Here is a 65,575-nt window from a genome sequence, read left to right on the forward strand (position 1 = left end):
CTGCCTTACACATTCTTACGTCTACTTTGAAAGGCAGTGTATACCACGCTGTCAGACTGTTGCATTCAGGCTAAATCCAACAGTCCAATTTATTTAACAAGCTGACTGACTACAAGCTGACAGAGGCAGAAGCACTTTGCAAGAAACGAGCAATATTGTGCTGAATTTATTGCATAACGTGTCTCAAAACAATAGCAATTGAACCAAATCTCTGATGACCATGAAGTATATCCATGTTGGAATCTGGACCAGAAGGAAAGGGCTTTGAAATCTGGAACACTGAATGTGACCTGTCTGGCCATGCAGTGTCAACATCCAGGGAAATCCCTGCTTCAGGTTTTTTTGCTAATTATTGAAAACCAGCTTAAATATAATGATGACTGTACACTCTCTTTAATTTCATTGTTATACTGGAACTATGTTTTTGATCGTGATTGTAATACACTCTGGATAAAAGCAGCTGAGAGGTGATATATGATAGAAAACTTCGATTTGGGCCTTCATTGACCAAATGTTTTATTGACCCATAAAAGAGGTCAATTGGAAAAGGGCAAACTCCAGCAGTAATCCAGTAAAGCTTGCTGTGTGGGAACTGGAAGATAAGCATCACCTGGAGGCTCAGGTGCAGCTCTTCTGGGACAAAATAACTGGGGTGCCAAGGCCATCTGTCCAGGCACTAGCATTCAAATGTCTACAAGCTGATAGATGCCTGAGTGTGGGAAGTCTAAGAGCTTGAGAGCTTGACCTGGCTTGGGCGGTCACGTATCTGGTTCAGCGACATCTTTTACAATTAGGTACTGTAGTTGAAATTAAGCAGTGATTGAGTTGAACCAATCTCCATAGACTTTTCTCTGAAAAAGATTGATGAGAAAAGGATTCCCTGGGCAGAGAGAGAGCGCAATTCGACCAGAGGAGGTCTGGGACCATCCCGCAGACAGACTCTCATAGGAGAACAGGGCTGGCATAGGGACCACACGTGTGTATGCCACATTGACTGGCGCATCACTGAGTGATTACACGGATATATGTGCTTCTACCCAGAGTGCAATGGGAATGTTGCTGTGCTTTGGTCATCAGCATGTGTCAAGACCCACTTATGCTGAATAAAATAAACCATTGACCCAATAAAGTATGACCTCAAATTGTTTCAAAGTTTGGGAAAAGGTGATAAAGGATTAATGGCGCCCCAATTCCAACAACTGGCACACTTGCCCCTTCTCAATGTGTTCTTGTGAGTCCTTGTGATAGTTTACTTGGGAATGGTTGACTGAGCAATTTACAGTGGTAAAGGATGATAGCAAAGTGTGACTCAAAATCATCACGTCAGGAGGCAAGGTTTGTGGGGCAGGAGTGTGGGTCTAGTGCAAGAATTTAATGTATAAAGGCTTGAAAGTAAGAATTTGCATTTAAATTGCAGCTTTCACAACCTCAGCACGTCCCAGAGCGCATTACAGCCAATGAAGTACTTGTGAAGTGCAGTCACTGTTGTAATGTAGGAAATGTAGCAGCCAATTTGTGCACAGCAAGCCCCCACAAACAGCAATGTGATAATGACCAGGTATCTATTTTTATAATTTTGGTAAGGATTTTATTTCTTCCTTTGGCAACCTTATAAGAATTTTTCTCTCCCAGTCTCATAGCCAGCATGTGAAATTAGGAGCTGGTTTGGGAGTTAAGCACTGTCCATAGCTTAGCATTAATTAATTACAAGGCACAGTGAACCCTCTCCCAACTCCCACCCCTACTCTGGCTGGCGAAAAAGGAGTAATTTTCGAAGGTGAAACTAATCTAACTTTGCCAGGGTAAGTGTCAGAAACAGGCAGGATTCAGATGGAAAGGTTTCAAAAATGAAACATCATTCTGTTTAAACCAGAGACTGAGAGCCTGGAAAATATCCTCCTACGTCACCTCTCTCGCTGGAACCATAATTATAAATTCATGGCTATTAAAATATAATTCTAGTCACACAATCTGTCTGCATCACATTCAGTCTCATTAATAGTTCATTGACACTGAAAATATCTTCCAATGAGGAAGTGAGGTCAGAGAACACAAGGCAGTCTTGAATGATGCTCACGTCATTAGTGATTCATTCACGGATGTTTGCAGACAGAGGAAGGAGCTAGAACAACTGGAAAGAAAAGCACACAGCTGTAGTGTAGGATTCAGTCCGCATTCCTCTGCAACCATATGTTTACATTGGCTCCTGTCCCTGTTTAATGTCTCTTTAAGTCCCCATCACTCAATCCAGGCTAAATTCTGCACAGATTAGCAATTGTATTACGATGAATATTAAGCATTGCTGCAGGGAGAATGTTTCCTCTTGTGGGGAGGAGCATAACTAGAAGCCTTTGGTTTAAAATAATCGTCAAGGATTCCAATTCAGAAGAAACTTCTTCACCCAAAGAGTGGGTGAGAATATGGAACTCGGTACCACAGGGAGTGGTTGAAGAGAATAGTATAGATACATTTAAGGGGAAGCCAGACAAACATATGAGGGAGAAGGTCATAGAGGGTTACGGTGAGAGAATCGATGAGAAAAAGGTGGGAGGAAACTTGAGTAGAGCATAAACACCGGCATGGACTCGTTGGGCTGGATGATCTGTTTCTGTTTTGCATATCCTGTGTAATCCTCTGAGGGGGAAGGGATAGGGTGTTGCACAGAGAGATCTTTGAGGAGCTGGGAAGAAACAGTGATGGGTGATGAACATCCAAAGGGTGGGTGTCGGGGTGCGGTGGGGGGGTGGGGTTAGGAGTTGGGGGGTAGTTGGGGGAGGGGCGGGGCGGCAAAAGAAATTAATTAGAGTTCAGAACATAAGATAGTCATGGATAAATCCAATAGGGAATTCGGGAGAAACATCTTTACCCTGAGACTGGTGAGAATGTGGAACTCACAATCGCAGGGAGTAGTTGAGGTGAATAACATAGACACATTTAAAGGGGAGCTAGATAAACACATGAGGGAGAAAGGAATGGAAGGATATGCTGATAGGGTGGGATGGAGAGGGGTAGGAGGTGACTTGTGTGGAGTACAAATGCTAGCATGGACCAGTTGGGCCAAATAGCCTGTTTCCGCACTGTGTGTTTGATATAATTAATTGGAATATCTTTGAAACCATTTAGAATTCAATGGGGAGGCCGTACAGCTCTGGAGGCTATGGGTTTGGTTCCTAGATCTGTGCCAGGTTAACTGATCTCGTTAGGGTGGTAGGAAGGGCAAGATGATTTTCCTCAGTACTCCAGTGCCAGAGAAGAGGGGAAAACAGCCAGGCTTTGATCACCATCTGGTGACCCCAGGTAGAAACCATACATGTGTGGGCTTCAGGAGTGGTCAGGAATAGCTGTGGTACTTGTCAATTGGATCCCAGGCCAGATGATGAAATATGAATCTAGACACAAATTCTCTCCTTGATTTACAGAATGCAACATTACATATCTGTACCTCCTACTTACTAACCAGTGTCCAAGCAGGCTGCCTTTATATGTGCTCTAAGTACTTAATTAAACAATGTCCTTCACCTGTGTATCTTTAACAACATAATTAACCCACCATTGACAATGCTGCCTGCACTCCCCTGCACCCCCCACCACCACCCGCAACCCCCACCACCACCCTCATCCCCACCTCAGGTCAAATAGCCTGGTGCCTCAGGTTATACGTGACAAATTGCCACTCAGGTCATTTCTTTCATTGCTGTTTGTAGGAGCTTGCTTTGTGCAAATCGACTACTACACTTCCTACATTACATTACAGCAGTGGCTACACTTAAATCATTGGCTGTAAGGTGCTTTGAGATGGCCTGAGGTTGGGAAAGTTGCTATATAAATGCAAGTATTTCTATTGCATCCAACCTCCCACTTTGCCATTAGGGACACTCTATCTGATGGGGAGATGGTGGATAGTGGTAATGCTAGGCTAGTAATCTATTGGTCCAGGCTAATGCTCTGGGGACCCTGGATTCAAATCCCACCATGGCAGCTGGTGGAATTTAAATTCAATTAATAAAATCTGGAATTGAAAGCTAGTCTCAGTCATGGTGACCATGAAACCATCATCGATTGTTGTAAAAACCCATCTGGTTCACTAATGTCCTTTAGGGAAGGAAATTGCAATCCTAACCTGGTCTGGCCTACACATGACTCCAGACCCACAGCGATGACTCTTAACTACTCTCTGAAATGGCCTTAAGGTCACTCAGTTCAAAGGCAATTAAAGATGGGCAACAAATGCCAGTGGCACCCACATCCCATGAAAGAATAAATGGGAAAAAAATGATTAATGGAAAGGTAATTGGAAAAACTTATTCTTTTGGTGAGAGAGGGAGCATCATTCTTACCACAATAATGTACACACATGAGATGATTATATATTGTGATGTGATTCACTTGATTGTCATATGCATCTTCAATAGCTAAGGAAATGTGAAAGCAACTATTCTCATAGAGGAGGTGGATAAATTTGTTTTTGAGTTCTCACTGTAGAGCTGAGTAAATTGGGAGTGTAAAACAGTGGTCATCGGTCAGGCAGAGTGATCTCGGAACCCTGTTGCCCTAATTGCAGATACATGGTCCCTTAGCCCACACTCAACCATGACATTAACCCCCAGTGAATCCATAACATTGACACATTATCAGGACAAGACATGAGGTCCTGTCATGGACTCTTTAAGGGGGCAAGACTGGTGGAGAAATAGTTATCAAAGAAAAGGAAAAAAAATTAACAAGTGAGTTAAAACATCAAGAAAGAAGGACTTGCGTTTATATAGCACCTAATTACAACTCTCAGCAATGTCTCTAAAGGCGTCACCTATGATGAATTGGGAGTGTTAGGCAAGTGCTTTGCACATAGCAAGATCCCCCAAACAACGGGAGGTGTATGAGTTGGACTATTTTTGCTGGGTGGAGGAATGTTGGCCTAAGAGACCAGGGAGAACCTGCTCTTCTTCAAACAGTGACATAAGATCTTCAAAATCCACCTGAGAAGGCAGACAGAACCTTGGTTTAACATCTCATCTGGAGACAGTGCAATGCTCCCTCCATACTGCACTGGAATGTCAGCCTAGGTTACAGGCTCAGGGGTGCTTGGATTTTTGACTTAAAGACAAAAGCACTTCTAGGTGAACCATCAGAGAAACACAAATGAATTTCAGTTTGGTTTCTCACAGCTGTGCACTGCAATAGTGGATGATTCTTTGGTACCTCCATCCTGCTTGTCATACATTCTCACTCCCTATTGTAACATTTCCTGCTTATGTTTGTGAATTTTGGGCACCTCTTGTGTTATTTCCACACATACAGCTGCTTATTCCTTCCCAAAAGGATGTCCAGAGAATATGCAGTGGCCATCAATCCTTCAATGTCGGGCACCTCCTCACGCACATTAAAAGGCATGTAATAGAATAAAAACTGGATTAGACCATCCTCAATTGCTTGCTTAAATAAAAAAAAGGTCTTTATACAGCACCATTTGAAACCACAGGATATCCCAAAGCACTAAACAGCTAATGAAGTACTTTTGAAGTGTTGTAACGTAGGAAATACAGCAGCATCTTTCTGCACAGCAAGCTCCCACCAACAGCAATGAGATAATGGCCAGATAACCTGTTTTTAGTTGTGTTGTTGATTGTGGGATCAGCCAGGAGACCCCTGCTCTTCTTCACAATTGTGATGTCTGAAGTCCACCTGACAGGGAATATTATTTAATATTTTATCCGAAAGACACCACAGCTCTCCCACAGTGCTGCACTGTGGCGTAAGCCTCAGCTGCAAGACATGGAGTGAGAATTGACCCCATAGCTTTCTGATTTAGAAGCAAGAGTGCTATCTTACTGAACCACAGAGAGCGTACTGAGTTCTGTTCTTTGACCAAGCTTTGGGTCACCTATATACGGCTTAGTGTCAAATATCATCTGATAATTGCTTCCGTGAAGTGCCTTGGGATGTTTTACGGTGTGTCAAAGGTGCTACGGAAATGCAAGTTGCTCCTGTTTATGTTTTCACCCTCCACTGATCTCCCAAAGTTGAAATTCAGAAACCCCAGAAAAATGTCAAAAAGAGGAAAAACAGGAATAAAACTGCTGGAAGGAAAAGGAAAACTGGGTGATACTTTATTTTCAGATGACAAGACCTCTTTAATTAACTCGTTGCAAGGCTGCCATATGGACTTGCTCTGTTCTTCACCAGAGGTTTGTAGAAACTATGACACACACAGGGCCAATCTTGTGCTCGTGGATGGATTCCTAAGTTGTGCCCGCAGGTGGAGGGTGAATCACAGTAAAGTAGTAATTGTTTTGTGTCAGTAATGGCATGTCAGGCACTGCTGGCTGCCACAGTGCATGACTCCAAACTCGCATCTACCCCTGTCCCAGCGAAGAATGTAATGAGGTCAAAAAGTAAAGAGTTGCATTTATATAGCGCCTTTCTCAGCCTCAGGCCATCCCAAAGTGCTTAACAGCCAATCAAGCACTTTGAAAATGCACTGACAGTTGTAATGATAGGAAATGCAGCAGCCCATTTGCACATAGGAATTTCCCACAGCCAGCAATGTGATAAATGACCAGATAATCTGTTTTATTTTGTGATATTGGTTTTGGGATAAATATTCGATAAACACCAGTGATAACTCACCAGATCTCCTTTGAAATAATGCCTTGGGATCTTTTGCAACCACCTGAAAGGGCAGGCGTTGCCTCAGCTTAACTTTTCATCTGAAGGAGAGTACCTCCAACAGTGCGGCACTCCCTTGGTATTGCAATGGAGTATCAACTGGATTGTGAGCTCAGGTCTCTGGAATGGGACTATGGAAAGGAAAAAGATGTTGCACTTTTCACCACCCCCGGATGTCTTGAAGCACTTTCTAGGCCTCCTGCTGTACTGGAGTGCTGATCTTGACTTTTGTGTTTAAATCCTGGAGTGGGACTTAAACTCAAGAGTTTCGTGACTCATAGCAAGAGCTCTGCCAACTGAGCCAAAGCAGCTCCAACCTTGCCACTTCCACTGCAGGGGCACTTGGTGCCAGGAACTCAGAAATCTCTTGAGCTAAGGCAAAAATGTTACCCACTGAGCCACAGCTGACAGAACGAAGTGATGAATGTAAAAGTGGCGTCTGATTCTGTGATGTCTTCTCTCTCTCTCTCTCTCTCTCTGTCCATCCCTCTCCTTATCTCTTCATGAACTTTCACAAGTCCGGAACCTTGTAGCAGAGATAACAGCCAGAGGAGCCATCACCAGAACTACAAAAAGGACTGAACAACAGGGCAGGCAGTAAGTGTCAGCAAAACAAAAACAGAATTACCTGGAAAAACACAGCAGGTCTGGCAGCATCGGTGGAGAAGAAAAGAGTCAACGTTTCGGGTCCACACAACCCTTCAACAGAACTGAAGTATAGTTAGGAGAGGGGTGAAATATAAGCTGGTTTAAGGTGGGGGGCGGGGGGAGAGAAGTTGAGGGTGGGGTGGTTGTAGGGACAAGCAAGCAGTGATAGGAGCAGATAATCAAAAGATGTCACAGACAAAAGGATCAAAGAGGTGTTGAAGGTGGTGATATTATCTAAGAAAAGTGCTAATTAAGAATGGAGACAGGATACTCAAGGTACAGCTCTAGTGGGGTGGGGTGGAAAGATTGACAAGGTATTAGTTGTAGATTTAAAAATAATGGAAATAGGTGGGAAAAGAAAAATCTATAGAAATTATTGAAAACAAAAAGGGGGAGGAAACGGGGTGGGGATGGGGGGGAGGGGGAGTTTAAGATCTAAAGTTGTTGAATTCAATATTCAGCCCGGAAGGCTGTAAAGTGCCTAGTCGGAAGATGAGGTGCTGTTCCTCCAGTTTGCGTTGGGCTTCACTGGAACAATGCAGCAAGCGAAGGGCGGACATGTGGGCAAGAGAGCAGGGTGGAGTGTTAAAATGGCAAGCGACAGGGAGGTTTGGGTCTTTCTTGCGGACAGACCGCAGGTGTTCTGCAAAGCGGTCGCCCAGTTTGCGTTTGGTCTCTCCAATGTAGAGGAGACCGCATTGGGAGCAATGAATGCAGTAGACTAAGTTAGGGGAAATGTAAGTGAAATGCTGCTTCACTTGAAAGGACTGTTTGGGCCCTTGGACGGTGAAGAGAGAGGAAGTGAAGGGGCAGGTGTTGCATCTTCTGCGTGGGCATGGGGAGGTGCCATAGGTGGGGGTTGAGGAGTAGGGGGTGATGGAGGAGTGGACCAGGGTGTCCTGGAGGGAATGATCCCTACGGAATGCCGCCAGGGGGGGTGAAGGGAAGATGTGTTTGGTGGTGGCATCATGCTGGAGTTGGCGGAATGCATTTCACTTGCATTTCCCCTAACTTAGTCTACTGCATTCGTTGCTCCCAATGCGGTCTCCTCTACATTGGAGAGACCAAACGCAAACTGGGCGACCGCTTTGCAGAACACCTGTGGTCTGTCCGCAAGAAAGACCCAAACCTCCCTGTCACTTGCCATTTTAACACTCCACCCTGCTCTCTTGCCCACATGTCTGTCCTTGGCTTGCTGCATTGTTCCAGTGAAGCCCAACGCAAACTGGAGGAACAGCACCTCATCTTCCGACTAGGCACTTTACAGCCTTCCGGACTGAATTTTGAGTTCAACAATTTTAGATCTTGAACTCTCTCCTCCATCCCCACCCCCTCTCCGATCCCCCCCTTTTTTTTCCAATAATTTATATAGATTTTTCTTTTCCCGCCTATTTCCATTATTTTTAAATGTACTTCCATCCATTGTTTTATCTCTACCTTTTAGCCTTTTTCGATTCCTTCACCCCACCCCACCCCCACTAGGGCTATCTGTACCTTGCTCGTCCTGCTTTCTACCCTTAATTAGCACATTCCTTAGATAATATCACCACCTTCAACACCTCTTTGTCCCTTTGTCTGTGACATCTTTTGATTATCTCCACCTATCACTGGCCCTCTATCCAGCTCTACCTGTCCCACCCCGCCCCCCCACCTTAAACCAGCTTATATTTCACCTCTCTTCTATTTTTCCTTAGTTCTGTTGAAGGGTCATTCGGACTCGAAACGTTAACTGTGTTCCTCTCCGCAGATGCTGCCAGACCTGCTGAGTTTTTCCAGGTATTTTTGTTTTTGTCTTGCAAATTGACTGCTGTGTTTGCCGATCAAGCAACAACTTCACTTCTGAAGCAATCTACTGGTCGTGGAGCATTTTGGAATACCTCAATGATGTGTTAATATGCTGGATCAATGCAGGCCCTGTCTTTTGTTAATTATGGGTTGGAACTTCCAGAAGACATTGGACACGGTGATGGAAAAATAAACAACGAAACAAGGATTAGCAGCACTGTTGATCAATTTGAGGCATCTGTGGAATGTTTTACATTAGCATGTTCTTTCCAAACTGCTGGAACTCTGGAATCTGTCCAGGAATGTCTGTACAACTGCATTGCACAATGCCTTGAGGATAAACCTGAATCTAGACGGGCCGTATTGCTCAACACCACCTCCTCCTCCTCAAAGCCTCAGCCGCAGGTCAGTACGGTGCCTGGTGTGCAAGATGCCCAGGACATCCCAGGCCCCATCACCGATCAGTGCTGTGTTAGCCGACCACGCCCAGAGCAACAGCAACCACAGTTTGACTGAGCTCTCCTAAGCTAGAAAGGAGTGGGGATGGGGAGGAGTGGGAGAGGGGATGGGGGATGCAAAAGCATTTTTTAAAAAAAAATGAAAGGGCTCAGCTGTGATGCACTCTGTAGTCAAATAGCCTGTCAAATACTCAGGCATTCTGACTGCCGGCTTCTGAAAATTGGATAGATTCTTCCGGAAAATTTCATTTTGGATTAAGATATTTGAGACGTATGTGAAAGTGTTGCATGTTTGGGAGGCATAGATGACTTTGAACCTATAGTTCTCAAAGCTTTCTGTCACTGAGGGCTTTCCTCACCTCTGCCTGGGTGTGTTGTGGACTCATTAATAAGAGATTGGGTGGTGTGATTATTCTACAACTCCATTATTGTTATATAACAAAATAAAGGGTACAATTCTAATGGGTGCAGGAGCAGAGGCGCCTGGGTGTATATGTGCATAAATCATTGATGGTGGCAGAATAAGTTGGGAGAGCGGTTAATAAAGCATACAGTATCCTAGGCTTTAATAATAGGGTCATGGAGGAGCAAGGAGGTTCTGTTAAACATGTATAAAACACTGGAATATTATGTCCAGTTCTGGGTGCCACACTTTAGGAAAAATATGAAGACGTTAAAGATAGGTAGAAAAGATTCACAAGAATGGGTCTGGGGAGGAGAAACTTCAGTTAAGTGGATAGATTGGAGAAGTTAGGACTGTTTTCCTTTGGAGAAGAGAAGGCTGAGAGGAGAGTTGAGGGGGTATTCAAAATCATGAGGTGTCTGGACAGAATAGGTAGGGAGAAACTGTTCCCATTGGCAGAATGATCGACAATGAGAGGGCGCAGGTTTAAGGTAATTGGCAAAAGAAGCAATGGAGACATACAGAGAAACTTTTATGCAGCAAATGGTTAGGGTTTGGAATGCACTGTCTGACGGTGTGTGGTGGAGGCAGGTTCAACCAAGGCATTCAAAGAGGAAATGGTTTATCAACTGAAAGGAAAGAATATGAAGGGTGACGGGGAGAAGGCGGGGAGTGGCACTAGGTGCATTGCTCATTCGGAGATAAGGAAGACCTCCTTCTGTGCTGTAATAATTCTGTGATTCTGTGAATCTGACTGGTAAGGATGGCAGAAATAGATGGAAGCTAATCTTTTCTCATGTAGCAACCCCTGTAGCCTGACGTACTGGAGTGCACCAGGAAAATGATTTCAGAAAGTGCAACAGATTCATGCTTGAAAGTTCAGAGTCACTCAATGATACAAAGTTTGACGTTCAGAGGAAGCTGTTAAAATCTGACTAAATGTCACCATAGGTAGTGAGCAATACTGAAGGAGAGCTGATGTAACAAAAGGGCCAGATTGCAACACATAGTAAGTCTTGGTCAGGTGCATATATATTCTCAAATAACAACAACTTGCACTTCTCAAGTGCATAAAACAAAACCAAATTTGACACGAGCCACATAAGGAGATATTAGGGCAGGTGACCTAAAGCTTGGTCAAAGAGGCAGGTTTTAAAGAGGCTCTTAAATGAGGAGGGGGGGGGTGCAGAGAGGTTGAGGGAGGGAATTCCAGAGCTTGCAGTCCAGGGATGGCTGAAGGCACAGCCGCCAGCGATGGAGCAATTAAAATCCGGGGATGGTCAAACAGGCCAGAATTGGAGAAGTGCAGGGTTCTCAGGGAGTTGTAGGGCTGGAAGAGGTGACAGAGATAAGGAGGAGGAAGGCCATGGAGGAATTTGAACACAAGGATGATAATTTTAAAATCAAGGCATTAGACCATGAACGTGTTGACAATTGGTGTAACATGTTAAAAACACCCCCAGAGACTCATTGTATTCATCTATTGAGAACCAGGTAGGAAATATTCCTAAAATCCTGGAATACTACTTTAGTTCATCCTAAGTGGGGTGTGAAAACAGGGCAGCAGATGGACTCTGACCCCACAAAGAGAGGAGGTATTCGTTGGCGTTCCTGTTCCTGATCTCTGATCAGTAACTCACATCTTGGAAGTGAAATTAGAGCAGGAGTGAGGATTGGCTTCAACCATGATGCCTCCTTCAAAGAGCCTGTCGGTAATTATTGGCGAGTAACACACTCAAAGTACCATTTGGCCGTGAGGCTGGTTAGCAGGCAGTGCCAGTTTGTCACGAGGGCAGGCAGGAACGGCGAAGGTCATAAACAACATTTGGCTTGAAAATCATAAGGGAAGCAGTTGAACTTGCTACACCGTGACAGTGAACCAGTGCCTTGGAAAATAAGCCCAAGTTCTTCCTACAAGAAAAGTTGTTGCTAAGAAATGGAAGTTGCAAATTTATCTCACATTGAAGGTTTTTTCAAAAAGTATCTGATGGCTTTAAATTGTGAGTTTATTCATTCCGTCTGCTTTTGCCACGTGTTGGACTCTGAATTCAGTGAACGTCTTAAAGCGGAAGTCTCAATGTTAACTCTATTTTCCTCCTTGTCATGTTCTTCCCTCCTCTTTTGTAGATTCTGGCTCTTACAGGGGCTACAAGTCCATGGGGGTTGCATCCCCCTAAGCGGCCATTCGTTATCTGTGAGTTTTGGCAAGCTATTCAAACATGGAGGGCATCACAGCTGAGCCTGATCCTTTCTGCTCCCCTCCATTCCACACCAATACCAACAGGGTAGGGATGAGGGACCTGGTTTTGTGTCTCCTCCAGGGATACTCGGGCTAATTGTAGATCTTTGTAGTGCCTCACTTTTCCCTTGCAAAGATTTTCTGCAATTGATGGTCGCACTGCTTGTTGCTTGCTATTGAGTCTGTTTCAGCTTCCTGGTTAGAGTTAATAAGCCATTGTTATCTCCCTTCCATTATTCAATGAGCATCATGCAATACTGTTCAAGGCCAATCTGAATGAATTCGGTGTTTATCATCAGCAAATATACATTTATGCAATGAGATAAGGAATTGAATGGAGGTCCAATGGCGCAGTGGGTTAGTGTCCCTGCCTCTGAGCCATAAGCTCCAGGTTTGAGTCCCACTCCAGGTCTTGATGGCCAAGGAAGGTGCATTCATTGTGTGGCCTGTATCAACCTATAACTCCTTCCAACACATGCCAATGGCAGGTGGTAAAGGCGGAAGAGATTCCTGGTCAGTCATGTGATGGAAAGAATGGTGGAGCTTCTATTAACACTATCCAAAGCTCCAGACTACAACATGCTTGTAAAAGTGCATGTTACCACAGCAGCCCAGGCTCCTTTGGAGGGTCCAACTAGCTGGATGGCCAGTGTAGGTCACAGTGGTGTCAACAGCGCAGGGTTCAAAACCCAATTCTGGGTGGTTTTGGGACCTGCCTACTTGCCCTACTCATGGTGGAGGTGTGGTACTGTAGGTTGGACCAGCCTTCAAGCAAAGAGCTTAGCAAAATGGTGTGAATGCTGGAAATCTGAAATAAGAACAGAAAATGGTGGAAATATTCAGCAGGTCAGTCAGCATCTGTGAAGGGAGCAATAAATAGCCTGTTCATCTGTTTTTTTGTGATGTTGGTTCAGGGATAAATACAGGCATTGGGAGAACTCTTCTTCAAAATAATGCCATGGGATCTTTTACATCCACCTGAAAGGGGAGAAACTCGGTTTAACATCTTATCTGAGAGATGGCACCTCTGACAGAGCAGCACTCCCTCAGTACTGCACCGGGAGTGTCAGCCTGGATTACGTGCTCAAATTTCAAATAAAAGGAAGAAAGACTTGCATTTATATAACATCTTTCATAACATCAGTTCATCCCAAAGCATGCTACAGCCACTAAAAACTTCTGAAGTGTAGTCACTGTTGTAATCTAGGAAATGCGGCAGCCAATTTGCGCACAGCAAGCTCCCACAAGCAGCAGCAAAATAATCTCTGCTAGTGATATTGGTTGAGGGATAAATATTAGCCGGGACACCAGGCAAGTAAGGTTTGAAAACATGGGGTAGTGTGGACAGTGGGGAGAAATTTATTGGCTTCCTTTAAAACTTATCTCCTTGCTCAAGTTTTGACCATCTGGTGCAGTGTCGCGTTGTCTCAGTCCTAACCTAGGATGTTTTATTACATTGAAGGTGCTATACGTGCGTTAGGCCCCTCATTAGCGTATGGCGTATGCAAGCGGTCTAACACCTTTTCAAGGATAGCCAATAGGAACAACTGGCCTGAACCAATATGGTGCCAGGCATATTTCAGGCACCTGCGGGCACCAAATTGGTCATTCTTGCTCCTCTTTTACAACAATAACATAAAATTTGTATAGCACCTTCAATGTAATAAAACATCCTAAGGTGCTTCACAGGAGCATTATGAGACAAACTGCGACACTGAACCACATAAGGAGATATTAGGGCAGATGGTCAAAAACTTGAGCAAGGAGATAAGTTTTAAGGAGTGTCTTAGCTGAGGAAAACGAGGTAGAGGGGCGAAGAAAACAGGTTCCAATTTCTCCCTCCCTTGATCAGATGAGACACTGAGCCAAGCACAGAAGGAAGGAGTGCAGTAGGAATAGTTCCAAGGAGAATGACCAATTTCTTTTTCATTTCCAAAGAAGAGTCATATTGGACTCGAAATGTTAACTGTTCCTCTCTCCACAGATGCTGCCAGTTTTTCCAGCACTTTCTGTTCTTGTTTCAGATTTCCAGCATCTGCAGCATTTCACTTTTATTATTTTGTCCAATTTCTTTCCCCTCCTAACCCAGGAATGTTAAAGCCAACAGAAATAGAGTCATAAAACTTTCCCTACAGAAGGAAGCCAATTGGCCAATTGTACTTGTGCCAATGTCTGCTCCAGAGTTCTTAGAAGAATGGCTACCCTTCAAAAGTACTTTGTTGGCTGTAAAATGCTTTGGATGACCTGAGGTCATGAAAGGCATTAGTTCAATGTAAAATGACAGATATAAATCTATAGGTTTGATTCCCAGTCTGTGCTGAGACAATGGGGCCAGCAGTGGCAATGCTACAATTTGCCTCAGTACCTCTGGGTGAAGGGAAAGTAACATCAGCCATTGTTCTTGCTTCCAATCACTGACCAGCGAGCGCTCTAACAAAGTGTGAGTGTACAGATGCCAGAACTGACCATCACGGTCAAACAGTCTGCCTATATTCACTCTCTAAGCTCACACTAGTGCCAGCCATGGCACAGCTGGTAGCACTCACTCATATGAGTCAGAAGGCTGCCAGTTTGAGTCCCACTTCACAGGGAGCATATAAATTTAGGGTGGTACAACCAGTGCTGCACTGTTGAAGATGCTGTCCCTTGGCTGTGATGTTGAACCATGATTGTGCCTAGTCTCACTGATGGATAAGGAAGATCCCATGGCTGTAATTCAAAGAAGGACAGGTTGTAATGACTGTTCGGGTGTGAGCCCATCACCAGGAATGAGCAGATCACAGCCCAGTGCTGATGAGCGGTTACACAACACACTGACTGACCTTTACGTATATCCTGTTAACTTACTCGTTCAGCTCACCGATAGAAATGTTACATTACATTCAGTGGCCTTCAAAGTCATACTATGTGTGAATCACTTTGGGAGGTTTTGGAGCGATGAAACTCTTTGACATCTAATATATACCTACATGAAGTTCCATACATAGAAACATAGAAACTAGGAGAAGGAGTAGGCCATTCGGCCCTTCGAGCCTGCTCTGCCATTCATTATGATCATGGCTGATCGTCCAACTCAATAGCCTGCTCCTGCATTCTCCTCATATCCTTTGCTCCCTTTCGCCCCAAGAGCTATATCTAATTCCTTCTTGAAGACATACAATGTTTTGGCCTCAACTACTTTCTGTGGTAACGAATTCCACAGGCTCACCACTCTCTGGGTGAAGCTTTTTCTCCTCATCTCAGTCCTAAATGGTCTACTCCGTATCCTCAGACTGTGACCCCTGGTTCTGGACTCCCCCAGCATCGGGGACATCCTTCCTGCATCTACCCTGTCTAGTCCTGTTAGAATTTTATACATGGTAATATGCAAAGATATAATTGTTCAATATGTAGAAATTAACAAATGATGTGTTAAATCAATATAAAACATCACTGTTCTAGCCAAATTCCATTTTTGTTATATTCCGGTTTCTAAATTTTTGGCCTTTTGGAATCATATTTTGGTATTCTATCCACCTTCTCCAGAGGACAGCAAAACAAAACCATGAATTCAAGGTATGTGAAGGTGTAAGAGAGTTAACAGGTGGCAGTATCCCTCAGATATACACGGATATCAACAAATCTAACAGGATCTCTCTCCTCCCTCCCCTTTAAATTGACTTGCTAAATAAACAGGCTGTGAACACGTTGCAATGCATTCTTAAGCTTCTAGTCTTTCTAACTTTGCCTACCCCTTATGCAGGGTCAGCTGCGGCTCATTGGGTAACATATCTGTCTTTGAATCAGAAGATTGTGGCTTCCAGACCCATTCTAGGAACTTACACATTATCCAGGCTGACACACCCAGTGCTGTACTGAGGGGGCACTGCCATTTGGATGAGACGTTAAGACCAAGGCCCCTTTGCTTCTCTGAGTCAGAAGTAAAAGATCAGGCAGCATTATTTCAAAGAAGAATAGGGGAGTTATGAGTGTCAGCCATGGTTTAGTAGGTAGCACTCACGCCTCTGAGTCCAGTGCCTTCAGCCATTTCTTGATATCACGTGGAGTGAATCAATTGGCTGAAGACTGGCATCTGTGATGCTGGGCACTTCAGGAGGAGGCCGAGGTGGATCACCCACTTGTCATTTCTGGCTGAAAATGGTTGCAAATGTCCTTTCCGCTGATGTGTTGGGCTCCCCAATCATTAAGGATGGGGATATTTGTGGATCCTCCTCCTCCAGTGATTTGTTTAATTGTCCATCACCATTCATGACTGGATGTGGCAGGACTGTAGAGCTTAGATCTGATCTGTTGGTTGTGGGATTGCTTAGCTCTGTCTATCACTTGCTGCTTCCGCTGTTTGACACGCAAGTAGTCATGCATTGTAGCTTCACCAGGTTGACACCTCATTTTTAGGTATGGCTGGTGCTGCTCCTGGCATGCCCTCGTCTGCACTCTTCATTGAACCAGGGTTGATCCCTTGGCTTGATGGTAATGGCAGAGTGAGGGACATACCGGGCCATGAGGTTGTCATGAGACATAGAACAATTGTGCTGCTGCTGATGGCCCACAGCGCCTCATGGGTGCCAAATTTTGAGCTACTGGATCTATTCTGAATCTATCCCATTCAGCACAGCACTAGTACCACACAACACAGTGGAGGGTATGATCAGTGTGAGGATGGGACTTTGTCTCCACAAGGACTGTGCAGTAGTCACTCCTACCCATATTGTCATGGACAGATGTATTGCAACAGGTAGATTGGTGAGGGAAAGTTCTAGTAGGTTTTTTTTCCCCTCTTGTTTGTTCCCTCACCACCTGCTGCAGACCCAGCCTAGCAGCTATGTCCTTCAGGACTTGGCCAGCTCAGTCAGTAGTGGTGCTACCGAGCCACTCTTAATGATGGGACATTGAAGTCCCCCACCCAGAGTACATTCTGTGCCCTTGCCACTCACAGTGCTTCCTCCAAGTGGTATTCAACGTGGAGGAGTACTGATTCATCAGCTGAGGGAGGGCAGGTGGGTGGTAATCAGTAGGGGGTTCCCTTGTCTATGTTTGACCTGATCCCACGAGACTCCATGGGGTCTAGAGTCAATGTTGAGGACTCCCAGGGCAACTCCCTCCCGACTGTATACCACTGCGCCGCCACTTCTGCTGGGTCTGTCCGGCCAGTGGGACAGGACATACCCAGGCCTGGTGTCTGGGACATTAGCTGTAATGTATGATTCGGGAGGCATTAAATATGCTTGGGTTAATGTAAAAGATCCCCTGGTACTATTTTGAAGAAGATTAGGAGAGTTCTCCCTGGTGTCCTGGCCAATATTCATTCCTCCATCAACATTGCTATAACAGGAAATCTGTTAATTATCACATTGCTGTTTGTGGGAGTTTGCTGTGAACAAATTGGTTCCTGTGTTCCCTAAATTATAACAGTGACTACACTTCAAAAGTACCAACTGGCTGTAAAGTGCTTTGAAATGTCCATTGGTTGTGAAAAGTGCTATGTAAATGCAAATCTTTCTTTTTTTTGGCACCTGTCCAATACTTATTCCTCAATGAGCCTGGTTAAACCAGATTATCTTGTCATTGTCACATTACTGTTTGTGGGAGCTTGCTGTGAACAAATTGGTTGCTGTACTTCCTACAGTATGACAGTGACAGAGAATTGGCTGAAAAGAAAAAAAGTTGCCAGGCTGGGAGGAAATAGAACCAGGTGATTTGGTCTTGCTGAGAGCTGGCACAGACATGATGGGACGAATGGTCACTCCTTCCAGGTGAAGCAGCAATTTACTTGTGCTTCTTTCAGTTTAGTCTGCTTTATTCACTGCTCACAATGCGGACTCCTCCACACTGGGGAGACCAAACGCAGACTGGGTGCCTTCGCTCAGTCCGCAAGCGTGACCCTGACCTTCCTGTCGCTGGCCATTTCAATTCGCCGTCTTGCTCTCATGCCCACATGTCTGTCCCCGGCCTGCTAAAAGGTTCCAGTGAAGCCCAACGCAAACTGGAGGAACAGCACCTCATCTTCCGATTGGACACCTTACAGCCTTCCGGATTTAACACTGAGTTCAACAACTTCAGACCATGAATTCAGTCCTCCATTTTGTATTTTCTTTCCCCTAGTCCCAGTCGGTATTTTATTCTCATGTTTTGCTTTCAGACAATGCTGATCTTTATTCTGCTATTAACACCCTCTCTGGCCCAATTCTTTATTCGTTTACTACTACCATTACCACTCTCTTTGTCTTTTGTTCTGTGGCATCTTGGTCATTTAATCTCCCCCTCCTTCTAATTTATCCCTTTACTACTACCATTACCACTCTCTTTGTCTTTTGTTCTGTGGCATCTTGGTCATTTAATCTCCCCCTCCTTCTAACCTATCCATAACCTTCCCTTTTGCTCCACCTGACCCTTCTCCCCCTTTTTCAACAGCATAACATCCATACGAACTCGAAACGCTAACCCTGTCCCTCTCTCTCTCTCCACAGATGCTGCCAGACCTGCTGAGTTTTTCCAGCACTCTCTGTTATTATTATTATTTTTCCCAAAAATATACTTTGTGCATAAAATGTATAAAAGCAGACTCCAAATCGTTTCAATTTGGACATTAAGGGAGGTGTTGTCTATTCAGCTTTTCATAGTGCATGTTGCCCTGAGGTGCCTGAATACAATTGCGATTCATGGAACATTTACAGTGTAGACTCAATGTCAGGCTTAGAGCCGGAGGGGTTCTACTCTAAAATGTAGAGTGCTACATTGGTGCTCTAAGGAGGAAAAGTCTTAAGACGGTGGTCTTTCTCCACTTTTTTTTTGATTACGAATGACCCTCCCTCTGTTCTGTACCCATTTCATGATTCTCTGGCTCTGCCATTCTACCTTCGTTGCCCTGTGGCGGGATGTGGGACACAACATGTTCTCTCCATCTCCTCTGCCGGGGGGAAAAAAAAAAGGGATTGGCGTCAGACCTTCCGCGCTCCTCCCACCAATGATATCGACAAATGATATCGACACCCACCCTTGAAATGTAGACCGCGTGGGGCTGGCAAGGCGAGTCAGTTTCAAGGCAAACACACTCGCTGCTGTGTCGAATTTCGCTCTCGACTGAGAAAAGAACAGGGCAGGCGGTTCTTTTTTTTAAACATCGATAGAGGTGAAGAAATATATATATTTAGAACCGTTTTATGAGCTGCCCGTGGCCCGAAGTGGTTCTCAGAAGACGGTAAATTTAGGCAAGAGTTATCATGGCTGATTTAAGAAGTGATGATCTGAAAGTAGTCTCGAATGGTGACATTCACCTGGACGAGAAGGCTACAAACGGCAACAATGTGTCGGGAGGCGGCAACAATGTATCGAGCGGCGGCAACAATGTATCGGGAGGCGGCAACAATGTATCCAGCCCGAGCAGGAAGCCCCAGGCCGCCGGCAAGGTGAAGAAACTCCAGAAATTCATCGAGTCCAACCTGCTGGTCATCCTGACCGTGACTGGGGTCATCACCGGCGTGGTGATCGGCCTGTCGGTGAAGAGCCTGCAGCCCAGCCGGCTCCAGGTCCTCTACTTCTCCTTCCCCGGGGAGCTGCTGATCAGGCTGCTGAAGATGATCATCATCCCCCTGGTGGTCTGCAGCCTGGTGTCGGGGGCCGCCAGCCTGGACCCCAAAGCCCTGGGCAAGCTGGGGGGCTGGGCCATGCTCTTCTTTTCCCTCACCACCCTCGCTGCCTCGGCCATCGGAGTGACCATGGCTTTCATCATCAAGCCGGGGGACGGAGCCAAGTCTAGCGCCCCGCTGCCGGGCTTGGAAGACGCGCTGCCGGAACCTAAAGAAATCACCGATTCCTTTCTGGACCTGGTCAGGTAATTTTAAACAAAAAAAAAACAATAACCCCCCCCCCCAATCCAGGGCGGGGGTGGGGGGGCATCCTGACCCTGGACATTGCACCCAACTCCCCTTAAAAAGGTTACATAATCAACATCCGCAAAGGTTTATCTTAATTCGAGGTTTCATAAAATATAACTAAATTAAAGTTTCAATGTATAAAAGGACACATTGTGATTTGGTGGGGGTGGGGGGGGGAGGAAGTGTGACGAGAGTTTAGATGACTTCATGGAATTTCAATTTTGTAATTATTTGGCGCTAATGTGACCAGGGCTCGCTGCCCATATGTTTCATTGCGATACATTTTTTCCCCCTCTCTCTCTCTCTCCTTTTTGGGTAGCCGCCTGCAAGATTGTAAACGAAATACTGCAACAGACTTGATCAATGGCTCCAACGCGTGTCTGATGCAATCGAGTCTGCCACGTGAGTGGCAGGGAGACACAGCCATGTGAGATGTCACTGTGCCGGGCAAACAGCCAGCCCACTGAAGGCCAGTTGGCCAATTGCACCCCCCCCTTTGCCAGCTCTGAAGAAGCTCTCCAATCCGTCCCACCCTCACTCCGGCATAGGAATTAGGAGATAAAAGCAAAACTGCGGATGCTGGAAATCCCAAAACAAAAACAAACTATCTGGGAAAAAACTCAGCAGGTCTGGCAGCATCTGCGGAGAGGAACACAGTTAACGTTTGGAGTCCACATGACCCTTCAACTGAACTAGGTAAAAATAGAAGAGAGGTGAAATATAAACTGGTTTAAGGGGGGGGGGGGGGTGTTGGTTGGGACAAGTAGAGCTGGATAGAGGGCCAGTGATAGGTGGAGATAACCAAAAGATGTCACAGACAAAAGGACCAAGAGGTGTTGATGGTGGTGATATTATCTAAAGGAATGTGCTAATTAAGGGTAGAAAGCAGGACGAGCAAGGTACAGATAATTCTGTAGGTAATTCTGTTTTTGTTTTGGATTTCCAGCATCCGCAGTAGCTTTTAGCTTTTTGATTTTATAAGGTATAAGGTTATTATATAGCCCTAGTGGGGGTGGGGTGGGGTGAAGGAATCGAAATAGGCTAAAAGGGAGAGATAAAACAATGGATGGAAATGCATTTAAAAATAATGGAAGTAGGTGGGGAAAGAAAAATCTATATAAATTATTGGGAAAAAAAGGGGGGGAATCGGAAAGGGGGTGGGGATGGAGGAGAGAGTTCATGATCTAAAATTGTTGAACTCAATATTCAGTCCGGAAGGCTGTAAAGTGCCTAGTCGGAAGATGAGGTGCTGTATGGAGTTGAGACCACAGCCAGATCAGCCATAAGCAAAAACGGAAAATGCTGGAAAAACTCCGCAGGTCTAGCAGCGTCTGTGGAGAGAAAAACAGAGTTAAGGTTTCGAGTCCGCATGACCCTCCTTTTGAAGACTCGAAATGTTAACTCTTGTTTCTCTCCCCACAGATGCTGCTAGACCTGCTGAGTTTTTCCAGCATTTTCTGGTTTTTTTTTCACATTTCCAGCATCCGCAGTAATTTGCTTATAACCAGATCAGCCATGATCTTATTGAATGGCGGAGCAGGTTTGAAGGGCTGAATTGCCTACTCCTGCTCCTAAATCCTATGTTCCTATTTTGAGCCTCGAGCCTGCTTTGCCATTTAATAAGTTCAGGACTGATCTGATTGGGACCTCCACATTCCTCTTTATCCCCTATTACTCTTTGACTCCTGTGTCAGTCAAGAATCTATCCAACTCCGCCTTACAAATATTCAATACTGGGCCTCCACTGTTCTCTGTGGAAGAGAATTCCATAGATCCTCTTGAGAGAAAAACATTTCTCCTCGGTCTCTATCTTAATTGGGAGATTCCTTCCTTTTTTAAAAAAAAGTCCCCTAGCCTTGCCTAAAAGGGGAAACATCCTTTCAGCGTCCACCATGTCAAGTCCCCTCAGGATCTTATGTTTCAATAAGATCGCCTCTCATTTTACTAAAGTAATGGTTAGAGGTCCAACCTTTTCTCATAAGTCAGTTCAGATACTCTCTGCTCCTTCTCCAAAGCCCTTCAAATGTTTTTGCCTCAAATATTTGCTACATTACAAAAGTGTTACATTTTGTTTTGAAAGGCATGATATAAATGCGCTTTTTAAAAAATTCACCCAGTTCTCCTTTGAATGTTACTATTGAAAAGCTGCTTCCGAAAGTATGTTCCAGATCACAACAACTGGCTCCATTAACTTAAAACTTACTTGGTTAACGACACATTTATATAGAAATAACAAAACCACTAAAAATAAGGTGGGGGTAATAAAGGCAATTTAACAGTAAGATTTGTGACCAGGCAGATTACTGTTCAAACTCGTCTCTGCATCACAAGGCTCCAGGTCTAAGTCCCACTCCAGATACGTGAGCCCAAAAATTGAGGCTGACACTCTAGTGCAGTACTGAGGGGAGTGCTGCTCTGTCGGAGGGTGCTGTCTTTTGAATGAGTTGTTAAACCGACCCCAACTGCCTCCTCTAGTGGATGTAAATGCCACCACCTGTGAGTTCCCCTCCAAGCCACACAGCATCCTGACTTGGAAATATATCACCGTTCCTTCACTGTCGCTGGGTCAAAATCATGGAACTCCCTCCCTAACAGCACTGTGGGTGTACCTACACCACATGGACTGCAGCAGTTCGAGAAGGCAGCTCACCACCACCTTATCAAGGGCAATTAGGGATGGGCAACAAATGCTGGCCCAGCCAATGACACATTACACCCCATGAATGAACACTTTGTGACATGAAAAGCACCATATCAATGCAAATCTTTCTTTTTAAAATAGATAAGAGTTTATTGCGAGTGAATTAGCCTTCTGTATCCTTGCTTGACTTAATCAGGCAGTTCCAACGTGAGCCGATGGTGGTTTCTTTGCCGGGGGGGCGGGGGGTGGTGGGGTGGGTGGGTGCCGCTGCTAAATATCAAGATGTGAATGGTGGCCATCAGAAGGCCAGGTTTTTAAAATAAAATCCTACTTCTCACTTGCCAAAATCAGCACCGACAGGAGTTATTAGGGTTTCTGATTAAACAATCAGCACTGGGAAACCAAACTTTACAAAAACCTGGTTCCATTTGCTGTTGGTGTTGAACTTCTTTAAAAAATTCCACACTTGAGGACAAGTGCAACCTCTGCCATGGAGGGGGCATTTGTCTAGTGTTCTGTATTAATAGGATCCAAGCCGATTGGTGAAGTCAAAAGCAAGACACGGAACTTTTCTTTATTAAGAGAGTTTATTGACTTGTTTAGTCTTCCGGCTCTCCTCCCCTACAACCCAGTGTCCCAGCTATCCCCTATTTATATATGCTCAAAGTACTCTATTATAAATGCCCTTCACCCATGTATCCTAACAATATAATTAACATACTACTAACATTCTGGCTCTTGATCACTGACCTGTGAACCACCTTGGACAGTGTATGCATTTGTGAGAGTACTCAGTTGAAAGATAGAAAACATGGAAAGATTGCCAACAGAGAGAGAGAGACCATTCAATCCATGTCCATGCTGGTCAAAAATGAGCTATCTAGCTGGATCCCACCTTCCAGCTCTTGGTCCATAGCCCTGTAGGTCGTGGCACTTATCAGAGTACTTTTTTGAATGCGATGAAGGTTTTTGCCTCTACCACCCCTTCAGACAATGACTTCCAGACATCCCCTGGGTGGAAAAAAAAATTCTCCTCTGTGCACCTCTAATCCTTCTAATTGCTTTAATGTCCTGTGGTTATTGACCTCTCTGTTACAACTATTTATATCACAGCTTTAACATAATGAAACGTCACAAGGCACTTCACAGGAGCATTATAAAACAAAGTATGACACTAAGCCACGTAAGGAGATATCAAGACAGGTGACCACAAGCTCGGTCAAAGAGGTGGGTTTTAAGGAGCGTCTTAAAAACGGAAAGTGAGGCAGAGAGGGCTAGGGAGGGAATTCCAGAGCTTGGGGCCCAGGCAACTGAAGGTATGGCCGCCAAATGGCGGAGCGATTATAGGGAATGCACAGGATGCCAGAATTTAGAGGAGCGTAGATATTGTCATGGGTTGTGGGGCTGGAGGAGATTACAGAGATAGATGGGGGGGGGGGGGGGGGGGTGAGGTCCTGGAGGCATTTGAAAACAAGGGTGAGAATTTTAAAATCAAAACGTGGCTTAACCAGAAACCAGTGTAGGTCAGCGAACGCAGGGGTGATAGGGGAATAGGACTTCCTCTGAGTTAAGACACGGGCAGCAGAATTTTGGATGACTTCAGGTTTACAGAGAATGTAGGGGAGCAGCCAGGAGTGGGTTGGCATGGTCAAGTCTAGGGGTAACAAAGGCATGGATGAGGGTTTCGGCAGCAGATGAGCTGAGACAGGAGGAAATTTCTGCTCATCCAGTACTGGATGTCTGATAATGTGGTAACAGTGGAGGAGTCAAGAAAGGTGGGGATGAGGTAGAACTGGGTGTCGTCAATGCACATGTGAAAGCTAGCGCCGTGCCTTTGGATGATGTCGCTAAGGGGCAGCCTGTAGATGGGAGGAGGCCAAGGGTCGATCCTTGGGGGACACTGGAGGTAACGGTGTGAGAACATGAAGAGAAGCCATTGCAAGTGATTCTGTGGCTATGATTAAATAGTTAAGAATGGAACCAATGATAAAAGAAGCCAGGACAATCGCAACAGTTTGCTGAAAATTTGTGAAATATATTACCAGGCTGTAATTCTTTGGGGTGATTCAGATGGTAGTGCGGACCAAAAGATAGAGATGCAAAAGTAAGGATTGAGTACCTCCTTTATTGTTCTAATCCAGAAAGCCAGAAAGGATAGTACTGGAACCAATCTTTACTCAGTCTAACATTTATTTACGGAGTGAAACATCACAAGCATACACCTCCTGACTGAAACACACCCCTGTTTCAATAAATGTCCCTCGATATTTGCTCGTGAAACCCCAATTAATGCCCCCCGTCTGCACATAATTAAACACAATTAACATGCCCCAATGGATCTATGGAAAATCTCCCACATCCCTTTCATCAAATTTAGGATGAGATATTAGAATTGCACAGCATAGAAGAAGGGTATTCAGCCCATTGTGCTAGCTCATTGCCCTGCAAACTTTGCCTTTTCAAGTATATATCTAATTCCTTTTTCACATTAATTCAAAGGCCGAATATCTATCTGTTAAGGTTAAGGGTGCCCAGTCTGGTTCCACGTATTCCAGGAAGTTACATCACATTACCGATCGCTCCGCCCTCATGATTGGTTGTCCAACCTGTTCAACATCATGGTGATCTTATCTTCCTTTCCAGTTGAAATGCCACCCTGGTCTCTGTTAGTTGATTGGATGATTTCTGACTAACAGACAGCCCTTTTTCCCCATCGCTAGTATTTTTATTGTTAGTAAACCGAAATTTTTTTAAAATGAAAAATGCACAATTTTTTGTGCCTATTTGATTTTCCTCCCGGGCTTTGCCTGCTGCAGTGCCCTGGAGATTAATCTTTAATTCCTGGATGCTCCAGGGCAATCCTGGAGGGTTGGCAGCCCTAAGGTCCGATAGATGTTAAAGATTCTACTGTTGTTCAAAGATTTAACTTGTTATTTCATGAACTGTTTTGTGGGATCTTGCCATACCCAGTTTTTTTCTGGGTAAGGGTAGCAATGGATACGGAACAAAGATTGGCAAATGGAGTTAAGGTACAGGTCAACCATGATCTAACTGAAGGGCAGAGCAGGCTCGAGGGGCTGAATGGCCTCCTGTTCCTAATTAGCTGCCCATGCACCAATAGCGACTGCATTTCATTGGCTAGGGAAGGCTTTGGCGGGGGGGGTGGGGGGGGGGGGGTGTCTTGAGAATGTGGAAGATCGCTGTACAAATGAAACACCTGCCTCTCTTACATCAGCAGCAGAGTCATGCAATGTTGATCCTGTCCCTGTGATTTAAAAGTGGGACTTACTCGTGAAAACTAATAAATGTCAAGTGACATTAGATTGGGTAAACAGTCAAATGAGTATTAATACACTTCAGAACTTCAGTATTAGTTTACAGGGAAGTAAATCTGTGTTACCCTGCTCTTTCTCTGGGCAGAGCATGTGGGTTAGCTCCCTCTGTCCACTGTGGCATCTTCACGCCTACAACGAGAAGCTGCTTCATCTGTGTTCTTGTAACCTTTTCAGTTGCTCACCCCTGAACTATCAAAACTCTTGTGGTTAGCAACTGCTCGGTTTTGTGGGCTATTCTTAGTCAGTGTGTGTACTGTCTGCTTTCTGACTTGGCTGTCCGATCAAGTTAACTTTGGTAATGACACTGAGATGCCCATCTGAAGTTGGGTTTTAGGCTCACCAGTGTAGTTGATGGAAGGAGGCCATTCGGCCCATCATGCCTGTGCCAGCTCCTTGAGAAATCGACCCAATTACTCCCACCTCCCTATCCTTTACCCATTGTCCCGCAAATGTCTCTTATTCAAATAATTATCCAATTCTTTTTACGGAAATTATTGAATTTGCTTCCTCCACCCTTTCAGGCAGTACGATCCAGATCATAACAGCTCCAAAAAAAACTCTCCCTTTCTTCCCTCTGGCTCTCTTGCCGATTACATTAAATCTGCTAATTTTGAATGAACATTTTCCTTCCACTTCTCAAGAGATGGGTGATTATGTAATACATTTGGTATACGCACTGTTATATTAATGGTCAGCGACATGGTGACTTTGGGTGAGAAAATCCATGGGCTTGTAATGTGGCACACTTGCGTGTGCTAGAAGCTACATATATTAATACTGTTAAAAAAATATAACTGTTATTAATACTGTTAAACCCTGTTCTTTGCAGACAGAAAGAACATGTACACACAATGTACCTGTTTTAACTAAACAAAGCAGGTGACAGCCATTCTCTGGTTGATTTCCCAGGGCAATGCCTTGACCAATCCAAGTCAACCTGCCTGGTTTGTATTCAAGCAAAGCTTGGCAGTTAATTGTCAGTCATCGGTTTACTGGCATTCTCCATGGCAATGCTTTTGCCTATCAAGAGTCCACTTGCCAACCAACAGCAGTCTTCTCATGAAGTGTAAATTGTTGTTCCCTTGACATTTGGTATTGTGAATTATCCTGATGACTGCAAGGTGAAAAGCTTCAACAACATGTCTTCTTGCAGCAATACTCAAGTTCTGAACTATCAAACAACTAAATGAAAGAAAAGACAGACTTCACAACCTCAGGATGTCCCAAAGTGTTTTACAGCCAATGAAATACTTTTTGAAGTGTAGATATTATTGTAATACTGCAGCAAACCTGGCAGCCAATTTGCACACAGCAAGATCTCACAATCAGCAGTACGATGATGACCAGATAGCCTGTTTTAGCGATGCTGTTTGAGGGATAAATTTTGGCCTCAAGATGCCTTTGAGAACTTCCCTGCTGTTGTGTGAAGCAAGTGCCATGGGATCTTTTTACACTCACCTGATTGGGCAGCTGTGGCCTCTGTGTTAATGTGTCGCCTGAAAGATGGCACCTCTGACCATGCAGAACACCCACAGTACTGCACTAAGAGTGCCAGCTGAAATGATGTGCTCAGGGCAGGAGCAGAAGGACAGGCCCAGGTGCCAACAGCCACAACAGTGAGCATGAAATATGCATGTGGAAGAATTTGTTTTACTCACATGGGAAGTCTGATGCTGATGAAGCAATTTAATTTCTGTTATTGTGACATGAGAGAAATGTCCATGCAGCAAATAGCAGGCCTGGGGATTTTGGCATTCCTCTTGTAACAGAATCTGCACCGATTTTTGAACAAGTCCACAAGGGAGGGCAGCCAAAATTTTTCCACGCACCATCCTGACTTGGAAATATATCGGCCGTCCCTTCACTGTCACTGGGTCAAAATCCTGGAACTCCCTTCCTAACAGCACTGTGGGTGTACCTGCACCACATGGACTGCAACGGTTTAAGAAGGCAGCTCACCACCACCTTCTCGAGGGCAATTAGGGATGGGCAACAAATGTTGGCCCAGCCAGCGAAGCCCACGTCCCGTGAATGAATTTTTTAAAAGATGAAGTAAAAGGACTTGGGCGTGGCCATCGCTAATGGGTCACAGTTGACATGCAGCATAGAATCTATCTATCTAGAGACTATTTAACAATCAAAGTCGATATGAGAAACTTTTTGATGCAGTGAGTAGCTTGCCTGAGTGTGTGGTGGAGGCCGATTCAATCAAGGTCTTCAAAAGAGAATTAGATAATTATCTGAAAAGAGAAGATTTGCAGGGCTACAGGGAACAGGCAGGGGAGTGGGGACTAAGGGGGTTGCTCTTGTAGAGGGCTGGCACCGACACAATGGGCCAAATGGCCGCCTTCCGTGCTGTAACCACTCTATATGGCAGTATCCCAGCTAGCATTTGCAGTATCGGGAGAGGCAAAAGGAAGAGAAACTGGAGGGTAAGAGCATCAGTAAATACTCCTGTAAAAGAAAAGGAAGGTCTCTGGTTGTTAAACGATGGTTGTAGGCCATAAACATAAACAGTAGGTGTTTCAATATTGATACGATAGCTCTTGTGTTGTCCATGGATTGTGAGGGACAGGCCACATCAGGTTAGGATTGCCAAGCTTCAGGAGTTAAAAATGAAAGATATTACAGATGGAATCTGCTGCAAGAGACACCTGGGGAGAGAAAGAGCTTTCAGTCTACGTTAGATTTACAGCACAGAAAGAGGCCATGCGCTCCAACTGATCGATGGTCTCCTCCTGCCCCCTCTCTTTTTTTTCATTTCGATGTATCCTTCTATAATCTTTTCCCCATCATGAGATTATCCAGCTTCCCCTTAAATGCATCTCTGTGTTATTCGCCGCAACTACTCCATGTGGTGACGAGTTCCACACTGCAACCACTCCCTCTGGGAGAAAAATTCATACCTGTTCTCATTGTGGTTAAAAAGATGTTGGGGTAGGAAAGACTATTTGGACAGGGTCATTAGAGACAGGAGGTTTTGTGATTTAAATCCTTTTTGAGCTCTCAAAAATATACTTTATTCATAGCATTTTGCAAAAGCAGATGACATGAGTCCATATTTTACATAAAGTGCAATACAGTTCAATTTTCAATACAGTATGTGGCACTCTGAGGTGCCTCACTACACTTACAATCACAGGTAAATTTACAGTATATGTTTACTTTTCATGTCAAACATTCTCAGGTGTGGACAGCCCAATGTCTCATTGTACTGTGGCAAGGGGCCATTAGACTGGTCTTTGCCCACTGAGCTTTTGTGGTGGTCACACCCAAGCTTTAGTGTGTCCCTCAGCATCCAGTCCAGGACCATGGAATGTGCCAATCTATAACACTCTGTCATCAACTGCTCTAAGTATTGAAAGCATTGCATGTGGACCACTGGCTGCTGGACTTGTGGTCAACTGCACTAGAAGACTGAAAAGTTTCAGGCAGGCCAAAGAGCACCTTTCGTTGAGTTGATGGTCCTCCAGTGCGGTTGATGTTTACCTGTGAGCGTGCGTCCGTCCCTGGGACCGGACCGTAGAGTACAGAGTCATGCATTTGTGGAGCTACTTGAGATGAACCTCAACTAAAGCCACTGCATCTCTTGCCAGACCTGCTTTGCAAAGACACATCCCAGGAGGAGGCAGACGATGGTCTTTTCCCCACCGTGGCTGCCTCAAGGGCAGCTTGGGGCGCTCAGGAAAGATCTCTGGTGGGGAGGGCTCTGCTAGCCATCAAGCTACGTGTTGGTGCTTGTTTGAAAGTTCTGTCAAATGAGGCATTCTGCTGCACAACAGGTCGGCAGGGAACCATCTGACAGGATCCAGCACCTCCTCTTCCCGCAGGGTCTTGAAAGCATTGCATGTGGACCACTGGCTGCTGGACTTGTGGTCAAAGGTCTTTATCACAAAACTTTTCCACAAGGGACAGGTGGTGCGGCATGGTCCCACTGAATGGAGTGTTCCACGGCAACATGGTCAGGTTCATCCTTTGCAACACTGGGGGGTCATGTGATTAAAATCGATGAATTCATTCAACTGGTGGGCTAATAGGGTCAGAGATCCCTCCCTGGATTATGCCTCTCTCCAGCTACTGCGCCCTTTTCTTTTCTCCTGAGGGTGACTCGTCAATGCTGCACAGATGCTGAGGATCAATTGAAATTTTTAAGACCGAGCAGGTAATGGCAAAGCAGGCTCGAGGGGCTGAATGGCCTCTTGTACTGACATTTGCTGGCCCGAACCAGTCTCCATTACGTGGAAGCCGGTACAAAGCAGCACAGTAGGCGGAGAAGCGAGTGCCAAAAGCATCGCCCACGTCAATCTGCCACCTGTTATATTCCACAATGGGAGCAATCTTGCAGGGTTCCATTTCCCCCTTGGCAGCTCTCCCAGCAGTTAATCACCTCACTCCGAAGATCAGATCAAGGGGCGAGGTCATGATGATCCAGATTTGTTTGGAAGTGAATGGGCTGCTTCTCATGTCATTCTCTCGTGTTAAAGACAGCATATCTGAGCAATGAGTTGGTGCTTTATTCAGGAAGTAAATACACATTCTGATGCATTGTTGACAAAGTTAGGTATGGGGGTGGATCACTACCTTTTAATAATTGATTTCCTCACACTGGAGTAAAGCATTTTAACTGTTGCAGTGTTTGTAAAAAGAACTTCCCAGAGTTCAGCAACAACGATGCAAAACTCTGTGCAGCCTACACGTTGACAGTTTTTTGTGATAAAAATCCTGGTGTCTCACCTACTCTGCCACTTATTCACTTTCTCTCCCACACACACCTCTCTCTCTCGCTCTCTCTCACACACACACACCTCTCTCACACACACACACCTCTCTCACACACACACACCTCTCTCTCTCTCTCACACACACACCTTTCTCACACACACACACACACACCTCTCTCTCTCTCTCTCACACAAATACCTCTCTCACACACACACACACACACACACACCTCTCTCTCTCTCTCTCTCACACACATACCTCTCTCACACACACACACACCTCTCTCTCTCTCTCACACACATACCTCTCTCTCACACACACACACACACCTCTCTCTCTCTCTCTCTCACACACATACCTCTCTCACACACACACACACCTCTCTCTCTCTCTCTCGCTCTCACACCTTGCTCACTCTCACACCTCTCTCTCACCTTTCTCTCTCTCTCACTCTCACTCTCTCTCGCTCTCTCTCTCGCTCTCTCTCTCTCTCACACTCTCACTCACACCTCTCTTTCTCTCCCCCTCTCTTGCACCCCCCCTCTCTCCTTTACTGGTTTTTCAGAACCCCTTGGCTCTGTTTCTCTCAAATCCCTCCATGGCCTCTCCCCTGTTCTTCTGTGTATCTCCAGTTTTAATTGCTCCACCATTATGGCTGTGTCTTCAGCTGCCTGGGCCCAAAGCTCTGGAATTCTGTTCCTAAACCACTCTACCCACCCCTCTCACTTACCTTTAAGATGCTCCTTCAAACCTACCTCTTTGACCAAGCCTCTGGTCCACAATCCTAATATCTCCTTGTGTGGCTCAGTGTCAAATTCTGTTTTGTTACACTCCTATGTAGCACCTTGGGATGTTTTACTGTGTTAAAGGTACTATGCAAATGCAAGTTGTTATCATTGGTCCACTTCCACCCATTGTCCCAGTTTTAAAAACATGGTCTCTGCCTAGGTGCAGTTCCAGAGGACCATGTGTGGGCAAAGATGGGTTATTCTGCCAGTAAACTTAGCAGTGTTCTCTGCTGATATCTGTGTATACACATGCACGCTCGCCAATGGACTCCCAATCAGGAGCAGGAGTTTTTGCTGTTTCCTTCCCTCTTAACCTACGCATCCCCAAACCCCTCCCACCAACCAAAAATAAAGCCTGTTCGGATGTTCAAAGAGGTGAAATTGTAACCACATTATAACAGAAGAACCTTAATATTGCAGAAAATGGAGACATGTTGCTGAAGCTTTTCACCCTGCACTCATCAGGACAAATGCAAGAATGACAAGTTTTGTATGATTGTTTGAAGTTTGGTTTCTTATGTTTGTCCAGATGAATGCAAGACGAAAAGCTTCAGAAACATGTCTCTCTTCAGCGATATAATAGAAAAGTTAGGGGAGATGGTCAAAAAAGTGGCTTCAAGTCAACTTTGGGAGGGGTGGATGGAAGATTAGGGTCAGCTAGAGGGTAATTGTTTCTCTGTAGGTTGGCGGGTGCTTGTGAGCCTTTGGCTCTTCTCGGGAGTTGTGGGGGGTGGAAACAGCAGTGGAAGACTGACTTTTCTTTCCCTCTATCTTCAAAGATTCCAACAATGTGGCATTTGACGCACGCAAAGCTTTTATTTTGTATATGCGGGGATATCGCACAGCTTTGCTCTTTGGCTTCTTCCTCATTTATTACTTCTGTCTGTTGCTAGGGTAACCTTCTGCTTTTTAGTTCTTGGTTTTTGTGTTTTTTTTCATTATTTCATTTTAGTTCTCCCACCAACCACCCCCCCCTCTTTTGTTCATATATGGGAGTCCTTTACTGCATCTGGCAGTATATCTTCACTTTTTGTGTCCATAGATTCGCTCACCTGTTTCTCACCATTAATAGTGCTTGACAATCCGACAGGGAATGTTTAAATTTTAACCTTTTTTTGGCTTTGCAGAGGAAAGACTTTCATTTACATAACCTTGGGACATCCCAAAGCGCTTTACAGCCAATGAAGAATTTTTTGAAGTGTAGTCACTGTTGCAATGTTGGAAACGTGGCAGCCAATTTGCAGACAGCAAGCTCCTACAAACAGCAGTGTGATAATGATCAGATAATCTCTTTTTTTGTATGGTACTGGTTGAGGGATGTATATTGGCCAGAACACTGGGAGAATCACAATGGATTGTTTTATACCTGGAATATTAATTATATATCAGTTGTGTCTAATCATATGTAGGTGGCAGGCATTAATTGGAGTTTCACTTGAGCATATATAAAGAGACACTTGTGAGCTAGCGTGGCTGAGTGGTGTAAGGTGCTGGATTCAGGTACCCACCATCGCAGAGGTGTTGGTTTCAATCCCACCACTGCCAAAGTTTCAGTTGGTTTACTTTACACTTTAGCAAATACGTTTAGTTGAACATATCAAAGCTCAAATTTACTGGGCAGATGGTGGCATAGTGGTAATGTCACTGGACTACTGATCCAGAGGCACAGGCTAATGGGACATGGGTTCAAATCCCACCACGGCAGCTGGTGTAATGTAAGTTCAAATAATTTGGGACATTTCATTTTGATTTCTTAAGTTTCCTTTAAGATTTAGTTTTCGGTTACAGTGCCCCTTTAAGGGACCTGAATTTGATTTGTTAATTTGACCTTTTGTTTATTTGGTCTTGTTGAAGAGTGTAAAGAGACACTTGCCTCGGAGTCCGTGTGCCAAATGTGTATAGATTATGTGAGGTTGCAGCTCCTTTTTGATTATTTGAAGGGGCTGCTCCTCAAATTCTGGTTGTACTTCAGCCCCACGCTCCTGATCTTTGGTCACCTGGTATGGGAGGGGTTGGGCAAGTTGGAGGACCTCCTCATTGTCAGACCCAGGGGCAGGCTAAAGTGGCTATTAATAGGTCCAGGCAGTAGGTGCTTGAGGAGATTGCTGGCCTGATTGTCTGCCCCTCCTGCGCGGCTACATTTGTGTCTGGATGTCCCCAGAAAGGGAACACATGGTGTCCACTGCTTCGCTGGAGGCCCTCCGTGACCGGTGGGCAATGCAGGGGCTGGAGTGCTTCATCAGCCTCAGAAACATTTTAATTTACTTATTTAAGTTTCCTTTAAAGTTTTCTTTCATTGCCCCTTTTAAGGGGCTGTCAATTTTTTTCATTAGCTAATTTGTTAGTTCTGTTTTATTTTATTGGTACACTCAAAAGAGTGTAAAGAAAGACTTACACAAAAGAGTATGAAGAGACACTTATTGAAACTGAGGTGTGGTTGAGTTAGGAGGTATATGCTTGTAATGTTTCACTCCGTAAATAAATGTAGGACCTAAGGAAAGATTGGCTCCCTCGTCAACCGGCATTCTGGAATAGAGCATAAGCCGGTGCCTCGATTCAGCACTTTTGCCAAAAGGTGGTACCTCTGACAGTGTAGCACTCCCTCAGTACCTCACTGGCATGTCAGTGTAAATTATGTTTCGGTACAGGGGCGAGGCTTGAAGGTGAGGGTGCTATCCACTGCCTATAGCTGTTGGGGCTGAGCGGCACATAACTTAGGTGGTGTAGATAGTTCGGGACCTTCTGAAGAAAATCTTTTATGCTCTTTTTTATTTCTTTCAGGAATATCTTCCCATCTAACCTTGTGTCAGCAGCTTTTGAGTCGGTGAGTTAAGTTTCACTCCGTTTGGAGAAATTGAGGCTGATAATTATTTCATGATAGATTATTTGGAATTCTCTGAATACTGTGCACATTGTCGAAACTGGAATTTCGAAACAGAGGAAGGAGCATTTTAGCTGAAAGGGTAATTGTGTTACCAGACTAGAAGCAGTTTGAGAATTTAGTTCAGAATTTGAAAATTATATTTCTTATAAAAACCTGGTAAAAGTGACCACGAAACTATAGGATTGTCGTAAAAACTCATCTAGTTCACTAATATCTTTTAGGGAAGGAAAGCTGTCATTCTTACCCAGTCTGGGTAAGTGACTCCAGTCCCACACCACTGTGGTTGACTCTTAACTCCTCTATGAAATGAGTTATTAGGGTACTCAGTACTATTAAATTTGCTACCTACCAGCGGTTCAAGAAGACGGCCCCTCACCACCTTCACACAGTGACCAGGAATGACTGATAAATGCTGCTTTTGCCAGTGATGTCCATAGCCTGAGAATGGAAAAAGGAATGTTAAGGAATGGCAGAGATGGACGTAAGAACATAACAAATAAGAGCAGGAGTAGGTTACACGACCCCTCGAGCCTGCTGCACTATACTATATAATCCTGGCTGACCTTTGGCCTCAACTTCACTTTCCCGCCCGTCTCCATGTCCCTTGATTCCCCGAGAGACCAAAAGTCTGTCTCTCTCGGCCTTAAATTCATTCAACAGTGAAGCATCCACAACCCTCTGGGGTAGAGAATTTCAAAATTCACAATCTTTTAGAGTGAAGATATTTCCCCTCATCATCATCTCAGTCCTAAATGAACGGCCCCTTATCCTGAGACTGTGCCCCCGTCTTCTAGATTCCCCAGCCAGGGCAAACAACTGCTGTGTTTATCCTGTCAAGCCCATTCAGAATATTATAACTTTCAAATGGGAGTGAGGGCTTGAGAGAGTTGGAGTACCAGAGGGACCGTTGTCAATGGGATAGTTAGGGCTTAGATCGAAGGGTTAGTGAATGAGAGAGATGGGCTTTGATGAGAGAGTGTGGAGATCAGAGAAATGCTGTTTCTTCACACTGTCTACACTGAATAAATCCACAACATCATTGGATAGAATTCTTTTTTTCTTGAAGAGGTCGGCCTTTTGATGAAAGTTATTGTATCGTTGATGTGTTTTCTTTTGGAGACTCATGAATGTTCTGTATTTTCTCCCCAGTATGCTACAAGTTACAAGGTCATCAAAATCCCGAAGAACATCACTGACCAGTTTGGAAATATCAACGAGACCATTGAAGAAGAAATAAAAGTGAGTGCAACAGACAGGGCAAATAAAACTGGTCCATTCTGAGTCTATGTACGCTTATAAAAGCACTTGCGTTCATATAGCGCCCATCACACCTAATTCACCGTGAATTACTTTTAAGAGATTGTACAGTCCCTGTTAGTATGTGGATAAACATGGCAGCTATTTTACACACAGCAAGATCCCACAAAGAGCAATGTGGCATATGGCCAACTCATTTGCTACCGTTGATTGAGGGAAATGTTGGCTGAGATACAAGAATATCTTCTCTCTTCACCAGAATGGACCTGTTGGGCTGAACGGCTTGCTTCTGTGCTGTAAATAGATCCATGGGATACTTGACATCCACCAGAAAGGCCTGGGTTTAACATCTTGTCTGAGAAACTGCACCTCTGACATGCAGCACTCCCTTGGTACTACGTTGAAGTGTCAGCCTGGATTAGGGATGTGTGGACGGTCACTGACAGAAAAAGATCGTGTGCCCTTCAGTCTATCTCTCACAATTGTGATAACCTGTGCTTCACAGTGCACAGATTTTTCACCACACCAAAGACCATGTGATCTCCTGGGAGGGGCAACTGAACCATTTAAAAAAAAAGCCCATCGATACTGGTTCAGGAAATCATTCTGCCCCTGATAATTCCACACGCCTACACTCTTTATTTTGTAAGATGATCTGCACCCCTGGCAGAAACAGATTCCGTTCCTGCTTGAAGAAATTCGGCATCGATGTCCCCACTGCACGCAATGGCAGCCTATCTCAGAGTTCCTCTGTTCTCTGAGAAAAGAGTCTCCTTGCATCTAATGTTTCCCAATTTCTCTCACCTTCAAAGTTGAGGAGAAGTCCCAAGCTGTAAATTCTAATCTTCTTTTCATGGTCTCCGTTTTGCTCCAGATTCCTGTAGGAAGCAATGTGGATGGTATGAACATCCTGGGGCTGGTTGTCTTCGCCATTGTCTTTGGAATCGCTCTGCGGAAGCTCGGGCCGGAGGGGGACAACCTGATCCGTTTCTTCAGCTCCTTCAATGAGGCCACCATGGTCCTGGTCTCGTGGATCATGTGGTAAGTGGGTCACACCGTCCTCTTGGTTTTATCGAGTGCTTATGTACCACAGTGCTGTGGGATTCAAATCTAACTTCCTTGGGCTGTGTAGTTGTCACAACACAGCTGTGCTTCCATGGACTGGCAAGCCTTGTGTGTGTGTGTGTTGGTGACAGAGAGAACTAGCTCAATCCTTTCAACGTTTTCCACTGTGCTAGACTACCAACATTTCCTGTCTGGCACAGACACATGGGCATGGTATTACAGCCCCTTGGAGTTTAATGTAGGAAAGGGTGAGGTCATGCGCTTTGGTAGGAAGAATCAAAAGGCAGACTATTATTTAAGTGGAGAGAGACTCCAAATAAAAAGTGCAGCACAGAGGGATCTGGGTATTCTTGTGCATGAAACACAAAAAGTTAGCAGGCAGGTGCAGCAAGTAATTAAGAAGGCAAATGGAATTTTGGTCTGTATTGCTAGGCAGTCAGGGTTTAAAAATAGAGAAATCTTGATACAACTGTACAGGGTGTTGAGTGAGGCTGCACCTGGAGTACTGTGTACAGTTTTGGTCCCTGTATTTAAGGAAGGACATACTGGCATTGGAGGCAGTTCAAAAGAGAGTCACTAGGCTGATTCCTGCGATGAAGGGGTAGAAGATTGAGGGATGATCTTATTGAAATGTACAAGATTCTGAGGGGGCTTGACAGGGCAAATGTTGAGATGTTTCCACTAGTGGGGGAATCTCGAACTAGGGGACGTAGTTACAGAATAAGGGGGCACTCATTTAAAACTGAGATGTGAAGGAATTTCTTCTCTCAGAAGGTAGTGAATATCTGGAATTCTCTACCCCAGAGAGTTGTGGAGGCTAGGTCACTGAAAGTATTAAAAGAGGTAGATAGATTTTTGAAATGTCGGGGAGTTGAGGGCTATGAGGAGTTGGCATGAAAGAGGAGTTGAGGCCATGATCTTATTGAATGGTGGGGCAGGCTTGAGGGGCCGAATGGCCTATTCCTGCTCCTATTTCTTATGTTCAACATCCCCCCCCTCCCCCCGTTGGGGGGGATGTGTGGGAGCGGGCGCAGGCGGGCGGGTTCCTGATCGGCGCCCCCAATTGGGGGCATGCCGCCATTTTACGTGGACAGGCCAATTAAGGCCCACCCAGCATGATGTCCGCTCGGAAGCGTTGTGCGCTCCCTTTCCGGGGGGGGGGTGGATTCCCTGAGCCGGCATGTGCGTGAAAGAGCGCACAGATCTCTGAGGCAAAGTGCTGCCACAGTGTCACATGAGGGGACATGTCAGTAAAAGTTTTTCTATACTTTAAACTGCCTTTCACATTTGAGCCGATCTCCCTGAGGCAGCACTTTGCCTCAAGGAGATCGGCTCAAATGTGAAAAGCAGTTTAAAGAATAGAAAAAATTTTACTGACATGTCCCCTCATGTGACACTGTCGCATAAGTTGGGACATGTCCATAACTTTTATTTTAAAATATTCTGAAATTTTTAAATCCCTCATGAAACCTCATCCCGCCTGTGGATGAGGTTTCACGATTTTTCAGAAACCCCCCCCCGGACTCCCGGCCTGCCCGCCAACCTTAAGGTTGGACGGGCAGGTCCATTAATTGGCTTAATTAGTTTTTCAAAGGCCTTAAGTGGCTGTTGACAGTTTGGCGGGTGCGCAGCTGATTCGGCTGTGCACCCCCCCTCCGAACTGAAAATCTAAATGATGCGGGGTGACGTTGGGACACATGCCCGACATCATTTTACGTGTCAGCGAGTGGGCCTCACTTCCTGCTTGCCGACCGAAAGATGCAGCCCTTAGTGTACCATTGGATGCCAGCACTTTTCCCACATTATTAACTGTGTATGCAGGTGTTGGGCATTAACTGGGGTTTCACTTGAGCACATAAAAAGATGCTTATCGAATTTGTGGTGTGATTGAGTTCAGAGGTGTAAGTTTGTAATGTTTAACTGTAAATAAATATGCGACTGAGTGGAGATTGGCTCCAGTACTATGCTTCACCAACTAGCTTTCCGGAATATAAAACATATGGCTATTATTCAGGGATGGAGGGAGTGATGTTCAGATCTGTTTACCTGTCAACAGAGTCATGATTCTGAATTTTACTCCTCAAAAATCTTCAGCATATTCTCCTTTTGAATGTTTGTGATCAATTCACTTGGTGACGCACAGAAGTTTTATCCTACAACCATCCTGATGGTTCCATTCCACAGAGCCTTGCCAGTGCTTTTAGTCTGATTGTAAACAAATTTGGTAAGGAATGGAAAGGCCCTCGGAGCTCTGTGCCAACCAATTGAATTGATCTTTGTGAGCACTCCACCCCCAGAATGTGTTGTTCAGTCTTCCATCAAATCCACCGCCTACTCTTTGCTAAACCTTGGACTTTCAAATACTTGTGTCTCATCCAAGTTAACCAATAGCAAGCCTTAATAAAATTTTGACAAGACGGGAAGAACTCGGTATAATATTTGTCAGCAATTCAGCTATTTTTTTGTTTTGAACAGTGTGATCTTTCCCCATGAGACCATAGGTCAATATTTTGTTTAAAATGTGTTCTCTGGCTACTGACATCACTGGAAAGACTGTTTTTGTCCATCTGTAGTTTTCATGAGAAGGTATTAGTGGGTGTGCATCCTATATTTGTAGTGATTGTACAACTGAGCACCTAGTTAGGTAACTAGAATCCATTGGGAGTCCATCAATTAACACAGGATGGAGTCATGTGTAGGCCCAGACTGCGGAAGAGTTGCAGGTTCCTGACGCTAAAGGGTTTTAGTGAACCAGTTGGGTTTTTATACCAATCTGGTGGTTTTTCATGGTCATTATTTTCTGGTGCCTGTCCATGAATTAAGACTTATTTAATTTGCCCTCAAATATCTTATTGTGGTGGGATTTGAACTGGCAAGCTTTAGCTTGCTAGATTGAAGCCGGCACTAATCCTTGCCCTTTCAAATTGAAAAACTCAATTTGAAGATTAAATAAAATCAGGGACTAGTGTAAGAATATTTACGGAAGTTGTGGCTAAATGACACATGCAGGTCAGAAGCGGTTTAATGTTCTGCTCATAGAGCCTATCTTCGATAACAGTGACGCACCCAAGCGAAGTCATAGTTCAGGAAGAGCAAAGATAGAAAGAAAATGTAGCTGAGGGAACTTCAGAACAATGCAGCCATGTGAGGAGAGCCAGGCCAATAATTTTGGAGATAAGATTTGAGCTCGAAAGGTCAAGAATGAGACATGGTGGCTGGTGATGTCTGTTTGCTAATACGTTTAAATAAGGGTGTGTCTTGTCTTGCATGGAATTTGCAGCACAGAAACAGGCCATTCTGATCAAGAAATCTGTGCCAATATTATTCTCCACCTGAGCCTTCTCCTACCTTAGTCCATCCCACTCTATCATCAGAACCTTCGTTCCTCTGACTTTTTAAATGCATCTATTTGATTCGCCTCATCTACTCCCTGTGGTAGCAAGTTCCACATTCTCACTACTCTCTCTGGGTAAAGAAGTTGTTCTGAATTCCTCATTGGAATTATTGGTGACCATCTTCTTTATGGCCCATAGTTTTGGACAATAAAAACTGAATGATGATGGGCTTGAATGTATACATTAAGGCATTGCATGAGTAACAGATTAATGACCGCTCTTGTCAATTATTTTTCAGGACTATTTATTATTAATAATTTTAGTGCCTTTTTAACTGACCATTTTTCTTATTGCTATGGCACTTCGATCAGTCTTAAGATCAATGATTTGAAACAATAGTGGTTAATCAACAGCCATGTAATGCTCTCTCGCCTCTGCCATTAGAACGATAAGGGTTACCCAACAAGTAGTGCAATGTTAGAATTCAAAAAGATGGGTCTGCAACACCCTCTTCTTGGTCTAAGGGCTCTTGTCTCTACTCTGGATATCAACAGCAGGTTCTACCAAAGGTGATATACCTTTATTAAACCACCAAGCAATAGTACATATTCACAATAATACCAGTTGCTTAGCTTGGCTGCGAGTCAGAGTCTGTCTTGGTGGTCAATTCGCTGACAAATTCTCTGTGTGTGACTTCCGAGTGACTGACTAAAATCACTCTAACCCACTGCAGCAAAGATGTGGGTGGACTCTTTATACCTTTTCTTTACTATGGCCTGTGCCATATAAGGTAATAACCTGTATTAAGCCCATTTAATTGATTTTAAATTATATCAATGTCTTTTCCCTTGTTCTTATGTCTTGGGCCTCTCACAAGGCCATGCTTGAAGGAATAGAGCCAGCCTGACTCCGCCGTGTTATCTCTTAGACTGTTATCAATCCCCAGGCTGGTATAGACAGACGTCTTTACTACCTCTAACGAGCACAAAAGGGGTCTATCTTTCTCACAGTTCGAGGCCAGTTCTCCTGCACAGTTAAATTCGTTTTGCAGACCTTGCTAATTCTGATAAGGTTCTGCCTTGACTAAATTAACCATCGTGCATTGTATTTTGAGCCCACAGTGCGGTTCAGTACAGTTCTTCAGATATCTTCAGTCTGGGTTCTTCTCTCATCTCGATGTTCCATGTTACCACCAGGAGATGGGTTACACTCCACATTCATGAATATGAAAGGAATAAAGAAATATTTACATGGTTAAAAAGTAATTAATACATTAAGAGAACGCAAATAATACATTGGCTTACAGGCCAGGCTCTGAGGCAATTTCGAGCACAGGTCCACCCCCAGTAGTGCTCTCAGTAACGTGATGCTCTTTCCTTGTCAGGTACGCACCTGTCGGTATCATGTTCCTGGTTGCCGGGAAGATTCTGGAGATGGAAAACGTCCTTCTGCTCTTCACCAGTCTCGGGAAGTACATCTGCTGCTGCATTGTGGGGCACTTCATTCACGGGTTAATCCTCCTACCCCTCATCTACTTTATCTTTACTCGTAAAAATCCTTACAGATTCTTGTGGGGCATCTTCACAGCTCTGGCCACTGCCTTCGGAACTGCATCCAGGTAGGTTGGAGAACCAGGTGGAGCGAGAGCAACATTATTTGTTTTCTTTTTTTCCCCGGGTTTAAGGATGCCCTAAAGCGCTATGCAGTCGGCGGTATTTGTTTGATGTACAATCACTGTTACAATATAGGAAACGCGGCAGCCAATTCGCAAATGCCTGCAAACAGCAATGTGATAGTGGCCAGATAATCTGTGTTTATTCATGGTGTTGGTTGAGGGATAATTAAATTGGGCGCTGCTCTTTTGAATAGTGCCGGGGCTTTCTTGCATCTACTTGAGGGAATAGGCTGGGTGTTGGTTTAGCATCTCACCTGCAAGACCGCACCTCCTCAGTACTGCAGTGGAAGTGTCAGCCAGGATTATGTTCTCGAGCCTATGGGGTGGACTTGAACCCCACAACCTTCTGACTCCAGAATTCCACACACTGAGCCAGACTGACATTGTGCTGAGCTAAGATTGGATTTGATCCTCCTGATGTTCTTATTTTTAATGAAACTTTGTCTCTTTCACCCCTTCCCTCCCTGTCTCGTTCTCTCTCTCTCTCTCTCTCACTCTCCCTCAGTTCTGCCACACTGCCCCTCATGATGAAGTGTGTGGAGGAAAATAACGGTGTCAGTAAGCAAATCAGCCGCTTCATTCTGCCCATTGGTGCAACGGTTAACATGGATGGTGCCGCCCTCTTCCAGTGTGTCGCTGCTGTGTTCATCGCCCAGCTCAACAATATCTCACTCAACTTTGTTCAGATCATCACGATACTGTGAGTATTGTTCGCTTGATTTGCAATGCACTGCCTGAAAGGGCCGATTCATTAGTAGCATTCAAAAGGGAATTGGATAAGTACTTGAAAAGCAAAATTTCCGGGGGTTTGAGGGAAAGAGCATTGGAACAGGATTAATTGGTAGCCCTTTCAAAGGGCCAGCACAGGCACGAGGGGCCGAATTGCATTTTGTGCTGTATGATTCTAAAGCAGGGAGATATTAAGTGATGTAGCAGAAAATCTCACACCAAACCGCGACAGAGGAGGAGGATCTGGTGGCTGAACTGATCCAGGGCTAAGACCCACTGTGTGGGGCATCCCTGAGGTTGGAATTGGGGCTGAAATGAAGTGAATTATTGTGGGGTTGGCGGGGGGGGGGGGACGGTGGTGAGATGCAGGGGTGATACATGGGGGAATGGCACATGGTCCTGGAGGAGAAAAGGGGATTGTCTCTGTGCCATTATTTCAACACAATGAGGACAGGAGAGAGGGGCAAAAGTTTTTGGTATTTGTAAGTGGAGAATCGTAAGCTACACACACACAAGCGGATAACATGCTGAGGTTGAAAAAGAAAGATTTGCACTTTTATATAGCTCTTTTTTTATGACCACGGTATGTCTCAAAGCACTTTAAGCCAATGAAGTACTTATCGAAGTATAGTCACTGTTATAATGTATGAAACGTGGCAGCCAATTTTGCGCACACCAAACGCCCCCCTGCTCCTCCTCAAAATAGTGCCATGGACTTTTTTTAGATGGGGCCTTGGTTTAACGTCTCAGCTAAAGGTTGGCACCTCTGACAGTCCAGTGCAGCGCTTAAGAGTATGCTGCACTATCAGCCTTGATTTTTGGGCTCAAGTCCTGGAGTGGGTCTTGAACCTGGAACCTTATGACTCGGAGGCGAGAGCGCTCCCACAGCTCGGAGCTGGATTAGACTACATTAGGGGGGGAAAGGAATGGGATCCACTTCTGACCCTGCACAGGATAAAGGGTTCAATCCTGGGGCTGGAGAACTGTCACATTGCAGGGTTTCATCAGGCCTAATAGGCTGCGATACAATGATTGGATAATGCCAAGTAAAGGTAATTCAGAAGGGGAGGCCAGGGGAGAGAGGAGTCCCAGACCGATAGGTCCTGGGGAAGAATTGATTAGAGTAGGGAATGGTGCATGGAGCTGACCTTCTGATCAGCTATCCATTCCATTACCAAGACCCCTTAATTCCACCTTTGTGACATCTCCCATCTCCATCCCTGCCTCAGCTCATCTGCTGCTGAAACCCTCATCCATGCCTTTGTTACCCCTAGACTTGACCATTCCAATGCTCTCCTGGATGGCTACCCATGTTCCAAAAATTTGAACTCATCTAAAACTCTGCTACCCCTGTCCTGTTCACCCATCACCTGCCTAGATCCTAATTCGCACCATCCCCTTCACCTATCCACCCTGTGCTCTCTGATTTAGCTCCTGGTCTGGCATTGTGTCAATTTTAAAATTCTCATCCTTGGGTTTTCCAATCTCTCCTTGGGCTTCACTCCTCCCTATCTCTATAACCCCCTCTAGCCCTGCAACCAAAGCATTCTCTAATTTGTTTTTGTAATGCACAGTCAATTTGTTTTTTGTGTGTGTGGACCCTTTTTTTGCGTGTGGCTGCACAGTTTAGGGGGAACATTGCCTACACTGTTGTCCTGTTCCTCTCAAACCATCGTATATATACCTCTCCTTTACTGCCTCAACAACAACAACTTGCATTCATACAGCACCTTTAACAAACATTGCTGAGGTCTCTGCATTCCTCCATTTCAGCCTTTTGCATATCCCCGATTTTAATTGTACCACCATTGTGTCTCTGCCTTCAGCTGCCTGGGCCCTAAGCTCTGGAATTCCTTCCCTAAACCCCTTTACCTCTCTCTCCACATTTTAAAACACTCCTTAAAACCTTCTCTTTGACCAAGCTTTTGATCAATGTCCCAATATACCCTTGCTTTGAGACTCAGTATCAAATTTTGTTTGATAACACTCCTGTAAAGCGTGTTAGGCTATGTTAAGGGTGCTGTATAAATGCAAGTTGCTGTTGAGGCAGTGAGGAGACGGGGGTGTAAATGGTTAAAGAGAAACAGGACATCAATGAGTGCAGTGAAAAACTTGCGTTACTATAGCACTATTCATGATTTCAGAATGCCTAAAAGTACTTACAGCCAATGAAGTACTTTTGAAGTGGTATCACCATTGAAGTGAAGGAACAGAGAGAGAGAGAGATGGAAAAGAAACTTACCAAAAAATAAGTAAATCCAAATTTGTGCTTTTGAAAACGTGGGCTGAAAAATGTTTACTTAGTGACTCACAACCATTCACATTAGTCAGCCAAGCCCTAGATGTCAATACTTGCAGCCTGTAACATTATTTCCCATGGTAATTTTTTAACCATGACAAACCTCCCTTGCTCTCCTCTCCAGTCTGTACAGGAAGGATTCTGCACAATTTTGATCTCTGCCTTACAGCCATCCAGCCACTGGGAGCTGGACCGAAAAGGGCCAACCTCATCAATCGTGAGCCGTTGGCAATTGAAGGCAATGGCTCTTTTTTGGAGTATAGTTCCGGAGGTGCCAATCTGCCTCTGATGCCAAGTCCAACATTGAGTGCTGACAGGCTGCTCAACTATGATATGCATCACACCCCAGCCCCACTCTGCTCTCTCCTCATGTGCCATAGGTGTGTTCACATGCACTGTGTTTATACCATACATGCACCCTGTATCTTTGCCTCTACAATTGGCCTTTTTTGAACTAGGGTGGGGATGGGAATTCAAAAGGAAACAGAAGAAAAAGATCAGTGTACAGAAGCATGAAGCCTTTGTAGTGTCATAAAATGCAACTGGTTCACCAATGTCCCATAGGATGGAGACTAGCCTTCCTTACACAACCAGGGCACATACATTACTCTAGACCCACACCAGACTCTTAAACTGCCCCCTAAAATGGCTTAGCAAGCCTTTCCAATACATTGAAGAAGGCAGCTCACCGACACCCCAACACATCCAGATAGGGAAATGTGCATCTGGTTTGGGACTGAAGGTCCCAGTTCTCTTGGTTCACTGTCCTCTCGTTCTAATCTTGCTGATCATCGTTTTACAGAGTAACAGCCACTGCCTCAAGCGTTGGTGCTGCAGGGATTCCTGCAGGAGGTGTGCTGACACTCGCTATCATCTTGGAGGCTGTGGGGCTGCCCACACATGAGATCTCACTGGTCCTCGCTGTCGACTGGCTAGTGTAAGTAGTCTTTTTTTTAAAAAAAAATTCATATGATGCAGGCATCGCTGGCTAGGCCAGCATTTATTGCCTTTGAGAAAGTGGTGGTGAGCCACCTTCTTGAGCCGCTGCAGTCCATGTGGTGTAGGTACACCCACAGTGCTGTTAGGAAGGGAGATCCAGGATTTTGACCCAGCGACAGTGAAGGAACGGCCGATATAGTTCCAAGTCAAGACTTTGTGTGGCTTAAAGAGGAACCTGCAGGTGCTGGTGTTCCCATGCTTCTGCTGCCCTTGTCCTTCTATGTGGTAGAGGTCATGTGTTTGGAAGGTGCTGTTGTAGGAGGCTTTGACAAGTTGCTGCTGTGCATCTCGTAGATGCTATACGCTGCTGCCATTGTGCGCCGATGGTGGAAGGAGTGAATGTTTAAGGTGGTGGATGGGGTGCCAATCAAGTGGGCAGCTTTATCCTGGATGGGATCGAGCTTCTTGAGTGCTGTTGGAGCTGCACTCATCCAGGCAAGTGGAAGGTATTACATCACACTCCTGAATTGTGTCTTGTGGATAGGTGGATAGGCTTTGGGGAGTCAGGAGATGGATTACTCACTGCAGAATTCCCAGTCTCTGACCTGCTCTTGTGGCCACAGTATTTTCCATCTGCACCATCAGTCAGCAAACAAGAAATTATGATTTGAAATAAATAATTACACTCATCTTCATACAGTATTATAAGCTTGCAATCTGGAGGGAGGAGCCTTGGACCCAGAGGCACTGAGTCCTAGCCCCCCCCCTCTCATCCCCTTTCAACTGACACACTGTGGCACAGACCAGCTGATTCCGCAATAAATGGTGGATCAGCCAGAATTCCCACCCAGCATCCCCACCCGGCTAGGCTGGAAAGCGAACATTGAGCAAGCATTTGTACTCGTTTTGTGATGCCTGCTAGGGTTAAATAGTTGGCCAGCGCTCCTGATTGTCCCCTGAGGATTGATGGTGTCCAATGGAAATGGTTCCTCAGTGCCAGTGGCAGGAGAGGTCTGCTATTGTCTAATAGTTTGAGAAGAGCCTAGCCTGCGCAATCTAGCCACGTCTGACATTTGCGATTGTATGTTTTTGATTCGTTGCAGGGATCGCACCTGCACGGTCCTCAATGTGGAAGGCGACGCTTTCGGAGCCGGGCTCCTCCAGTGTTACACTGACAAGCAGCAGTCTAGGCTGCAGGTGGAGGAGCTGACAGAGGTGAAAACAGAAACGGGGGTCGCGGAAAAGTCTGAAGAGGAAGGATCGCCGCTGATCAAGGAAGGCGCGAAGGTGACCTTGGAAACTGGGAGCAGGTCGCTGGAGAAGGAGTCGGTGATGTGAGGCCTAAGCTGTGTGGATCAGAGCATCCACATATGGACAATTACTTCAGAATCCCCTGCTTGGAAAATTGGAAAATTCTTCAGCTTCTAGCCCTCTTCCTCTCACATGAACTTGGGGAAATTTGAAGAGCGTGACTGGGGAGAATACGGTTTTCTTTTGAGAAGTCAGCGACAATACCTAGCATTATTTTTTCCCCATCATTGTCACTCTACGCCACCTACCTATCCTTTGGCCTAGAAATCCATAATGTGCCTGAGGTCTGGTGGTTTATGAATTCCAAAATTCCATGATCAACTGCGGGGGATTCTGACAAAAGCATCTGCTTTGACATCTTTGGACAGTTTTGATTTTTGTCTCCAAAAAAAAAAAGAAACCAACAGTGTATTACAAGTGGCTTGTAGTTCCACTGTATCTTGACACTGCCTTTAGCAGGAGTGCCATTTGTCTCTGGGTTTTATGGTGCCTCTGGTAGTCCCTCTCTCTCATGAGTTGTCACAGCTGTGCTGTGGCTTACTGTGGTGGGCTTTTCCTTGTATTGCCAGTGTCTGTGCTTCTCTTTAATTATCATAGAAAGGGGGAAGTGGGGAGAACAGTTAATACTCAGAATGACCAGTCTGTATCCCCCCTTCTTCCTTTAGTAAGGGACTTTCTTTGTGGAGGAGAGGGCAGGAAGAAAAGGAAGACAAAGTCAAAGCAGGGCGGGGGTGGGGGGGGAAATGAAACAAATACTTGCATTTATACAATACCTTATTATGGTATCTTTTGGAGTGTCACACACTGGACTATTTTGGAATCCAGTGGACTGTTTTGTGTGGGTGAATGGGTAGTCACTGCGTGGATGTCACCAGGCAGTCTAGCTTTTTGCTTTTGTCTATAGAAACAGTTCAGCTAAACATCATGAGTTGGTCATGCTCCCACTCTGAGTCAGGAGGAATGGGTTCAAGTCCCACTCCAGACACGTTGTGGGCAGCGTGTCTAGGCTGACGCACTCCAATGCCAGGCCTGAGAGAAGTGCTATACTGCTTGAGATGTCATTCTTTTCGTACCCATCTTTTCTAAACCCAGACCCTGTCTACCCTCTCAAGTGGATGTAAAAGACTCCAAGTCACTACCTCAAAGAAAAGCCCAAGGAGTTCTTCTCAGTGCCCTGGCCACTATTTATCCCTTAAGCAACATCTTCAAAACAGATGATCTGGTCATTTACCACACTGTTGTTTGTGGGAGCTTGCTGTGCATAAATTGGCTGCTACATTTGCTACAGTACAACAGTGATGATACTTCAAAAGTACTCCATTGGCAGTGAAACACCTTGGGACATCCCGAGGCTGTGAGAGGTGTTATATAAATGCAGGTTCTTTTTATTCTCGCAGGCTTCGGGTCAGGGGAGAGGTGGGGGGTTTTGGGCAGAGGGTATTTATTGTTCTTTTAACATCACATTGTCAACTTGGGAGTTTAGTTGGAGCAAGCCCTCCTTTTAAGGATCTATTATCATTATTGCAGTGACAACGAAAGATGCAGAAAAACACAACAAAATGGGGCAAGGAGGGTGGAGGGAGAAATGATAAAACTTGAAAACTTGGAATTGCTCTGAAATCTATTCCAGCTGTTCATTACTGGTGTTTTCGAAAAGAATTGCGGGTTCTTTTTATTAATTTCGTTTTCCCTTGAACAGTTTTTGTTCTTGAGTTATAAAAATATTGGGAGATTGGAAAAAAAATCTCTTGACCAGATGGGGTGAATTGGCAGCAGCAAGTCGTGTGATGAGATGTGTCCGTGCAGAGTTGGCGACCTGAGATTCAGGGCCGAGTCTCCCCACAATGTCTCCACCGAATTTGGTCAGCACTTGAAAGGCAGGGAGCACATGTTTCAGGTCTGTCGGTCTCTGGTACTGAGGCCCGTCTTTCTGTTGCTGACTTGCCCAATTTTCAAAATTTTCTATTTTTTGTCTTTTTTGCAGTGGCGGGGTGGGGGAGGGGGAAAGATCCTGTTTTTTCTCTCCGCCCTCGTCCCAACACACAACATTTTTTTTTACTAACGTTGCCGCCTTCCTCTCCCCACTCTGCTCTCCGCCCCCCACCACCCCCTGCCCCTTTGCCACGGAGCTTCATTAGGGCTCGAGCTTCTTTCGGTTTTTACAACTGGCTGATCCCGTTTCCCTGGGATCCTGGGAATTTCCCGCACGTTTTAGGAGACTGGGAAAAGGCTTCGAACGTTTTAAGCCAATTCTCCTTTGAACTGGCACGCACCAGCAAGGAGGAAAATTGGGATCTATTTAAAGGAATAAACATTACATTGCAGAGCATGAGCAAGTGTGTGAGTCGTCTGCCGATGGGGCAGACTGGCATGCGTATGTTGTAGATGTGAGGATTTTTTTTTTTCTTGACCTATAAAAGTAAATGTCTCGAAGCACAAAAGAAAATTTTAAGTCAAGGCTGTCCATTTGTGGTTTTGGCTGAAAAATGGACCAATCAAAAATCGAGAAGGCTAGAGGAATGCTGACTTTTATTGTATCTAAAGGACTAGAATACAAGGGGGGAGGAGTTACGCTAGTTATACGAAGCCTTGGTTAGACCAAATCTGGAGATGCTATGAGCAGTTCTGGGCACCAGACCATAAGCTAGAGGTATATATTGGCCCTAGCAGGAGTGCAGAGTAGGGTTACCAGAATGATGGCAGCTGTCCAGAGAGAAACTTGACATTTCGGATATGTGACTTCTTCATCAGAACTGATGAAAGGTCACAGACCTGAAACTGGAACTCCGTTTCTCTGTCCACAGGTGCTGCCTGACCAGCTGGGTATTTTCAGCATTTCCTGTTCTTATTTCAGGTTTCCAGCATTGCGGTATTTTGCTTCTGTTTTACCAGGATGACACCTGGACTGCGAGGGTTAAGCTGAGCACCGATTGCACAAACTGGGGTTGTACTTTGTAGAATTTAAGAAGTTGAAGAGATAATTATTGATCAATGTGCTTTTAAGATATTAAGGGGACAAATAGGCTCGATGAAGAGTCTGGGACTAGATTGGGGAGAGGGGCATTGTCTAGAAACTAGAGCCAGACTTTTCAAGAGTAAAGTTAGGAAACACACCTCCACACAGTGTGGTAGAAATTTAAAATTCTATTTTTGCAAACATCAACTGATCGATAGAAAAATTGTTAATTTTAAATCTAAGTGATTGTTTTTTAACCAAAGGTATTAAGGAATGTCAGGCAAAGATTACAGAGTTATGTCGGAGATCAGCCATAGTCTCATTAGATGACATACACCTGTCTCTATAGAACCATTCCACTCATTAAAACACAGAGACAATCCCACATCATGTAGCATGAAAGGAGGCCATTTGGCCCATAATGTCTCTGCTAGCTCTTTGAAACAATTATCCAAGTAATCCCATGCCCCTCAAGTTTTCCACATGGCCTTGCAATATTTTCTCTTTTCCAGCATTTGTCCAATTCCCTTATGAAACAAAATGACAATTTAACTTATTCACTCACTGGAACTCAACAATGTGAACCCATTAAGGTTGGGTTATTTCAAATATGGGTTGTCTCTGGAGAGAGCACATTGAGCTGTTTAATACTGGGGTACAGTATAGGTGGAGACAGGTCTTTCACTGTATAACATGGATATAGCACTGGTGGGTACAGGTTTGTCATTGTAACACTGGGATACATGTCTGCCACTGTTAACACGGGTACAGTACTTGTACATTTCAGTCACTATATAACATTGGGGTATAGGTCTGTAACTATAACACTAGGATATAGGACTGGGGGGTACAAGTCTATCATTATATAAAACTGGGGTACAGTACAGGGGTTACAGGTCTGTTGCTGTATAACACTAGTACAATGTTACTAACATGAATAATAGACAGTTTATACTTAAAGTGTGCTTACAACTGCAGCCATGTAGTTCCTTACCATCAGTGACAGGCTAACTCTGAGGTTTTGAGCTGCTATTAGAACTTTTAAGCCTATCTAGACAGAACAGGATTCCCCCCCCTTGTATCCATTGCACACAGTCTTCCAAGAAGTCTTTGAAAAGGTCATTTTAAGGTGCACAGTAAAATTGTGGTTATGTTACTGGTGTAGTAATCCAGAGATCTGGATTATGATATGGGTCCCGAGTTCAAATCCCACGCCAACAGAGGAATTTAAATTCTTTAATTAAATAAAACGGGAATAAAAAGCTAGCATTAATAATGGAGGCCATGAAACTACTAGATTGTTGTAGGGACCCATCTAGTTCACAAATGCCCTCTCGGCAAGGAAATCTGCTGTCCTTGCCCACTGGCCGATATGTGATTCCAGATCCACAGAAATGTGATTGACTCTTTAACTTGCCCTCTGAAATGGCCCAATGAGCTATTGAGTTGTATCCAAGAAGGCGGCTCACCAACATCCTCTCGAGGGCAATTAGGACTTGGGAAATAAATGCTGGCCTTGCCAGAGATGCCCATATTCCATGAATGAATAAAAAGAAAGAGCTATTGAGGTTGTGGGATCACCGTGTGGGGAACACATCTTGGGAACCAAGCAATGCAGCTGAAAGTATCGCATGTTAAACATATCAGGGCAACGAAATTGCCTCAGTGATGACACGCATTGCACGTTATGCGAACCCAAAGTGCGCAAAACAGGTTTTGAGCATCGCAGGGAAAGGGGAAGAAAGATCACCAGGGAAGGTTTGTGATGGTGTGGCAGGCAGGCGAGATCAAATGACAAAAGGCATGATGGTGCAAGGCAGAAGATGGATGGTAATGGGATAAGTAAATAAAAGATGAGTCTAGAGGAGGTGTAAATGGCAACAGCAGAGCCATTACTAATAGCTACTATCTGAAACAGTGGGAGCAGTGGTTATGATTGTAAATGGTTGAAGTCATTGTTGAGTCCAGAAGGTTATAAAGCGATTTGAAACTTATCATATCATACAGTTGCTAACTGTGTATAGACTAGTGCAGGAGTGTCTAACTAAGGCTAAAGGGCACCATCCAGTCATCAAATATTGACAACATGGCTCATGAGGTGCAGCATTTTTTATACCCTCATTGGATGTTGGCGTAACTAGCAAGGTCAGCATTTGTTACCCATTCCTAATTGCCCTTGAAGAGGTGGCAGTGAGCAGCCATCCTTGAAACAATGCAGTCTGTATGCTGTAGGTACACCCACAGTGCATCTCAGGCTCTGTGATTTTCATGATTGCTTATTTGTGCTGTTTCAATTTTGGGGAGCGTGGAGGTTTTTCCCCCTTGTATTGGTCCTTGGATTTTCTCTCTTTTTTGCCTTCACAACGACAGTTTGAGCTCCTTGGGAATTATGGGGAGCAGGGATTCTTGTGGCCCTAGAGGCTCGAAAGTACAAACTTCATGTCGACCAAAGGCTTTGGATGCTTCTAGGTTTAGGCCTAAGGCGCTGGTGCATTGACACCACTAGGGGGCAATATATCCTTCACCATAGGGCGTAATAATGATCAGTGCTTTCATGTTTTGCGCTTTTTAAAATGCAGTTGTATTTCTGTTTTCCTGTCTGTGCATTTGTGCCTTGTACATTATAAATTTCCATTTTGTGACTGTGTAGCAACTCCCCATGTGTCTGAGATACGTATTCGGGCCAATTGTATTTTGTGTGAGTGTGTGTGAATGTATTTTTAAATGTTATCATAATTGTGCAAAGGTATGATTGGGCAGCCTTTCTGACCCCTCCCCACTCTGAGTATGAAAGTGGACAGGAGGCTGGGGTGGAGTCATGGATTAGGCTCAGAAGTTTGTTTTGGCAATGTGGACAATTCATCAAAAGCCTGGACAATAAAAACTCCTCCACCAATCGAACCAGTTGGGAAAAATTGTGTTTTTTTTAAAAATGTATGTTTTTTTTTTAGTGCTGCAATTAACATCAAAAACTGACCAAACCAGTGTTAATCCAAGGTATTATACAGGATAGAAACAAACTCGTTGATTGGATTATCAAAAAGACTCAACACGTATTGGAAGCAAATGTTCTCTCTTGCCTCCCTGGTCTCCCTCCTGACAGGCTACGTTTGCGCTAATGCTTCCAGCTCTGGTAGCCTCCTGTATTATAGGACCTTGGTCCCTTATTGACCTTTTATTTTAACTAAAGACATGGGGTCTTCCTTCCAAGCAGGATGCTAGATGAGACTTTAACGTACCCTTCAGCTGCTGACTGGCTTGCTATTTCCAATGTCTTTTTTTTTCTTACCTTCTGTATGATGAAGATAAATACAAATTAAGTGGTACTCTTGAGGTCTCCGTGATCTCCTGGACTGATTCTCAACACGCGAGGCAGAGGAACCTTCCAGAAATGTTCATTTTTTCTCCCATTTTGGTCCTGGGATTGTCTCTGCTTTTCGCCTCTGTCAGAGGGTTATGTAGCTGGGAGCTGGGGGTGGAGGGGGGAGGGGGATGGGACATGGGGTGATTGGGTAGGAAGCACAAAATCCACAAAGAGTTTCTCCTAGTGTGCTGGACGTTTTTTCAACCCTCAACCAACACCCACCAAAAACGCTTTAATTGCTTCCTTTTATCTCTTTTTTTTGTGCATGAATTGGTGACCAGGTTTGCCCAGACCAGCGCAAGTGACTACACTGCATTTTGGGGTTTCAGTGCAAATCATTTTCTTTCTTGGTTCTAGAAGATGGTCTGCTTTCTAATTAGCTTCACGTCTCCCGATAGTCAGTCAAAACATAACATTTTACAATGAGCTGCTCATTGGCATCAGTTTCAGAACATCATTTTAACCATATCACTGACTAATGATGAGCAATGCCACGGGGCCTCCACTAGTAAGGAAACTCCAGACTGGCTTTGATATACATCCTTTAAAATCAAAAGATCTCACGCAGTGCTTTACGCTGAACAAATACCTGTTGAAATGCAATGACTGCTGTCATGTCCAACCCTGCAAGATCGCCACTATTTTTTCCAATTATAGTATCTTCTGCAACCCTGATTTTAATGGCTCCACCATTGGCAACCGTGCCTTCAGCTGCCTGGGCCCTAAGCTCTGAAATTCCCTCCCTGAACCTCTCTGCCACTCTACCCCTCTCTCCTTTTAAAACATTTCTCAAAGTCTAGTTTTGACCAAGCTATTTCTCACCTGTCCTTATATGTCTCAGTGTCAGAATTTGCTTAATAACACTTAACAGTGAAGGGCTTAGGGGCGTTTTAGTGGATTAAAGGTGTTATGCAAATACACGTTCCTGTAGGTGAATCGGTCCTGAAACCCCCTCTGCTGGTTGTCAGCTGCAAATTCAATTTTGTTGTTGAATAAAAAGGAAAGACTTTATATATTGTCTTTCATCTAACATCCCAAATCGCTTTACACCCAATGAAGTCCTTTTGAAGTGTAGTCACTGTTGTAATGTAGGAAACATGGCTGCCAACTTGTGCACAGCAAGCTCCAGAGCCAGCAATGTGATAATGACCACATAATCTGTTTAAATAATGATTTAATGTGGGATCAATACTGTCTAGCGTACTGGGGATAACATAAGAAATGGGAGCAGAAGCAGGCCATTCAGCCCAATGAGCCTACTCCACCATTCAACAAGATCGTGGCTGACCTGACTGTGGCCTAAACAGCACTTTCATGTCTGTCCCCCATAACCCTTGGCTCCTTTGTCAATCAAAAATCTGTCCAACTCAGCCTTGAATATATTCAATGACACAGCCTCCACTGTTCTCTGTGGAAGAGAATTCCATAGAGTGATGACGCTTTGAGAGAAGAAGTTCCCCCTTCATTAAGTGAGAGATCCCTTATCTTTAAACTGTGACCCTCTAGTTCTAGACTTCCCCCCGAGTGGAAACATCCTCTCAGCACTCACCCTGTCAAGGCCACTCAGAATCTTAAATATGTTAATAAGATCATCTCTCACTTTTCTACACTCCAATGGCCCAACCTGCTGAACCTTTCCTCATAAGACAACCCCTTCATCCCAGGAATCAACCTAGTGAACCTTCTCTGAACTGCTTCCAGTGCAAGTATGTCTCTCCTTAAGTAAGGAGACCCAAAAATGTGCACAGTACTCCAGTTGCAGTCTCACCAACGTCCTGTACAGCTGTGACAAGACTTCCCCACTTTTATGCTCCGTCTCCTTTGCATGACAAAATTCTGTCTTCCTAATTACTTTACCGTACCTGCATGCTTACTTTTATGATTCATGTTCAAGGACATTCAGATCCTTCTGCACTGCAGCATTCCGCAGCATCTCTATTTAAAAAGTATACTGCTTTTTTATTCTTCCTTCCAAAATCGACAAGTTCACATTTTCCCACCTTATACTCCATCTGCCAATCTTTTGCCCACTCACTTAACCTCTCCCTATCCCTTTGCAGACTCTTTGTATCCTCCTCACAACTTACCCTTCCTACCTATCTTCGTAACATCTGCAAATTTGGCTACAATACAGTCGGTCCCTTTATCCAAGTCATAAATATAGATGGTAAATAGCTGAGGCCCCAGCACTAATCCCTGTGGCACCCCACTAATTACAGTTTGCCAACCTAACTCCCTTGTTCTTCGAAATAACGCTATGAGATTTTTTTTGCATCCATCTGAGTGATCACACGGGACCTTGTTTTAATGCCTCATCTGAAAGATAGCACGTCTGACAGTGCAGCATTCCCTCAGTACTGTACTGGTAATGTGAGCCTAGGTTATATGCACGAACCTCTAGAATGGAACTTGAACCTATAACCTTCTCACTCAGGGGTGAGGGTGCTATCCACCAAGCCGTGTCTGACACAAAGAAAGACTGGCATTTATATGGCACCTTTCAGAACCTCACAAGGCACAATGAAGGGATTTTTGAAGTGTTGTCACTGTTCTGCAATGCAGGAATATATTAAGAGTAAAACTTCCTCCCTGATCCCTCCGATGGATTGTTTCCCTGAACTTACCATCATTCAAGCTGCCAGAGTGGCCTATTAAACTTGTGACCTCATCCAGAGGGGATGGCTTATCTGAGGGACGAAAGGGGGAGTCATACTTTTTACTTTTGGGATTTGCAACTTCAGATACGTGGGATTTTTTAAAAAATTCATTCTCTGGATGTGGACACCGCTGGCTGGGCCAGCATTTGTTGCTCATCCCTAGTTGCCCCTTGAGAAGGTGGTGGTGAGCTGCCTTCTTGAACCGCTGCAGTCCATGTGGTGTAGGTAGACCCACAGTGCTGTTAGGGAGGGAGTTCCAGGATTTTGACCCAGCGACAGTGAAGGAACGGCCGATATATTTCCAAGTCAAGATGGTGAGTGACTTGGAGGGGAACTTCCAGGTGGTCGTGTTCCCCATGTGTCTGCTGCCCTTGTCCTTCGAGATGGTAGTGGTCGTGGGTTTGGAAGGGTTTTGAGAGAGAACCTGTTAGCAGGTGGGGATTGGCAAATGATAACAGCAAAAATCTACTTTAAAATTCTTACATCGGTTTGCATCACAGGTCATTTTTGTGCCTCTCCCTTTTCGTAGGCATGTGTCTCATACAAGGGCCAGGGGAATGGAACTAATTGGACAGTTCTTTGAAAGAGTCGACAGAGGCAGGAAGGGCCGAATAGTCTCTTTTCCATAATTGCTCTCTCTTGCTTGTTGTCTCTGCCTGTGTGTTTCTCCCTTCCAATTCACTCCCTGTTTCTCTCTGGGAGTCATAGCTGATCCTGAAATAGGTTACACATGAAACTCCCGTGTGAGATATATTTATAACTCAATATTGATGAGTTCAGTTTATTAGCCTTCCAATCATCCCTGTTTGTCGAACAGCAGCTGGCTCATAAGGTGGCAGGTCAGCTTGCAGCAAAATCCATTACCCCTGCCAGGAACAGCAGTACAAAATTAGCCAATGTTTTCATCCAAAGGCCCTCTTCTGGCCAGCCCATCATGAGGCCTTCAGAAATAAACATTGCTAGGACATTTCACAATGAACTTCTTTCAGTCCGTGCCTGATGTGTTGCCTGTAAATCATTACTGTAATGTAATAAACATTGGAATGCCCCGCCGCGCCCCCCTTACAAAATCATTCTCTTTGCCAATGACACTAAGCCCAATGCCCTCTCCTGAAGGTGCTGACTCTTGTTGGGGTACAGATTCTGTGGGTGTGCACCCTACAAGGGTATGGGTCCTACAAACATTTGCTTGTTGCCAGGGTACAGGCTCCACGAGTGCAGGACACCCTACAATACCTCAGCCAAGTGACCTTTCTTCAGGCAGTGAGTTGCTGACCACGTTGGAGGAGGGGGCTTCACAGCTGCGCTCAATCCTGTCCCCACTCAATGGCCAAGTATCACATGCTTTCGAGTAGTGGGTACCCTGATTAATTCCCCTCCACCAGCTCAAAGGTGCTGAGGCCAAATTGTAGCACTCTAACTACTGCTTTGACTGGGCGCAGTGAACTCAACATGGCGAAGAGATTGAACCATGGTCTGAACTGGTTTGGCATGACTCAGCTCCACACCAGGGGGACCCACGAGAAGCACCTGGACATTTGTTAAAGTATAATCTCCTTCACTGATCTGTGATTTGATTCTAGGTTCCACCCCGCCGCCTTCCCCTTCTATTTACTGCTTGCAAGCCTGACAGGAGGACTGATTTAATTTGGTTTTCAAACAAACATCACTGAGTTGGCAGACTGTGACTAGCAGAGTGCCGCAAGGATCAGTACTGGTGCCTCAGCTATTTACAGTCTACATTAATGACTTAGATGAAGAGACAGAGAGTAATGTATCTAAGTTTGCTGTTGATACAAAGCAAGGTGGGAATGCAAGCTGTCAGGAGGACACAGAGACTGCAAAGAGACATAGACAGATTAAGTGAGTGGGCAACAAGATGACAGATGGAGTATAATGTGGGGAAGTGTGAAGTCATTCATTGTGGTTATAAGAATAGAAAAGCAGAATATTTTTGAAAAGGTGTGAAACTTAAAAATGTTGATGTTCAAAGAGACTTGGGTGTGCTCGTACAAGGAAAATCGGATGCAGGTATAGCAAGCAAATAGGAAGGCAAATAGCATATTGGCCTTTAATGCAAGGGGATTGGAGTACAGGAATAAAGAAGTCTTGCTACAATTGTACAGGGCTTTAGTGAGATCACAACTGCAATTCTGTGTGCAATTCTGATGTCCATATTTAAGGAACGATAAAAACAAAAACAGAATTACCTGGAAAAACTCAGCAGGTCTGGCAGCATCGGCGGAGAAGAAAAGAGTTGACGTTTCGAGTCCTCATGACCCTTCAACAGAACTAAGTAAAAATAGGAGAGGGAGGGGTGAAATATAAGCTGGTTTAAGGTGGGGTGGGGGGCCGGGGGAGAGAAGTGGGTGGGGGGGTGGTTGTAGGGACAAGCAAGCAGTGATAGGAGCAGATAATCAAAAGATGTCACAGATAAAGGAACAAAGAGGTGTTGAAGGTGGTGATATTATCTAAGAGAATGTGCTAATTAAGAATGGATGGCAGGACACTCAAGGTACAGCTCTAGTGGGGGTGGGGTGGAAAGACTGACAGGGCATTACAGTTATAGATTTAAAAATAATGGAAATAGGTGGGAAAAGAAAAATCTATAGAAATTATTGAAAAAAAAAGGGAGGGGGAGGAAACGGGGTGGGGATGGGGGGAGGGGGAGTTTAAGATCTAAAGTTGTTGAATTCAATATTCAGTCCGGAAGGCTGTAAAGTGCCTAGTCGGAAGATGAGGTGCTGTTCCTCCAGTTTGCGTTGGGCTTCACTGGAACAATGCAGCAAGCCAAGGACAGACATGTGGGCAAGAGAGCAGGGTGGAGTGTTAAAATGGCAAGCGACAGGGAGGTTTGGGTCTTTCTTGCAAACAGACTGCAGGTGTTCTGCAAAGCGGTTGCCCAGTTTACGTTTGGTCTCTCCAATGTAGAGGAGACCGCATTGGGAGCAACGAATGCAGTAGACTAAGTTAGGGGAAATGCAAGTGAAATGCTGCTTCACTTGAAAGGAGTGTTTGGGCCCTTGGACGGTGAGGAGAGAGGAAGTGAAGGGGCAGGTGTTGCATCTTCTGCGTGGGCATGGGGAGGTGCCATAGGTGGGGGTTGAGGAGTAGGGGGTGATGGAGGAGTGGACCAGGGTGTCCTGGAGGGAACGATCCCTACAGAATGCCGCCAGGGGGGGTGAAGGGAAGATGTGTTTGGTGGTGGCATCATGCTGGAGTTGGCGGAATGCATTTCACTTGCATTTCCCCTAACTTAGTCTACTGCATTCGTTGCTCCCAATGCGGTCTCCTCTACACTGGAGAGACCAAACGCAAACTGGGCAAACGCTTTGCAGAACACCTGTGGTCTGTCCGCAAGAAAGACCCAAACCTCTCTGTCGCTTGCCATTTCAACACTCCACCCTGCTCTCTTGCCCACATGTCTGTCCTTGGCTTGCTGCATTGTTCCAGCGAAGCCCAACGCAAACTGGAGGAACAGCACCTCATCTTCCGACTAGGCACTTTACAGCCTTCTGGACTGAATATTGAATTCAACAACTTTAGATCTTGAACTCCCTCTTCCATCCCCACCCCCTCTCCGTTTCTTCCCCCTCCCTTTTGTTTTTTCCAATAATTTATATAGATTTTTCTTTTCCCACCTATTTCCATTATTTTTAAATCTATACCTGTAATGCCCTGTCAGTCTTTCCACCCCACCCCCACTAGAGCTGTACCTTGAGTGTCCTGCCATCCAATCTTAATTAGCACATTCTCTTAGATAATATCACCACCATCAACACCTCTTTGTTCCTTTATCTGTGACATCTTTTGATTATCTGCTCCTATCACTGCTTGCTTGTCCCTATAACCACCCCCACCCCAACTTCTCTCCCCCTGCCCCCCACAACATTAAACCAGCTTATATTTCACCCCTCTCCTATTTTTACTTAGTTCTGTTGAAGGGTCATGAGGACTCGAAACGTCAACTCTTTTCTTCTCCGCCGATGCTGCCAGACCTGCTGAGTTTTTCCAGGTAATTCTGTTTTTGTTTTGGATTTCCAGCATCCGCAGTAATTTTTTGTTTTTAAGGAAGGATATGTTGCATTGGAGGTGGTACAGCGAAGGCTCACTAGATTGATCCCTGAGATAAGGCGCTTGTTCTATGACGAAAGGCTGAGTAAATTGGGCCCATATTCTCTGTAGTCTAGAAGAATGAGAGGCGATCTCATTGAAATATACAAGATTCTGAAGGGTCTTGATAGCACAGATGATGAGAGATTGTTTCCGCAGGTCAGGGAATCTAAAACACGGGCCAGTCTAAGGGGCCAATCGTTTAGGACTGAGTTGAGGAGAAATTGCTTTACTCGAAGGGTTGTGAATGATTGGAATTCTCTAGCTCAGAGGGTTGTGGATGCTCGATCGTTGTTGAGTATATTTAAGGCTGGGATAGACAGCTTTTTTGGTCTCTCAGGGAATCAAGGGATATGGGGAGAGGGTGGGAAAGTGGAGTTGAAGTCAAAGATCAGCCATAATTGTATTTAACAGTGGAGCAGGCCCGAAGGGCTGTATGGTCCACTCCTGTTCGTGTTTCTTGTGTTCCTGTGAGTTTGCACTGAGTTTTCCCTGGAAACTATGGTTGATGAAGCCAAATCTTGGGGGTGAGCAAAGGGAGATGGGTGAAACTTGAGGTATTGCAATCATTTACTTGTAAACCGAATGTCAATTCTGCGACTGAGTCCCAGGTGGCCTATCACTCACCAAGGACTGTTGTCACTGTCTGAAAATGTCTGGTGGACCAGAGTGTGAACCAATATTGGAATTGGTGAGGAAAAGAAATGTGGCTACCAGTCACAACTGCAAATATATAAGTAGAACTTGTTATGTACTAACTGTAGGTGCCTTTAAAGGTTAAAAACTTCAGGTTTACCGAATAAATATCTTAGTCAATCACTCGTGGGTATTGCATATGGGGCAAGTCAACACCAAATGCAGACTTCAAGTGAACTGACGTTAGAGGGCGTGGGACATTGGGGCAAGGATGCGCAGATATACATTCAGAGTCCATTTTAAAGTTGTATCTTCTGTCCTTATCCATATAGTTCCATTGTAAATTCCAATGTCCACTCTTGGAACGGAAACTGCTTATGGAACTTTGTTTCAGCTGTTGTTACCTCCAGGGGTGGCACCTCTACTAGCAGGAGGATTATAATTACAGACTAACACAAGATCGGAGTGAAAAATTCCTCAGTCCCATTAATAGCAGGGTGGGGAATAGACACAGGAAGTATAAGACCATAAGATATAAGAGCAGAAATTAGGCCATTCGGCCCATTGAGTCTGCTCCGCCATTCAATCATGGCTAATAAGTTTCTCAACCCCATTCTCCCGCCTTCTCCCCGTAACCTTTGATCCCCTTACCAATCAAGAACCTATCTATCTCGGTCTTAAATACACTCAATGACCTGGCCTCCACAGCCTTCTGTGACAATGAATTCCATAGATTCACCACTCTCTGGCTAAAGAAGTTTCTCCTCATCTCTGTTCTAAAAGGTCTTCCCTTTACTCTGAGGCTGTGCCCTCGGGTCCTAGTCTCTCCTACTAATGGAAACATCTTCCCCACGTCCACTCTATCCAGGCCTTTTAGTATTCTGTAAGTTTCAATCAAATCCCCCCTCATCCTTCTAAACTCCATCGAGTATAGACCCAGAGTCCTCAAACGTTCCTCATATGTTAAGCCTTTCATTCCTGGGATTGTTCTCGTGAACTTCCTCTGGACCCTCTCCAGGGCCAGAACATCCTTCCTGAGGTATGGGGCCCAAAATTGCTCACAATATTCTAAATGTGGTCTGACCAGAGCCTTATAATGCCTCAGCAGCACATCCCTGATTTTATATTCTAGTTCTCTCGAAATAAATGCCAACATTGCATTTGCCTTCCTAACTACCGACTCAGCCTGCAAGTTAACCTTGAGAATCCTGGACTAGGACTCCAAAGTCCCTTTGCACTCCAGATTTCTGAATTCTCTCCCCATTTAGAAAATAGTCTATGCCTCTATTCTTCCTACCAAAGTGCATGACCTCACTCTTCCCCACATTGTATTCCATCTGCCACTTCTTTGCCCATTCTCCTAACCTGTCCAAATCCTTCTGCAGCCTCCCCGCCTCCTCAATACTACCTGTCCCTCCACCTATCTTTGTATCATCTGCAAACTTAGCCAGGATGCCCTCAGTTCCTTATTCGAGATCATTAATGTATAAAGTGAAAAGTTGTGGTCCCAACACTGACCCCTGCGGAACTCCACTAGTCACCGGCCGCCATCCTGAGAAGGACCGCCTTATCCCCACTCTCTGCCACCTGCCAGACAGCCAATCTTCTATCCATGTTAGTACCTTGCCTCTAACACCATGGGCTCTTATTTTACTGAGCAGCCTCCTGTGCAGTACCTTGTCAAGGTGTAAGATTTTTTAAATATATTATGGCTATAGAAATAATATAAAATGTCAAAATATATAGTGCTTTTCATGACCACTGAATTTATCAAAGCGCATGACAGCCAATTAGATGGGTTTTGGAGGTGAAGCGTAATTTTGAGTTGAAAAGTGAATATGTAAAATAATTCTCCATTCAGTGGAGCAAGTTCACTGTGAGTTAAGCAGAGTGAATGTTGACCAATTTATAATTTGCTTTGTTAAAGTTCTGCTATGGGACAATGTAACATTAAACATTAATTCAGTGAAGCTAAATGGCCATGCACCATTACTGTAAAATTAATAAAAACTAGGTTTAACAGGACCTAGCTTGTCAGGTATGCGTTTGTGTTTGGATGGAGGGTAACTTTCCTTTGAGAACTTTCCTTTGTTGCAGTTCAGTGGGTAGGACTCTCGCCACCGAGTCAGGAAATTTGGGTTCAAGTGCCACTCCAGGGCCTGAATTTTTTGGAGGGTGGACTCCTCCCGCCACCCGAAGGGTCAGCGGGGACTCCCGAGAGCCCCACAGCCATTCCACGCTCCAATGAGCCTTAAGTGGCTGCAGGCGGGATTTCCTCCCCTCACTCGGGAGCAAGTCCTGCCTTATAGTGGCCAGCAGCTCGACAGTCCCTGCAACCACAAGAGCTGCAGAGGACTGAAGAAGTGCATCAACATGCCTGGGCCTAAGTGCCGGGAATGGAGGAGAAGGCAAGTTTTTAAGGGGTTCCAGAGCGGGGAGGATAGGGAAGACCTGGAGGTGGGGTGGGCGCAAAGCGGGTGATCAGAGTGTCGAGGGAAAGGCCGGGGGGGGGGCGGTTGGCTGGGCAGAGGGAGGTCCAGTAACCACTGGATCTTAGTCGGGGAGGTGGCACCTGTAGTAAGAAGGGGGTTTCTGATGGGTTTCCCCTTCCTGCCGGAGATCCAGGCCCGTTCTTTTTTGGGCTTCCTCCATGCCAGGTGAATCCTCCTGCCAGCCTAAAAATTGAAGCTGGGCGGGAAATAGTTAAGGGCCTCAACGGGGGCAAGGACGGGCTTCCCATTGGAGGCCTTGCCTGCCTCAGCGTAAAATCGCTGCATGGTCAGGAAATCATAGGTAATCCTGTTCCTTCAATTTCATGTTCCCCCCCAACCCCCCCCCCCCACCCTACACCCCACCTAAAAGCCCACCAGTGGGGGGTTGGGGGAAGCATGAAATTCTGACCCAGAGACTTGAGCACATTATCCAATCTCAGCGCTGGTACTTAGGGAACGCTGCACTGTTGCAGGAGTCATCTCTCAGATGAGACGATAAACCTAGGTCCCCTCAAGTGGACGTAAAAGGGTCCATGCCAGTAGTTTCAAGAAGAGCAAGGGGCATTCGTCCTGGTGTTCCTGGCTAATATTTATTCCTCAACCAACACGTAACATAGATTATCTGGTCATTTATCTTAATGCGCTTTCTGGGAGCTAACTTTGCACAAATTGGCTGCTGTGTTTCTTACATTTCAAAATGTTCCATTGGCTGTGAAGCACTTTGGGGAATCCTGAAGTCTTGAAAAGCTCGATGCAAGTCTTTTTTGATGGTATGTGTATTTCATTGGTTTTTCTACCCCCTCAATTTCCCTGCCCCAAAATAATAGTTTTGCCCTTCTTCTCCTGAAGGTGTTGACTTACAGGGGTACTGTCCCGTAGGTATCTTGACCAAATGGTGACACTTTAAATATATCAGCAGGATGTTTCACTGAGCCTCATCTTGTCCACACTTTTCTTTATTCTTTCATTGGATGTGAGCGTCGCTGGCAATGCCAGCATTTGTTGCCCATCCCTAATTCCCCTTGAGAAGGTGGCGGTGAGCCGCCTTCTTGAACCACTCCAGTCTATGTGGAGTAGGTACAGCCACAGCATTTTTAGGGAGGAAGTTCCAGGCTTATGACCCAGTGTCAGTGAAGGAATGGCGATATAGTTCCAAGGCAGGATGGTGTCTGGCTTGAAAAGGAAGCTGCAGGTGCTGGTGTTCCCATGCATCAGTAAACTGATTGATAAATCTGTGATTAATGTTGGGTAATGAGACATCCAATCAAGAACATTGACAAGGTCAAATGTGGCAATGGTTTACGGGCGTTAACCATGGTTAAATTATAAACTCTCATTCAACCAACTTGTTTTTTTGATGATTCATCAAATGTTGATTCAAGTCAACTTCACATTAATTCCTGCAATTTGGAGCGCCTGGTGATTACGTTGGTGGAAGCAGCTCTGTTGAGTTAACAGATTAACTGTTGAAGAGTCATACGGACTTGAAACGCTAACTGCATTCCTCTCCGCAGATACTGCCAGACCTGCTGAGTTTTTCCAGGTATTTTTATTTTTGTTTTGGATTTCCAGCATGCACAGTTTTTTGCTTTTATTTTAGATTAACTGTGGTGTTGCATTAGCTGACTATTAACTGCTATCCTTGTGAAATCTCCCTGTCAACCTATTTGTGAGCTTTACAACGCTTGCATTTCAAATCCCTCTGTGGTCTTGTGACTTGACCACAATGTTTTCTCTGGTTGGATGCCCCTCGACTCCTCTGAGCACCTGGTGTTCACTTTGCCATCAGGAGTCCATCTTGCATTCACCATTGCTTCCCCACTACTTTGAATATTCTCCCAAAATCAATTTACCTTGAAAAAAACTCTTCCCACTTCCTTTCAAAACAAAACTTTTAAAATAATCCATCTGTGGAGGTGCCAATCCCATCCGACACAACTGACAACAATGTTGGGCCAAGTTCCCACCTTGCCCTGAGGCCTTCCTATCTATAAGAGCCTAAGGCCCAGCAACCACCTCATTCCCCCATGCCCACTGACTCATACCGCCACCTTGGGGGATGCACCAAATACATTCCACTCAGTTATTAAAAGGTACAATGGTATTGGTGCCGAAAAATATGTGGATTTTCCTTTATTGAGATAATGGTCCTTTTGTATAGTGTTTAGAAATACCATTTACACACCATTATGTAGAATAACGGCACATGAACAGGCCTTTCGGCCTAACTTGTTTATGCTCCACATTAGACCCCTCCCAACTGTTTCATCTCATCCTTTTGACCTATTTTTCTATTCCATTCAC

At 44.9% G+C, this 65,575-nt stretch overlaps 1 protein-coding gene across 2 annotated transcripts; it reads left to right on the top strand.

Moving 5' to 3' along the window:
• Positions 1 to 19,227: 19,227 nt before the first annotated feature.
• On the top strand, positions 19,228 to 50,656 carry slc1a5 (solute carrier family 1 member 5). Of its 2 annotated transcripts, none has more exons than XM_078533441.1 (8): positions 19,228 to 20,030; positions 34,341 to 34,383; positions 35,593 to 35,682; positions 36,575 to 36,741; positions 41,485 to 41,718; positions 42,281 to 42,475; positions 45,606 to 45,740; positions 46,846 to 50,656. In XM_078533441.1, the coding sequence occupies exons 1-8, from the start codon at positions 19,420 to 19,422 to the stop codon at positions 47,078 to 47,080; spliced, it is 1,710 nt and encodes a 569-aa protein (XP_078389567.1). In that variant the 5' UTR covers positions 19,228 to 19,419; the 3' UTR covers positions 47,081 to 50,656. The 2 variants fall into 2 exon arrangements, with proteins under 2 accessions (XP_078389567.1, XP_078389568.1); XM_078533442.1 differs by lacking the exon at positions 19,228 to 20,030 and adding an exon at positions 33,173 to 33,274.
• Positions 50,657 to 65,575: the final 14,919 nt, after the last annotated feature.

This window comes from Cetorhinus maximus, chromosome 32 (genome assembly GCF_964194155.1).
Source record: "Cetorhinus maximus chromosome 32, sCetMax3.hap1.1, whole genome shotgun sequence".
In the NCBI taxonomy this organism is placed as follows: Eukaryota; Metazoa; Chordata; class Chondrichthyes; order Lamniformes; family Cetorhinidae; genus Cetorhinus; species Cetorhinus maximus.

Excerpts from the sequence above, each read along its gene's own strand:
- slc1a5 (XM_078533441.1), top strand. The coding sequence starts at position 19,420 with ATGGCTGATTTAAGAAGTGATGATCTGAAAGTAGTCTCGAATGGTGAC. Across the intron at positions 20,031-34,340 it reads TCCTTTCTGGACCTGGTCAG|GAATATCTTCCCATCTAACC; the intron begins GTAATTTTAAAC and ends TATTTCTTTCAG. Across the intron at positions 35,683-36,574 it reads CCATTGAAGAAGAAATAAAA|ATTCCTGTAGGAAGCAATGT; the intron begins GTGAGTGCAACA and ends GTTTTGCTCCAG.